The sequence below is a fragment of the Miscanthus floridulus genome, chromosome 15, assembly GCF_019320115.1.
Source record: "Miscanthus floridulus cultivar M001 chromosome 15, ASM1932011v1, whole genome shotgun sequence".
Lineage (NCBI taxonomy): Eukaryota > Viridiplantae > Streptophyta > Magnoliopsida > Poales > Poaceae > Miscanthus > Miscanthus floridulus.
The window spans coordinates 7,270,415-7,340,744 of record NC_089594.1 but is presented as its reverse complement, the minus strand read 5'-3'; the positions used below and the strand labels follow the sequence as shown (position 1 = coordinate 7,340,744).

Genomic DNA, 70,330 nt, shown 5'->3' with positions numbered 1-70,330 from the left:
AAGAAGGTGGTAGAGGATTTTCCCACAGCAAAGTGATAATCCTCAAACGAAAGGTGTGTGCTTCTCTCCATTAATTGCATTTACATGTTGGTTCTGATTTTACTTCATGGATCGGATGTATGTGCCTAGGGATTTAGGCATTCAGGTGTGAAGCGCCATGTCCTTATGTAGTTTTTTTTTCTATTTTTGCTTCAATTTTCTATTACTGCTCTTAGTTTCAGTGCAGATGGATGAACCTGAGGTCTATGATCTTAGGTACCATTAGGTTGGGATTAAGAAATGATATGGTTCTTTTAGTTGCTTTTCATGTGATGCTAGCATGTTTAATTTAACCAGATTAGTCTTCATCTATTGCATGAGTGCATGTGTGATGAGTGCATGTGTGATGGTTAATGCTAAAAACATTATATGCATACGTGATACAAGCTCGTGCAATCACTCATGCAAGTAAGCCTCCTGGCATTTATGCTCCGTCATCTGATATTGTGATCTGAAATGTGCCTTATTCAATTACAGAGCATTACAAATATCTCATTTTCAGTGTATAAAAACAACATTTCGTTATGTGTACTGTAGTATGGAATGTGCCTTATTATGTGATACCGTTTGGAATGCTATACAGAAATTATAAGGCTGTGTAAATAAATGTCTCATTTTCTTCTATTTTGTTACTTAGTTTTTTGGTAGTTTTACTTATTAATTGATGTGCCTCTGATATGTAGATTGAAAAAAAGAGTACTAGCAGTTCCTCTGCTAACCAAGATGCTGCCAATGCATGTAAGCGTTATATTTTGTAGCTACACTTCAAAGTTTCTATTACCGCGTTGAAATTAATTTGTTGATCAATCACTTCCTTTGTTCTTTAATTTGGAGGCAGTCTTTTGAAAACCAAGATGATAGTTGATGGGTTTAATTTGTTGGTAAGTTTATCTTGTGCCTCTTGGTTAGTATACTTAATTATCTCAAGAATAGAATATGAAAAGTGCTTGATAAGGATAGACTATGATGATCCATCACGATAGAATGTGCAGGTTACTAAAAAACCTCTCATTCTAGATGAAAACAAAATTACTCACTATCCTTCTTGATTGATTGCTCTATGACTACCTTTTGTAGTTTGGGGCTAAAGCAAAATCAGGTCTAGCATTTTGATGCTGCTTCTGCTTTTACTTAGTTAGCTCCAGGTGTCCACAGAATTGTAGAGTAATTGAAAAGGTGCTACCAAATATGCATCCTCTGTATATAATCTTTTAGCTTTTCCCTTGATCCACTGTTTATTTTGCTTTCTGTACATCAGGTTTCTAGCTCAAAGTTAATATTTCCTGAAGTACGAAGCATTTGGAATGCCATTAGAGAGTAAATGCTCTGAAAAGACAGAGCACCTGCCAGTCATGCTAAAAAATATTTCGAAGAAACTATAAATAGTTGGATAAAAAAGGCTAAATTTATATTGTTAAATACATGCTAGCTGTAGAGTTCAATTTTGCATTTTACAAATGAAAATGTTTCAGTCTTCCATTCTACCAATATGATGCACTAAACTTAGATATTATTACAGGATGCTTGGCCTACGATGGTTTTTGGACAATAACCATGTCTCTATAAATGAATAGATGAGATGATGAGCTCACCTACGTTACTTATACCAAAATTTATCTGGTTTGAGTGAACTGTGATTTTAATCAAATGGTTGTCTGATGATCCAAGCAAGTATGATGATCCAAATCTCTAATTCAGGTGTGTAGTTAGGTAGCTTGGCAAGCAGCTAGATGAGGTGGTTGTCTGATGATCCAAGCAAGTATGATGATCCTGAATTATGTCTATTTAATGATGGAGTGTATATATTCTTATGAATTGGACTTGTAATGGTAGTTTATATAATGCTCTTATGCTTGTGGTCATATTTGAATTATATATATATATATATATGGTCGAATTTGAATTATAAATTTGAATTTTTTTATGAAAAAATGTACTGTAGGGGCGGTTCTAGACTGAACCGCCCCTATAAACAGGTATTATAGGGGCGGCTGGTACTACAACCGCCCCTACAAATCGATTTGTAAGGACAGTCTAGGAACCGCCCTCTACAAATGCATGATTTATAGAGACGGTATGATAGAGGCGGCTGGCCGAGTCGCCTCTACAAACTATCGCCAGTCGCCCCTACAAATACTTATTGTAGTAGTGGTCGTCGTGTGATTTGGGATCGCCAGCGGTGCTTGTGGTGTCTGATCCCGTATCTCTCGGCGATGATAATGGCCGGTGGCCATCTGAAAGGTCCTAATATAGCTAGAGGGGGGTGAATAGCCTATTTAAAAATCTACAAATCAACTAAAGCAATTTGATTAGTATGACAAATAGCGAAATGCAAACTTGCTCTAGCTCTACAAGGGTTGCAAGCCACCTATCCAACAATTATAGTTGCAATGATTACTAGGCACACAACTTGCAATGTTACCACTCACTAAGAGCTTTCAATCTTGCTACTCTAAAGAGCTCCACTAGATGAACTTAAAATAATAAAGCAAGCTCTCAATTCTAATTATACTAAAGAGCTTGCCACAACTAGTTTGTAAGAATATAAATGAGCGAGTAGGGTGATTATACCGCCCTGTAGAGGAGTGAACCAATCACAAGGTGAATACTAAATCAATCACCGGAAGAATACCAAAGGGCAAGAGACAACCAATTTTTCTCCCGAGGTTCACGTGCTTGCCGGCACTCTAGTCCCCATTGTGTCGACCAACACTTGGTGGTTCGGCAGCTAAGAGGTGTTGCACGAACCTCATCCACACAATTGGACACCACAAGAACCTACCCACAAGTGAGGTAACTCAATGACACAAGCAATCCACTAGAGTTACCTTTTGGCTCTCCGTCGGGGAAGGCACAGGACCCCTCACAATCACCACGATCGGAGCCGGAGACAATCACCAACCTCCGCTCAACGATCCTTGCTGCTCCAAGCCGTCAAGGTGACAGCAACCACCAAGAGTAACAAGTGAATCCCACAGCGAAACACGAATGCCAAGTGCCACTAGATGCAATCACTCAAGCAATGCGCTTGGATTCTCTCCCAATCTCACAATGATGATGAAAAAATTATGGAGATGAGTGGGAGGGCTTTGGCTAAGCTCATAAGGTTGCTATGTCAATGCAAATGGCTAAGAGAGTGAGCTTGAGCTGGCCATGGAGCTTAAATAGAAGCCCCCACAAAATAGAGCGGTTGTACCCCTTCACTGGGCACAATACGGGGTGACCGGACGCTCCGGTCAGTTTGACCGGACGCAAGACCCCAGCGTCCGGTCACCCGATGCTTACCACGTGTCATCGGCTTCAAAAGCCGATCGCCCGATCTCAATAGTCAAGTGATGACTGGACGCATCAGTTAGAAAGTGACTGGACGTAGGACCCCAGCATCCGGTCATTTCCAGTAAGGTTTCAAACGCGAAATTTCATGACCGGACGCGTCTGGTCATGCTCGACCAGACTCACCCGACGTCCGGTCACTCAACGTTTCCTCTATGCGCCTCACGTCAGCACTGACCGGACTCAGACCATGAGGGTCCGGTCAGTTTACACGCCAGCGTCCGGTCATAAGAATAAGACCGTGTGCTTACTACTGTCACTAACCGGACTCTAAACCTAGCGTCCGGTCACTGCACCACCAGCGTCCGATCACTCTATGAACCCCTCTCTTTTCTGTATAGGGCGCTGGTGGCACCGTCGGACTGTCCGCACTCTATGGGCGAACACTCCGCTGGTGAAGTTTCTAACCCTTGCTCAAATGTGCCAACCACCAAGTGTATCACCTTGTGCACATGTGTTAGCATATTTTCACAAATACTTTCAAGGGTTTTAACATTTCACTAGATCCTAAATGCATATGCAATGAGTTAGAGCATCTAGTGGCACTTCGATAACCGCAATTCAATATGAGTTTCACCCCTCTTAATAGAACGGCTATCTAACCTAAATGTGATCACACTCACTAAGTGTCTTGATCATGGAAACAAAATGGCTCCTACTATTCATACCTTTGCCTTGAGCCTTTTGTTTTTCTCTTTCTTCTTTTTCAAGTTCAAGCATTTGATCATCACCATGCCATCACCATCGTCATGATCTTCGCCATTGCTTCATCACTTGGAGTAGTGCTACCTATCTCATAATTACTTTGATAAACTAGGTTAGCACTTAGGGTTTTATCAATTAACCAAAACCAAACTAGAGCTTTCAATCTCTCCCTTTTTGGTAATTGATGACAACCCTTTCACAAAGATATGAGTTGAAATTTAATTGAATCCGTGTTGCTTGCCCAAGCATATTTACCATGTGTAAAGGATATGGACAAGTTTCATGAATCCCAAATGGTAACAATTGCTCCCCCTATATATGTGCCAAGAGTTTGGATTGTAGCTTGCACATATGCTTAGATAGGAAATATAGGAGACAATTTCTACCGTATGATGCTAAGGTATAAGAGATGGACCTTTGAAGCGTGATACCAATCGGAGTGCACCAATATACCATCCATAGCACCATTAGTAACTATATATACACAAAAACTAGAATACCCCATGAGATCAACATTACAAGCAAGGGTCTAGTTTCCATAAAATGAACATAAGTCTAGTTACTTTGCCCTATGCATGCTAGTTTTTTATTTCACCATTCAAGCATATAACTAGCATACACCACACAAGCATGGATATTGAAATTTAGAACTTGTGCTATGCAACCAAATATATGAAATGCACATCAAAATGTAACATACAAGTTTATGAGCTTGCTCCCCCTACTTGTGTGTATTTTTTCCCTTACAATGTCATTTCATTTGTTTGCTTCTCCTATCTTTGTGAATTTCACAAGCATGGATATTGAAATTTAGAGCTTGTGCTATGCAAGCAAATGTATGAAATGCACATCAAAATGCAACATATAAGTTTATGAGCTTGCTCCTCCTACTTATGTGCATTTTTTATTTTTCCCCTTACAATGTCATTTCATTTATTTGCTTCTCCTATCTTTGTGAATTTCTCTCCCCTTTGTCAACAATTAGCACAAAAGGTGAGCTCAAATTATAGATAGGTTGGGGTGAAACCATGTGAAATGAGGATCATTTTCCCAATTTGGTTCAATCTAGATTACTTGCAAAAGATATTTAACTCGGTTTGATCCAAGGACAAGCTTCTTCACACCTCCAAATAAGGGTTATTTTGTACCATGTTGAGTTAAACACTTATAGCTTATTTTCTAGATCAAACACTAGGTTTACAAGTCCACAAACATGTCATATGCTACCACTAGATCATTTCAAGCATACAAGCAATAGTGGTACCATACAAGCATCAAATTCATTTGATTTTCATGAATGAGCCTATTCAAATGTGAAATATGTCTAGATGCACTAAACATGTCCTTAGCAAGGATGTATGCCATGCTAATCAACTTTTACCTTAGATTGCTCGAAGGAGAGGCATGTCATATAAGTGGAGGGTGCATCAACACATATTGGAGAAGTCAAGTATGTTCAATTCATTCCTTAGCTTGCAAAACCTCTTTTCATCAAGTGGCTTGGTGAAAATATCGGCAAGTTGATCTTCGGTGCCCAAACTCTCAATGCAAATGTCCCCTTTTTGTTGGTGATCTCTTATGAAATGATGGCGGACATCAATATGCTTTGTTCTTGAATGTTGAACCCGGTTGTTGGTGAGCTTTACGGCACTCTCATTATCACATAGCAATGGCACTTGCTTGAATTTAATTCCAAAGTCATTCAAAGTAGTATTCATCCAAAGTAATTGAGCACAACTACCCGCCGAAATGTACTCCGCTTTGGCGGTTGAAAGTGCTACACTATTTTGCTTCTTTGATGACCAAGACACAAGTGATCTTCCCAATAGTTGACATGTGCCCGATGTGCTCTTTCTCTCAACTTTGCATCCCGCATAATCGGAGTCTGAATATCCAATCAACTCAAGTCTTGCTCCTTTGGGATACCACAATCCAATATTTTGTGTATGCTTCAAGTACCTCAATATTCTCTTTGTTGCTTTCGAATGACTTTCTCTTGGTGAGGCTTGGAATCTAGCACACATGCATACACTAAACATCACATCTGGCCTTGATGCGGTCACATAGAGTAAGCTTCCAATCATAGACCGATACATCTTTTGATCCGTCATGTTGCCACTAGCATCACTATCCAAGCTTCCACTTGTCCCTATTGGTGTACTGATAGTTTTACTATCATCCATTCCAAACTTCTTGAGCATGTCCTTGATATACTTGCCTTGACTCACAAATGTGTCATTCTTCATTTGCTTGATTTGAAGACCAAGAAAGTAGCTAAGCTCTCCAATCATGGACATCTCAAACTCACTTGCCATCATCTTGCCAAACTCCTCACAAAAATCTTAATTTGTTGACCTAAAAATGATATCATCAACATAGATTTACATTACAAACAAGTTATTTCAAGCTTCTTGGTAAAGAGAGTGGTGTCAACCTTTCCCATCTTGAATCCCTTAGAGAGTAGGAAATCTCTCAATCTCTCATACCATGCTCTAGGTGCTTGTTTTAATCCATACAAAGCCTTTCTCAACTTATAAACATGGTTGGGTTTCTTCTCATCTTCAAAACCGGGAGGTTGCTCAACATACACAAGCTCATTGATGTACCCATTGAGAAATGCACTCTTCACATCCATTTGGTACAACTTGATGTTGTGGGCACAAGCATAGGCTAACAAGATCCTAATTGCTTCTAATCTTGTAACCGGGGCATATGTTTCTCCAAAGTCAAGACCTTCAACTTGAGTGTAATCTTGAGCCACTAATCTTGCTTTGTTCCTTATTACTATCCCATCTTGATCTTGCTTGTTCCGAAAGACCCACTTGGTTCCAATCACATTATGATCCTTAGACCTCTCAACTAACTCCTATACTTGGTTTCTTGTAAAGTTGTTTAGCTCTTCATGCATAGCATTGACCCAATCAATATCCTTCAAAGCTTCATCTATCTTCTTAGGTTCAATGGATGATACAAATGAGAAATGCTCACAAAATGAAGCCAATCTTGATCTAGTTTGCACACCTCTTAAAATATCACCAATGATATTGTCCAAGGGATGATCTCTTGCAACATTGGTTGGTTGAAGCACTTGCACTTGATTGCTTGCATTTGATAGATCACTTGGTTGAGATGATGAAATAGCCACTTGTTGATCTTGCACTTTGTCATCACTAGTTCTTGCTTGAACTTGATCATGAGAACCACTAGCTTGCACATTTGAGTTAGAGAGCACTTGATTCTTGTCATCTTCAACATCAATAACCTCTCTAGGCCTTATATCACCAATGTCCATGTTCTTTATTGCATTGACCAATTGAGTGCCTCTTACATCATCTAGATTCTCGTCTTCCTCTTGGAAACCATTTGTTTCATTAAACTCCACATCATGAACCTCCTCAAGAGTACCACTAGCCAAATTCCAAACTCTATAAGCTTTGCTAGTAGTGGAGTAACAAAGCAAAAAACCTTTATCACATTTCTTTTTAAAATTGCTCAATCTAGTGCCTTTCTTCAATATGTAGCATTTACAACCAAAAACCCGAAAGTATGCTATGTTAGGCTTTCTTCCATTCAAAAGCTCATAAGGTATCTTCTCCATCATGGGGTGACAATAGAGTCAGTTGCTATAATAACAAGCCGTGTTGATTGCTTCGGCCCAAAATGAATGACTCACATTGTACTCACTCAACATTAATCTTGCCATGTCAATCAAAGTTCTATTCTTTCTTTCAACTAAGCCATTTGATTGAGGAGTGTACTTGGTCGAGAATTGATGTCTAATTCCAAATTCATCACACAACTTATCAATTCTAGTGTTCTTGAATTCACTACCATTGTCACTTCTAACTTTCTTGATGGTTATTTCAAACTCATTGTGAATGTCCTTGACAAATGATTTGAATGTTGCAAACACATCACTCTTGTCAACAAGAAAGAATACTCATGTGTATCTAGTGAAATCATCTACAATCACAAATCCATATTTGTTTCCACTAATGCTTGTGTATGTGGTTGGTCCAAACAAGTCTATGTGCATCAACTCAAATGCCTTAGATGTGCTCATCATGCTCTTCTTAGGATGTGTGTTACCAACTTGTTTTCTGGCTTGACATGCACTACATAGCTTATCCTTCTCAAATGTGACATCTTTCAAGCCTCTAACTAAGTCATGCTTAATCAACTTGTTCAATTGTTTCATTCCAACATGACCAAGCCTTTTATGCCATAACCAACCCATGCTAGACTTAGTGATCAAACATGTTGTCAATTGAGCTTCTCTAGCATTGAAATCAACCAAGTATAGATTTTCATATCTAAATCCTTTGAATATCAAGTTAGAGCCATCTACACTTATAATCTCTACATCATCCACACCAAATATGCACTTAAAACCAAGATCACACAATTGAGCTACCGACAAAAGGTTGAAGTTAAAGCTCTCTACTAGTAGCACATTGGAAATGCTCAAGTCATTGGATATTGTAATCTTACCAAGCCCTTTGACCTTGCCTTTGCCATTGTCACCAAATGTGATACTATCAATCCCATTGTTCTTGTTTTCATTGATTGAATTAAACATTCTTGGATCACCGGTCATGTGTTGTGTGCACCCACTATCAAACACCTAATGTTTTCCTCTGGCTTTATAATTGACCTACAAAAGAAGATCAATTTTTTTAGGTACCCAAACTTACTTGGGTCCTTGAAGGTTAGTTACCAAGGTCTTTGGTACCCAAATGGCCTTCTTCTTTGAGCCCACAATTGGTGTACCAATGAACTTAGCCTTCACACCATTGGCACCCTTAACAAGCATGTAACAAGAATCAAATTTAATTGAGGATACAATATGTAGCTTATTCTTATTAATCTTGCAATATTGCTCTACATGCTCAACTTGCTTGCATCTATTGCAAAACCGACCATTGCCCTTCACAAAGTTAACTTTGGAAGTGACAAAGGCCGCCTTGCCTTTCTTGGGGGTCTAGCCTAATCCCTCTTTGTTGAGAGAAAATGTTTGGCTACCCAAGCACTTTAGCAAGCATGCATCTCCACCATAGGTATTGCCTAAGGCACGAGTGAGCTCATTCATCTCCTTCTTGAGGGTCTCATTTTCCACCATTAATGAGGCATCACAAGTGAGACCATCACTCAAAGGTGAAGTAGAAGTAGTAGTGCTACAAGAAGTGTTAGTGGGAGCAACTATAATGGGCTTATAAAAAGATTCATCAATAAGATCACATGTTAGTCCCACATCACATGATACAATTACTTGCTCCTTCTTGGCTTCCTCTTTGACTTGCTCGATGAGAGAGGAGTGAGCTTTCTCAAGCTTAGAGTGAGCTTTGCCAAGCTTCTCATGGGCTTCCATTAGCCTCTCATGAGTGGCATTGAGCTCATCAAGGGATTACTCAAGAAATTTGACTTTCTTATTCAATTCCTTGTACTCCTTTCTCTTCATCTCAAAGCAAGTATGCACTTGCTCACACATGTCCATGAGCTCCTCCTTGGAGTACTCCTCATCATCATCATCACTTCTATAAGCATCACTTTCACATTCATCATCATCACTCACATCATATTTTACCTTGATAGGTTTTGCCATGAGGCAAGTCGAAGGAGTGTCGAAGATGGAGAGCTTGTTGTTGATGGCGATGCTTGCTAGTGCTTTCTTGATAGATTTCTCACCATTATCACTAGAGTCATCACTATCCGAAGAGCCATCACTATCCCAAGTGACCACATAGACTCCACCCTTCTTCTTCTTTTGGAAGGTCATTCTCTTCTCCTTCTCCTTCTTTTCTTTCTTATCCTTCTTGTGCTTCTTCTTCTCATCCTCATCATTGTTACTATTGTAGGGACAATTTGCTACAACGTGATCGGGACTCTTGCAATTGTAGCATCTTGTCACATATTCTTTGCTTTTGGTGTGATCTCTTCTCTTTCTTGCACCATAGCTCTTCTTCTTCATGAATTTTCCCATCTTGCGTACAAAGAGGGCCATAGCTTCATCATCAATATCACTAAGATCATCATCATCACTTGATTCTTTCTTGAACTTGCCCTTGTTCTTGGATGATGATGAGCTAGCCTTGAATGCTATACTCTTCTTCTTTTCTTCTTCTTCCTTCTTGTCATCCTTGTCATCCCCCTCCCTTTCCACACGGTATGTCTCTTGGGTCATGACATCACCTAGTACTTGGTTAGGAGTAATCTCTTCAATCCTCCTTTTATGATAAGAAATCTCAACATCTCAAATCTTGGAGGTAAGCACATCAAGAACCGATGAGAGACATCATCATCCTTGATCTTCTCTCCCAAGGCCTTCAAGTCATTTACAATCACTTACAACCGATGGAACATTTCTGGAATGCTCTCATCTTCCTTCATCTTGAAGCTTGTCAACTTATCCTTGAGAATGTACAACTTAGCACTCTTCACCGTCGGTGCGCCCTCATATGTTTTCTCCAATCTCCTCCACACCTCATTTGCTCTTTCACAATCCTTGATTTGCTCAAACACCTTAGAATCAATGGCATTATATATGGTGTTGAGAGCCATTGTATTGCATTGCTTGTTGGTCTTGTCTTGGTTGGTGGGGTCATCAGGATCAATGATAGCATAGTCATTCTCGGTCACCTCCCATACTTGATCATTGATTGAACCAAGATACATCCTCATCTTTCTCTTCCAATAATCATAGCATGTGCCATCAAAGAACGGTGGCTTACCCCCCACATGGTTGAACACAACTTGAGCTATAATTTGACACCGAGGTTGTTAAGCCTTTAATAAAACGGTGACCACGGCTCCGATACCACTTGAAAGGTCCTAATATGGCTAGAGGGGGGGGGGTGAATAGCCTATTTAAAAATCTATAAATCAACTAGAGCAATTTGATTAGTGTGACAAATAGCGAAATGCAAACTTGCTCTAGCTCTATAAGGGTTACAAGCCACCTATCTAATAATTCTAGTTGCAATGATTACTAGGCACACAACTTGCAATTTTACTACTCACTAAGAGCTCTCAATCTTGCTACTCTAAAGAGCTCCACTAGATGAACTTAAAATAACAAAGCAAGATCTCAATTCTAATTACACTAAAGAGCTTGCCACAACTAATTTGTAAGAATATAAATGGGTGAGTAGGGTGATTATACCGCCGTGTAGATGAGTGAACCAATCACAAGGTGAATACTAAATCAATCACCGGAAGAATAGCAAAGGGCAAGAGACAACCAATTTTTCTTCTGAGGTTCACGTGCTTGCCGGCATGCTAGTCCCCGTTGTGTCAACCAACACTTGGTGGTTCGGTGGCTAAGAGGTGTTGCACGAACCTCGTCCACACAATTAGACACCGCAAGAACCTACCCACAAGTGAGGTAACTCAATGACACAAGCAATCCACTAGAGTTACCTTTCGGCTCTCCGTCGGGAAAGGCACAAGACCCCTCACAATCACCACGATCGGAGCCGGAGACAATCACCAACCTCCGCTCAATGATCCTCATTGCTCCAAGCCGTATAGGTGGTGGCAACCACCAAGAGTAACAAGTGAATCCCACAACGAAACACGAATGCCAAGTGCCACTAGATGCAATCACTCAAGCAGTGCGCTTGGATTCTCTCCTAATCTCACAATGATGATGAAAAAATGATGGAGATGAGTGGGAGGGCTTTGGTTAAGCTCACAAGGTTGCTATGTCAATGCAAATGGCCAAGAGAGTGAGCTTGAGCCAGCCATGGGTCTTAAATAGAAGCCCTCACAAAATAGAGCGGTTGTACCCCTTCACTGGGCACAACACGGGGTGACCGAACGCTCCGGTCATTTTGACCGGACGTAGGACCCCAGCGTCCGGTCACCCGATGCTTGCCACGTGTCATCGCTTCAAACGCCGATCGCCCGATCTCAACAGTCAAGTGATGACCGGACGCGTCTGTTAGAAAGTGACTGGACGCAGGACCCCAGCGTCCGGTCATTTCCAGTAAGGTTCCAAACGCGAAATTTCATGACCTGCTCGACCGAACTCACCCGGCGTCCAGTCACTCAACGTTTCCTCTATGCGCCTCACGTCAGCGTACGTCAGCACTGACCGGACTCAGACCATGAGCGTCCGGTCAGTTTACACGCCAGCGTCCGGTCACAAGACCGAGACCATGTGCTTACTGCTGTCACTGACTGGACTCTAAACCCAGCGTCCGGTCACTACACCACCAGCGTCCGGTCACTCTGTGAACCCCTATCTTTTCTTTATAGGGCGCTGGTGGCACCGTCGGACTATCCGCACTCTATGGGCGAACACTCTGCCGGTGAAGTTTCTAACCCTTGCTCAAATGTGCCAACCACCAAGTGTATCACCTTGTGCACATTTGTTAGCATATTTTCACAAATACTTTCAAAGGTTTTAGCACTCCACTAGATCCTAAATGCATATGCAATGACTTAGAGCATCTAGTGGCACTTTGATAACCGCATTTCAATACGAGTTTCACCCCTCTTAATAGAATGACTATCTAACCTAAATGTGATCACACTCGCTAAGTGTCTTGATCACGGAAACAAAATGGCTCATACTATTTATACCTTTGCCTTGAGCCTTTTGTTTTTCTCTTTCTTCTTTTCCAAGTTCAAGCATTTGATCATCACCATGCCATCACCATCGTCATGATCTTCGCCATTGCTTCATCACTTGGAGTAGTGCTACCTATCTCATAATTACTTTAATAAACTAGGTTAGCACTTAGGGTTTCATTAATTAACCAAAACCAAACTAGAGCTTTCACCATCTTAGTTTGCTCGGGCGTTCAGTGCTCCATGTGCACATGGGCGAGTTCGGTGTGCCAATCGTTGCAACATTAAAACTGTATGTGGCTTCTTTGGAAGCTTCTTCGTTGAGGTGGGAGCCGGCTTCAAGTTGCAAGCTCGGCGTTTCTCTCTTCCGGGGGCAGCATTTCGAGTGGTAGCTCCGGTTGCCGGCGACAAAGATGACTGGGAGACCTTTGCAAGGACTTGGATGTAATTTTCTATTTTATTAGTGCTGTCTTTGTAAGAGTGTTTGTGTAATCCATGTTATGAATAAATGAAATGCAACCCGGTTTCTCAAAAAAAAAAAAAAGAATACAACCCATAAACTATAAGGATGGCAAATGAAGAATTTTTTAAAAACCATACTTTTAATAAATAATTATAACTAGCAAACATGGCCGTACGTTGCAATGGAACAAAAATATTATCAAATGCTTGACATGTTTGTTTCAGCTCGCCGAACAGCTCACTTACACCTGTTAATTATATAGGTGCTACTTTTGCTGTTGCAAATTGCATGATTTCTGCGGCAATCACAAATGAACGTGCACATTAATGGGAAACAAGAACGAAGATTTTACATATCTATTTTTTATTTTTTTTATAACATTTAAAGCTATACTTTATATTATGGTAACTATGAAATATGACATTGTCTATTAATTCTATATCGAATTAAAATACAACCATGATAGAATTTTTCTTCCGTTGTAAGACACAACAATATTTACTCGTAAACATATCATAACTTTAGTTTGATACTATATTTGTGTTGGTAGAGCTAGATATCAAGTTCAACAACTTCTTTTATGGATCCATACAAATATCAAATACTCCCTCCATCCCATAATAAGTGCACTTCTGGAGTTTAAATTTTTTCTCAAAATAAGTGCACCTCTAGATATAAGACAAACTAACTTCACTTGTCTTTTTTCTTTTTTCTCTCTTCCCAAGGTGCAATGATTACACCTTTATAGGGGTATATATATAATTTCTCACTAACCATGATCTCTTCACCTACACTCTAAAAGTGCACTTATTTTGGGACCGAGGGAGTATGTAATTCTAATATCTTAAGTCAGTAAGGGGTTAGTTGTTGTCATGTCAAAAATTGGTCTGTTCGCTGATGAGTGCGACTGAGACCTCTCTCGATTTTTACATATCAGTCGTCATTGAGGATTGCACTGGTAGACAACTTGGAGGTTTGTACTGATATATGTGGATAGCTTGGAGGTACGTTTGTTGTGATTATATTATATACATATAAATATAGATATAGATAGGTACATAGATATAGATTAGATTGAATGACAAACTACTTAAGATTTTAGCCCACAGATTGATTAGTTGGAGCATCGCCTAATAGTACTTAGTTTTATTCCTAATTAAATTTACATCAACGACGTAGGGCCTATTTGGAACGCATGAGTTTCACAGGAATTATGCATAGTTATTTCATAGGAATTAGTTCAGGAACAGAGAAAAATTCCCGCGTTCCAAATGGGGCCTTATTGATAATTAAATTTACATCAACGACTTAGGGCCTATTTGGAAAGCATAAATTTCATACGAATTATACAGATATTTCACAGGAATTAGTTCAAGAACAGGGAAAAATTTCCGTGTTCCAAATGGGGCCTTAGTGATAATTAAATTTACATCAACGACTTAGGGCCTATTTGGAACGCATAAATTTCATAGGAATTATACAGATATTTCACAGTGAAAATTCCCGCATTCCAAACGAGGCCTTAGTAATCAAATATTTATTAGGAAAGGATTAGAAGTTCTAAGAATCAGAATACTGTATTTATTATTTTATATTCTCGGTATATATAAGAAAAAAACATGAGACAAAAAAGTGACAACTAAACGTGGGAAAGCGGAAGGGGGGAAAAGAAAAAAGAAGTTCAAAGAATCAGAATACTATATTTATTATTTTCTATTCTCTGTATATATAAGAAAAAACAGGAGACAAAAAACAAAAAACAAAAAATGTCACACAACTAAACGTGGGAAAGCGGAGGGGTAAAAAAAGAAAAAAGAACTCAACAAAGCACACGGAAGGGAACTCTTCATCACGGAAGAAAAAACGGACGCGGTGACTCTGCGAGACAAGGGCCACAGACGCAACGTCTCCACGAAAAAAAACCGGACACGGGACTTCACCAGCAGGTAGTCTGGACGAAAAAAAAAAAGTACCAGGAGTTTTGCCTCTGTAGTATTAGGTAGGTATAGATCTAGGTGTTGTTTTTACAAAATTACATAACTAATATCTTATCGGTTAAGGGTCTGTTTGGATACACCCAGATTTTAAGAATTTAACTTTTAGAAACTAGGTGGGATCCAAACATGGCCCCGTTCGGCTGGAGGGTTTTTGGAGGAAAATGGATAAAAAATACTATTCTGGATAAAATATTGTGAGAGAAAATACTGTTCCGGATGAAAAAAATAAGTGAATCAAATCAAATTTAAGGACACGCGAACGGGACCATACCAATTTTTTACCCAGTTTTTAAAATCTACCTACCCCAAAAGCTGTAGATGTGGAGCTTTTGCCAGATTTTTTTAACACAAAGACCCGTGTACCCCTCGTTAAAATCAGGAGACGCTTCGCTACCTGCGATCCTGCCTTATCTCTTCACCTCCCGTGCTCCTCCCCTCCGTCCCGTAGAAATAGCCGCACACCTTCCCTCACCGGCGTAGACTCCCTAGTCCCTCCCTCTCGCGGCTGGCGCCGCTAGACGCGCGGGGGCTGGGTCTGCGTCGTCGTCGGCGTCCGCAGCTAGCAGGTGGGCACGGGGCCGGGGCTGGGTCTGCGTCGTTGGCGAGAGCAGCTGGGCGCGGTGCCCCTCTCGCCACGGCTAGGCGCGCGACTGCAGCATCGGTCCTGTACGCGCTGTGCGCCGGCAAGATGCTTGGCTTGTTTGAAATGTTCTCATCAGCCTCAGCCCTGTACGCGCTGGGCTAAGGCATGACGCTGGTGCGCTGGGCTAGTGCACGCAAGACGCTGGTGCGCTTGGCTAGTGCTGCATGCATGACGCTGAAAGAGCAATAAATGAAGGGTACAATAGTCTATTAGCACTAATCATAAATGAAATCAGCTTCTAAAAACTAGGGATCCAAACACCCACCAGATTTTGCTCATAAACCAAATTATAAAAACTAGAGGTAATAGCTGGTTTTTAAGAATCTGAAACTGATCAAACACAATGGCCGATAGGAACCTATCGGCTAATGAATTGTCGATAACTTACATGGCAGGCAAAAACTAAATGTGGGGTCCATTCGGTAATTAATTAGTTAATAACTAGAGTAATTAATTAGCTAATAACTAGAGACCTTTCGGTCATCTAGCAGGCGATTGTTTACTCTGCCATGTTGGACCAATTTAATTTTTGGGTATTTTCTTATGTACCTCATACAGAGTACTTAAAGATCGCAAAAAAGTAGTAGTTTTTAAATAAATGCTAAAAATCAAACACAATTTATTTTGTTTAGATCTAGCATCATTGCTTTACATTTTTCAAATTAAAATTCTTGCTGTAATTCTATATTTGAGTTTTCTCATAAGCTTTGTCCCTAAAATGGTCTTTAAAAATTCAAACAAAGTCATCTACATTAAGGCTTCGAGAACTAGTATTTTGTCATGTACTATATATGCTTAGGTTGAAATCCAAAGTTTTCTAATAAAGCACACGCTTAAATTAAGTTTTGATTTGAAATTAAAATTAAAATCATTCGAAACAAGTTGGGGTCACAATTTTTAAACTGGACATCAGTAATCGGATGAGGACACGTGAACTTCGAGAACTTCGTATCGGTCGCAGACACGTGGATCTAGTCTTCGTATTGGAATTAGGCAGGACACGAACGCGTGAGCTCTGAGTGGAGGATAATTCTTATCGGACGCGTCGGTAGTAATAAGATTTGGTATCACTAGGTAGATGATGATGTTAGAACCTTTTTAGGTATATAGAGAGAGAGAGATATCTATGTGTAGATTTCTATTCAAATTCACTTGTTAAATCTAAACAATTTGAAGGACTATATTGTAAGGATATATTCTAGATGACAATTGTAGTGAAAGACACGAATGGAAGACCGTGCAAAGTCAAATCTTTAGAACTTTCATCCTACTCTCATTTCTTGAAAGGATAGAACGATATCCGGCTTACTCCATATCCGGCTTTACGGCTTCTTTTTTCAGCTTTTCTCACAACATTTCAGCCAGAACAGTGTTTTCAGCCAAGATTCAGCAAGCCGAACAGGGCCTTTAGTTTGGGTCAGAATTTTCTGAAGCAAGAAAAAGAACATATTTTTAACTTTTGAATTAGAATCTTTCGAAGTGGTCCATTTCTTAAAACTCACATCTGTTATAGTAGGCCACTCTAAAATCTCAATGGCAGTTAAAAATAGTCATATAACCTATAAAAAAATTATATTCTTTTTTGCCGTACTGCCACAGGGCCGCTAGAAGGTTTTATCGGCCAATTTTGTTTCTTCTAATAACACTACAGCAAAACCTTTTTGGCCCTTTCGGAAGAAGGTTTTATGCAATTACAACAAATAGCTTTTCTCTGGAATGGGAACTTTGTTAATCTGTTATGATCCCCTACCATCCCACATTCAAGTTATAGCACTATCTCATGTGCCCACCATGATTGGTACAAGCAGGGGCGGATCCAGAACGGGGCTGCGCCCCGGGCTGAGCTGCTGATTCACGTTCAAAACAGTCTGATCTTGCTTCTTAGGCCTCCTTTTGTCTAATTAAGATCATAGTTTTTTAGGCTAAACACCACATATGTTACAGGGGCTACATGGACTCGCCCCGGGCTGCAGCCCGGGCAGCCCGGGCCCTGGATCCGCCCCTGGGTACAAGCTAAAGGTCGTGGCCATTTTTCAAAAATGAAGGAGAACGATGAGGAAAACAACAATCACTAAACTACAACTTTCTGAAATAAACAACATCTAAAATTTTCTGAACCATTAAGTTGGCACTTCATGTATGTGCATCTGTCGTCTCCTTACCTTCAATTCTTCAGTACATGCTTCTAAAGGAGTGATGAATGATCTGAACAACTTAGCACCTAATAGCAAACCACACATACGTACCTTCTAACTTATCTTTGACATGAAAGGAAAACTGAGAATTAGAAAGAGGGCAAGCCTAGCATGGTGGAAGAGAATCACTCACTTAGCCAGAAGGGCTGCCATCATCCACATTTCATCCATCATGAGGGATCGGAGGTCTCCCTGATGAACCAAATAATGGAGATAGGCAAGCCATTCTTGGCTAAGGGAGATAGGCTCCTCATCTCCATGTAAGGCTCCCCTCTTCACTTGTATTGTTCGCCCATGAACTTCAGGCAAGCATTGACCTCTGTTATTTATAATGTGGGCAAGAGGAGGGCTTTGATAGTGATGCTAGGCTGCCCTGTTGCAATTTGCTTCGTATAGCATTGGCCTGTCCCCTAAATGCAGAATATATTCTACAGCAACAAGCGGTCTTTTCAGGAAAATCCTAGCTTAGCCAAATCAGTTTTTAGTGGATAAGTATGCATGTAGGAGGTTGCAATACGTCAATGCACACTAGCCACTTGATTATTTTTAATATTTTTCAGATCTGCTTGGACTTCTAAATTATCTTTTGAGATAACCATACATATTACATATTTTGTTTGTGACAATTATCCTTATACAGCCGATCACTTACAAAAAATTCTTCCAGTTGGTACAAAATTTTGTTTCATCACACATCAACCCATTTGATTATTAGGCTTATATTTACTACTCCATCCATTCTAAATTATAGTTTGCTTTGGTTTTGTTCTAAGTTAAACTTCTCTAATTTTGATCAAGTTTGTAGATACATATCATAACATCTACAACTTCAAATAGATGCTCGATCTATCAAAACATATTTCACAGAGAATTTAAAGAAACTAATTTGATGTTTTGGGTGTTTGTGCATTTTTCTATAAACTTGGTCAAATTTAAAAGAAGATTTACTAATAGCAAAGCCAAATTGGACTGTAATTTGGAACGAAGGAAGTAGTTGCTGATGTTTTCTTAGAACCACATGATAAATAGCATGGTCCAACTCCATATCTTAGAATGCTATATTCATCCCTTAGTACCATCCTCGGATGGTAGAGACTGTAACTTTGTTCCGTTATCTTAGAAAAAGTTGCTAAAACTACAAGTTTTGGCTCCATTTTCAGATAAATGAAGGCAAATATGAGATGATAGTATTTTACTGGAACAACTTTGCAGCCTCATATTCACATTATGTAATGATAAAATGAGAATCAAGACCCCTTAAATTGTATACGACTAGTCATGATATTGTCGTGTGATTCTCAATGCCGGGAAGTATGTGAGCCTAAAAGCATTGAGCTTGAGAAAAACTAGAGTACAAAAAAAAAGTGTTAATTATTAATAAGAAAGCTCATGGTAAGAAAAAAGAGGTCCTATACACGAACAAACTCTGAAATGAATATTCACCACACATCTTATTAAGAAGATATTATATGTACTTACAGCTTGATATAGAAGGTACACAGGCCTAATTTCTCTGACCCTTTTTGACAAAAGAAAATATTCTGTCTCCTGTAAGATTTGCATATATACTCCATTTCCCTTTTTGTTTGTTCCTTCAGAGGACATCATTTTCAGCTGGGACAAGTGCCACAATCTACCATGAAATTGCCAAAGCAAGGCGCTATGAACACAAGGCAGATATGAGTTTGGCATTAAGATATCCCTGCCTAGACTTGGTGCCCTCCTGCAAGTGGCTGATGCTGAATTTGAGATGCCATATATATACAATGAAAAGAGTCAAGTATCAAAGATCCTGTTCTCAATGATATCGTGCAAAGCTGTAGAAGAATCCAATATTGGGTCGCTGCCAATTGCCAACTGTCTCTACTAGTAACGCTGCAGGTGGCCAAAGTCTCTAGTGGAAGAATAAGTTCCATTAAAAGGATCCGTGCAAATAGCCTTTCCCAGCTTCCACCCTCTGCATCTTGATTCGGAGCATTGTACTAAATAGTCAACAGGTCTCTGCATGTCAACCTAGCTATGATTCATATGGTTTACCTTTAGGATCAACTTGACCTTCTGACATCCATCTTTTTTTTTTTACAACAAACGACTTTATTATCAACAGCAAACAGCTGTTAGGAGCCTTACAGAGTTCAAGGCTACAGGTTTGTAGTGCCTCTAGCAGAGTGCACTGAACATGAGCTGCATTAGAGCAGTTACATGATAAGCCTGATGAAACAGGTGATTGCGATTCTAAGAGAGTTTGCCTAGCTAAGACATCAGCCGTCTGATTGTGAGCTCGCTGTACCCTGAGAATTCTCATATCTCTTTGGCCTGTGAAATTGGAGAAGGTTTGAGTGAAGTATTTGATCCTCCACTCCGGTGGATTAGCTTGGTCGAGGCCATTTAGGAAGTGCACCAGCTGCTGATTGTCAGAGAGGAAGATGGCCTGCTGCAAACCAAGACAGATAGTGACAATTGCCGCAAGGGCCATTGCCGCAGCCTCGGCCATCAGCACTGATGTTGTGGCCGTCATTATCGCCTTGATGTAGATGGTCTGCGCCGGGTGAATCTGGGTATTGATGATGAACAGACCAATTCCTGCATTTCTTGGAGTAAGAGAGGGGAGGTCAGGTGATGTTGAGGCATCGGTGTAGCATTTGACACCCTGCAGCAAGCCTGGAAAGCGAACGAGGTATCTGTCCTCCGATGGATCCCTGTCTGCTTGCATCAGGTGTATTGGTGGAGCAGCAGTTCCTGCATTGTAGATTGGAGTACCTGATAGCAGCGAGCCGCTGGTGTCCTGCACTTGTTGGTCTGGTGTGTGGGAGTCGGTTGTGTGACCTGCAGGGAGAGGAGCTGTACCTTGCAGAGGAGAGGAAGTTCCTGGAGCTGTGGAATTGGTGTCTGTAGTTTGGGTTTGTAGGGAAGCCTGGTGGGTACTGATGTGTGCCGCCACCGTGTGATGCACCTGCCAAGGAGTCCAGGACTTTCTCTAAAATCTAGTGTCGTTTCTGGCCTTCCACAAATACCACATAGTGATTAGTATCTTGCTAAACAGATCATTAGAGGTAGAGGTAGAGATAATAGCCTGGAGGGTCAGTTGCACTCCATCGTGGTCTTGTGGAAGGTTGTTGGTGCGTGTGTGTGTGTGTGGGGGGGGGGGGGGGGGGGGGGGGGCTAGTGGAGAACCAGACAGCCCAAGGAAGATGGCAATGAAAAAATAGATGGGTGTCGTCCTCCACTGCACCACAAACTGCACAATGTTTGTCAATGTGAATGCTATACCTTGATGCTCTTTCAGCAGTAGCAAGAGCTCTTCTGATGAGTCTCCAAGTGAAGGCTTTGATCAGTGGGGGCAGATCTTTGCTTTTCCATGCTCTCTGCAAAATAAGGTTAGCATAGTGATTTATGCTTCTGGAGCCTTGTTGTGGAAGCTGAATAAGCTCCTGACGGCTGAGGTGCCTGTAAATGTTCTTGGTGGAGCACTTGCCATCTCTGGCCGGTGTTAAGGATATCATTTTGGTTACTGGGTACAATAGGGACCTGAGTATTTGTTTGCACAGCCTGATCATAAAAAATATTAGCAATATAATTGACATTCCATGATTGGGAATTTGGTTGCCAAAGATCAGAAACAGTGGACGGCATTGGCAACTGGGTGACAGGTAGGAGCATGTGGTCATGTATGTTGTCCCATAAAGGACACCAAGGAGCAGACCAGATGGAGCTATTACCTGAGTGGATTTGAAGGGCTGAATTGTTGCTAAGTCCTTTTTAACCTGCAAAATAGATGACCAGAAGATGGATTTCGTACCAGTGGCGCTCGAGGTCCAGAAAGAAGAGTTGGGGTAGTATTTAGCTTTGAGCACTGCAGAAAGCATAGGATTTTTCTGAGTGGCTATGTTCCATGCTGCTTGAGTGAGTAGGCTCTTGTTCACTGTGTATAGGTCCCTTATTCCAAGACCCCCATTTTCCTTGGGTTGACAGATATCGTCCCATGATCTGTAGGCGATGGGAAAAGTGGGATTGTCCTCCTGTACTCCAGTCCACCAGAACTTCCTTATGATTGCTGTGATTTTACCTACAAAAGTCTTTGAGAAAAGCACAGTAGACATGTAGTATACCAGTATTGAAGCAAGCACAGATTGAATGTAAGTCTCCCTGCATGGTTGAGCTTGTTAGCTTTGATGGTAGTAAGTTTGGCTCTAAATTTGTTAAGAATGAAGTCATAAGCCTTGTTCCTGTCACTGTGACTAAAAATCATGGGGTGGCCGAGGTGCATAGTGTTAGGAAGGAGGTCAGGGACTGGGAAAATCTCCTTGATTTGGGCTTTGATAGAGGTAGGCACATTCTTGCTGAATAGAATAGAAGATTTGTGGAGATTAGGTGTCTGACCAGAAAGGTTGCAGAAATTATACAAGACATAGCGAATTTTATTGGCCTCAGCAACCGATGCCGTCCCACAAAGGATGAGATCATCGGCAAAAAGGAGTGAGTCGATGGGGGGACACCTAGGCCCCAGGTCAGGATGCAGGCGGGGCGGGTTTTTAACGTTGCCCACCAACCCGCCCCGCAAAATCAACATTCACGGACAACGCGGTCCAGCTGCAAGTTCCTCGTGGCCTAACATTGTTTGGTCCGCCAAGCCCGCTGGACAACACAATAAGCTCGCTAAGAACCCGCAAGAACCACAACTCAGTACGGCACGATCGACACTGATGCGCTAGGTTCAACCACACCGACCGCCATGCGGACCGACGTGACGTGAGTACCTACGAAGTAGCCACGGACGACGTCGGCGGTGGCATTCTCGCGCTCGATCTGCGACATCTGCCCGATCTTCTCCGCGAGCGTCATGCGCCCCAGCAGGTCGTCGATCCGACACGGTTCAGCGGCTGCCTCGGGTCCTTGTACCTGGCGCCGCCGTAGTACTGCTGCTGCTGCGCCCCTCCTCTGGCAGCCATTGCCGTCGGCGTGCCGAAGCCGCAAAGAAGCAGCACGAACACGGCGGCACTGGTCGTCGCAAGGACGACACCGTCATCTGATGGGACCCCCATAGGCCAGCAGCTCAGCTAGCTCAGTTCAGGTGCGTGCTGAACTGCTGCGACTGGCTACTTCTTCACCTGCAGTTCACGCACATCTTGGTGTGTATACTTATGGGCAGAGGTATAGCGCCCAAATCTAATTGTTAATTCAGATAAAAGGTTTTGCCTGGGTAATCTCAGAGGATCACGTTGCTTTGCATCAATAAGAGGATCACATTGCGGGTTTTGCAGCGTAGTCTGTTATGTCCGCGAAAAATTTGTCCACAAAGTTTATAGCTTAGCGGCTGGCCGCAAGCCCGCTAACAAACTTTGCGGCGAGCGATGCGGGTTAGCGGCCGGCCGCGAACGAGCCCGCCTGCAAGCAGAGCCCCAGGTATAGTTGGCCATGCAGCCCGAGCCCATCGGCCCGGCCCAAGGCCCGCTTTTTTGGCCCGGTCCAAGCACGGCCTGGCCCGGCGGCTAGCGGGCCCAGGCTGGCACGGCCCGGAGGAGCAGGCCATGCCTAGGCCTTACCCCAGGCAAGTGGGCCGGCACGGCACGGCCTGCTACAGAACAGGAGGCCCGCTGGCAGCCCGGCCAGCTGGCCTGCTAAGAGCCCCAGCCGGCCCGGCCAGCCCCCACCCCCCGAACCGCCGAACGCCCATCGCCCAAATCCCCGAACCCTATCCCTTCCCCTGCCCCGCCGCCCCACGCAGCCCCCTCCCCACGCCGCTGCCGCACTCTCTCCTCCTCTTCCTCACCTCTGCGCCAGCGCCACGGATGCCCCCTCCCTTCCCTCGCGTCGGGCGAGGCGAGCACGGACGCGGGACGCCTCCTCCCTCTCCTCGGCGTCATCGGCTCCTCGCGCGACCTCTCCTCCCCTCCGGCCAGCGGCCGCCTCCTCCACGCCCCCCGCACCACTGGCCGACGGCCGCGGGGGAGGGGAAGGGATAGGGTTCGGCGACTTCGAGCACGACGGCGTCAAGCGCACCAGCGTCGAGCGTGGTGGCTGGCCTCGAGCGGCTCCTCAGGATCCAGCTTTGAGGGCGTCAGCCTCCTCCACCGCTCCACGCCCCCTGCTCCTACGGATCCACATCGAGCTCCTCGGTGGCGAGCGCGCTAGCCTCCTCTGGATCCGGTGTCGATCTCCTAGGCGGCGAGCGGCGTCGACCCTCTACACCTCTCGGGCTCCCCATCTCTCTCTGTCGGCCTCCTCCACCGCTCCACGCCTCCTGCTCCTATGGATCTGCGTCGAGCTCGCTGGCCTCCTCCGGATCCGGTCGGCGTCGATCTCCTCGATGGCGAGCGGCGTCGACCCCCTACACCTCTCGAGCGGCGTCACCCTCCCCCCCCCCCTCTCTATCGGCAGCCAATGGGCCTCGGGCTGGCACGGACTGTGAAATTGACCGTGCTTCTCAGACCGGCCCAGCACGAAAATCGGCCCATAGTACCGTGCCTGGGCCGGAGGCCAGGCCTGTGGCCTTGTGAGGCACGGCCCGAGAGGCACGTCGTGCCGTGCCGGCCCGACCCCCATTGGGCCATGCTTTCACAGGCCCGTGCCGTGCCAGGCCGGGCCGGCCCGTTGGCCATCTATAGCCCTAGGGAGACACCAGATAGGTTGGAGGAATTCATCTCATGCTGAAGCCGAATAGAGAGTTCATTGATGGCAACCACAAAGAGGTAGGGCGAGAGGGGCAGCCCTGGCGAATGCCTCTTCTCCATTGACAAGAACCGCATAAGTGGGAGTGGAGATGCAAGCATGTATGAGGCGGATAAAGCTGGAACGGAGACCAAGGCGAGCAAGCGCAGAAGCAATGAAGTTACATTCCAATCTGTCAAAGGCTTTAGCCAAATCAAGCTTAAGGAGGAAAGCTTGATTGTTCCAAGTCTTGAGTGAAAAGGAGTGAACAATCTCATGGTTAATAACAATGTTGGAAGAAATGTGCCTATTCTCTATGAAAGCCGCCTGGGAGTGATCAATATAATTAGGTAGGAGAGGCTTTAAACTATCAGCAAGGGATTTAGTAATGACCTTATAAATTACATTACACAGACTAATGGGTCGGCATAACAGGCTGCATTTTTTTGGAATAAGAGTGATAAACGTTTGATTTAATTCGGGCTGTAGAAAAGCTGTTGAGTAAAATTCAGTTACCAGGTTGTGAACATCTTTGGAGATCCAAGGCCATGCAGCTTTGAAGAAGGCTGCATTGAGTCCGTCATGGTGAGGCATTACTTCGCATGTTCTTGATGATGGTACGAAATTCATGGATGTCCGGGGTGGAGTTGGTGAAGTCTTCGTGGTCCTGTCCCTGGTGTGTGTTGGCTGCGTGAGAAGCATTAGTGGCATCGTCGTGAACCTCTCCCGGGTGAGCATTGCCTGCGTGAAAATTATCTGTGATGGGAATAGCATTGGCATTAGTGTCCGTTGTGGTGTCAGAATTGTGATTAGAAGTTGCAAAAATCTGCTGAAAATAAGCAATCAGGGTGTCAGCAAGCTGCTCAGACATCCATCATCTCTTTTGTATATATGTAGATCATGAAGCAATATGATTTAAGTTTTGGATTGAAAAGCTTTTTCACCAGTTGAGAAACTGCGCTTTTATCTTGCGAGTATGAAATTTCAGGCAGAATAAATTCAGCAAGGATTAGGTGTTAGATGCACTACAAGATGAAAATGGAAATACAAGTTTTTACCATAAACTATGGAAAACAAGCAGTAGTCTAATGTACCCCAATAACTGTGTAAAAAGAAAGAACTAACTGACAGATATTCTGTTAGCCCCTCGAGAGAACTGAAGAGCTGCAGCCTTTAGCCCTTTGCAAAATGTGCTCTTCAGAGAAAAAAAAAAGATATTGAGACATGGAGAATCTGTTGCTTTTATAAAGTTTTTTTTCTCGAATACGCAAAAGATTTATGTATCATTGTATTAAGAAGAAGAGTTTGAACATACAAACAATGCACATCTGTCGAGCGCCGAAGGAGGTCGACCTAAAACAGCTGTAGCTGGACCATCCTAGCAAGAGAACTCACGTTTCGATATTACATAAATGAAAAACAACCAATACCGACGCAGCGGTGCAACCTAGGCGATAGCCTTGCGTCTTCGCGGCTGCCTGGACGAACCCTTTCCGCCTTCCACGAAGAGCGCGTCCAATGCTTCGGCATTGGACGTAGTCAGGTTGCCGTCGAAGATCCTGTCAAAGGCCTCCAGTTCCACCGCGGATGGCGTTGATAGACCCTTGGTGTAGCCCATACGCTGTATGATTAGGACCTCACCTCGCTTGGAAGCAGGTACTCGAGAGAGGGGCTGAGCCGCCAGCCACTTGCTTCGCAACGGCAACGCCGGCTTAGCATGTGCCTGCTTGGGAGGCTCACGAATAAGTGGAGAGTCGACCTTCTTCAGCACTCGCCTAGTGAAGCTCTTGAGGCGGCATGCAGCAGAGTTGTCGCTGACGTCGACCGTGTGGTCGTCCCAAGGCAGCATACTGAACATGTCAGCATCCGCCGGCTCGATCGGACCAAAGCCCGGCAGACCGCCCACCCCGTGGGCCGTAGGCGTGCCAGCTCCTGAGGTGGAGACCACGAGAGATGATGCAATCTCCTCCATCATCGGGCTGAGACCTCGCGTGCGGTGTGCAATGGCGTCCGAGTAGTGTGTGAGCAATGGATCGAGCTCGGAAGGGTCCCTTACCACGATGGTGGGGTCATCATGACCTTCCCGGGCAGCATTGTCGGTGGTGGCAGTGTTGTCCGGCGCTGCAGTGTTGCCGTCATCCCTTGCCCGCACCCGATGTCTGCGACTTCGATGTCGGCATTGCCGTCCTTTGCCGCAGCGCCCAGCGGCACCCGGCATGGCTTCGCCCGAGCCCGGCGTACCTCCCTCTGTGCCCAAGCCCGGTGTACCAGCGTGAGTGCGTGGCTGGTGGCGGCGACCCTGGGAAGGACGTCGCCGATCTGCGCCCAAGTCACCAGGTACGCCGTCCCTTGCCGAACTCGGCCTCCACGGCCGCTTGCAATCACGCGCGCGGTGGCGGAAGCCCCTGCAACGCAGGCAGCGCTTTGGGCAGCCTACAGGTCGCCACCCTGTGGGAGGGGGAGAGGTTGTTTTTTATAAAGTGGAATATTTTTCTCTTATTAAAGAACTTTTGCGATACGACAATAATAGCAAACTTCCTGACAACACAGATAACCGGTGTAAACAATGCTTAAACTAGCATGTTTTTATCAATGCATGCAATGCATTCCCCTTCGACATTACAGAAGGACCCATAAATTCAGCCTGTTGCTGCTACTGAATACTGATATATATACCAAGCTGCAGAACAACATCCGTGACTTATCACATGTATAAAGTATTATGTATTATCAGCTCGTCGCTGATGACGTAATCACCATTCATGTTCACTGTTTCCTAGCTGGCTTCTCTTTTGCAAACAAAAATACAACATCCTAATCGGCGATTCGGCGTACGTCAAACAGGAGGTTTAGTACACTATATTGCAATCACCGATGACGCCTGCTCGCGAGTCATTACCGCCTATAGGGGAGGGAAAAAAAATTAAAGATGAGAGGGGTAAGAATAGCTAAACAGAGGTAGGGTTTACATGGCCTAGCAGTTTGAAAAGGGCTCCATTTTGGGCTGGTTACTTTATCTTAAATAGTTGTTTGATGATCACAACAGCAGAGGCACAACCAGAGAAAAATCTAGAGGGTGGGGGGCAAGATGAAGGAAATGCATAGATACAGTACCTTCAAGAACTCATTCCCTTTGAAATACCTAGTATTACTATGGCTAAAGCAGGAGTATATAAAGAAATTTCAGACCATAGGGGGGCCTTGGCCCCTGCTAGCCCCCCTGGTTCTGCCTCTGACAGCAGGTCCAATTTAGGAAACCAAATATAAACTTAATTAACTTTGGGGCAATTATGTATTTGGCACTGGAACAAATCAGCCTTCTTTATTTAGCACTAAAAATTTTGAACTTTCTTATTTGGCATCGAGTTAAAATTTTCTTCTGTAAATGGCTCTACCGTCCATTTCCGTTAGTTGACTGCGTTAACCCTGTCATGTTTCTTTCAGAAGTACCAAAATGCCCCTTCTCTTCTTTGACACTGCTTCGTTCCGTGCAGACCTTGTTTGACACTGCTTTGGTACTGAGTACTGTGGCAGACTGGCAGTGAGGTGGAGTGCCGGTGCGTATCGTAACGGACTGCCAGAAATGGGAGGCTCGACGACCACGCCCGCCGGACGCTGTCCCTGTCGTGGACGGTGCGCGTCCAGTTGGCCGCGCTCGCGCTAGCGCACCACCGGGACGACAGCGTCCGGCACCTTCTCTTCTCCCTCGGCGACCTCAAGTCTGGCGCCACGTTCCGCCCGGACGCCTCGGGGGGTGCGCTCCGCCGACGTCACCATCGACGCCTCCCACGGCCTGTGGCCGTGCGTCTTCTCCCCCTCACCCGCCGCGGACGCGGACGCCGAGCCGGCCCCGTTCCCATCGTCGTCTACTTCCACGGCGGTTCCCCGCGGCGTAGGACGACGGCGTCACGGCATACGACGATGGCGTACGACGACGGCGTCGCAGCGCTTCGTGCGGCTGCGGAGCGTCTTGAGGGGTATGTACGCCCTGGCCGACGAGGACGCGGTCGGCGTCTCCCTGCGCCCGCTCGAATACTTCCCCTTCCTGAACGCGGTGTGGAAGGCACAGCATTGGCCCGTCGAGGGCGGCCGCTCCCCCTTCCTCCTCCTGCAGTCTGCCGCCTACGGGCGGTATCTCGCGGTCTCGAACGTGCGGGCGGAGCTCCCCAGCCACGGCGTGCGGACCGTCCTCGACCAGCTACGCCCAAACCCCGTCACGGCGGATAACGCATCAGGCGTGTTGACGTACTGGAGGGTCGAGACCATCCAATCAAGCCGGGTGCCACTGCCCCTCCCGCCTCGACCACCACCGCAGGTGAGTTCGCCATCAACTTCTCGGCTCCTCGGGTTCACCCCGTGAACGGATTTCTTGGAACACTAAAGCATGGATGGATGTTTCTTGTTGGTGTCGATTCTCACAACAACTGCATTTGGTGTGCTTTAGAAATCAGACATTCATCACATTAATCATGTTTGCCTTCCCATTTGCTACCACTTATCCAGAAACTGTTGTTCTAGTTAAGGTCAGCGTTGGATCGGAGTTCTTTGTCATGATGTATATATACAAGAATGATTTGAGATATACGTTAAAGATCCCCTGGCGGAGCCAGACATAGTGTTAAATTCACAAAGAATTTGATCTCTGAACATTTTGTTCTTGGTCCATTCTGTATTCAGATTGATCGTTCAGTTAGTTTTGCCACTGAACACAAGTGCTGAATTGCAATAGATTCTTGTGAGAAATTCTTAAAGAATCTCATCTCTGAACATTTCATTCAGGTGATCAATGTAAGCGACATGGTCTTGGCGGGGTATCCCGAACCCGCGCGTCTGGAGCGGAGGATCCGGCATGTGCGGGCGACCGATGAAGGTCACATCCACCTCGACCTGGTGGACTGGCCTCATTTCTCCTACACCGGACGGTCCGTGCTGAAACTGAGGGATGAGCTCTGGCTCCGCCAGGGGATCTTTAACGTACCAGGAATCAGGCTGTGCGTGCGGGCCGGCTTGCATGCGGTTCCTATCCCACTGGTGACCGACCTGCCACATAACACTGATCCCATGGACATCATCGTGGCAGCAGCGTGGCGGCCTGCTCGCGCGCGCTCGCTGGCCATGGCGCGGCTGCCTTCTCGACCATGGAAGTCGAGCGTGCAGGTGCTTCAGCTGCTAGGGAGCCTGCTGTTCTTGGTCGTCGGCAAGTCCGGGATGTACGTACGGACGCTGCGGGAGCGGAGGACGCGAAGGAGCACGATGGACCTGAGGAACTTGAGCTGCTCCGACAGCGGGAGCACCAGCGGGCCCAGGGTGGTGATGTTCGTCTTGAGCGCGTCCCCGGCGACGGCCATGAGCTCGCGCGCCAGCGACACGCCGACGCAGCCTGTGCCATCCTCGCGCTGGTACACGCAGCCGTAGCACTCGTCCGCGGCGCCTTTGTGGGTGCGCACCGTGTGCAGCAGCCGGTATTTGGAGCGCCCAGCGTCGGCGTGGCGGTTGGACAGCAGCACGGCGGCGCCGCCCATGCGGAAGATGCAGTTGGACAGCAGCATGGAGCAGTTGTTGCCGAAGTACCAGTTGAGCGTGATGTTCTCGGTGCTCACCACGACGGCGTAGCACCCCGGGGTTCGCCTGCAGCATGTCCCTGGCGAGGTCCATGGCGATGAGCCCTGCGCTGCACCATACGAAAATACTTTGAACTTCCCTATTTGGCACCATACGAAAATACTTGAACTTCTCTATTTGGCACCATGGGTTTCTGCTGCAAACAAGGGTATTTATGTCTTTTTATCAGTCACTTGACACCGTTACTGCCCTAAATGGACGGCAGTGCCATTTACGAAAGAAAATTTCAACTTGATGCCAGATAAGAAAGTTCAAATTTTCGAGTGCCAAATACGAAACACTGGTTTGTTTCAGTGCCAAATAAATAATTCTCTCATTAACTTTACTTTTATCTCTAGACCTAATTATGGGCCATAGATCCGACCGACTTGACTTGACTCGCATGAAAAAAAAATCCAACCCGGTAAGTGTGTCGGGCCAGGTTTGGACCATGATTTTCGACCCAATAACTCGACCTAATAACACGGAAAAAAAAATCTGACCTAATAACATAGAAAAACCTAAGAAATAGTCCGTCCTGATGTGGCCTCTGCAAGTGCGTCGAGATTTTGACCCGACAATTTTTTCAGCCTTACCCGACCCGGTGTTTGATCATGTCTACTTTTATCTATGCACCACAATCTCTAATCTAACCAGCCAAACGTAACCTAATTACTTGATAACCAAACACTATTACACTAGGATATTATTGCCGGTACTACCATCAGTAACAGCGGCCACTAGCACGTTTTTCTGGATCAGATTTGTGGTGAGGCATGTTGCTATTGTAAGGACAACAGTGCACTAGTAAAAGATGGAATAATCGTTCGATCTTTGTCTCGACAGTACGTGCAGTGCAGGGCATCTCGGCATCTGTGCATATGCATGCGGATCCGTACGGCGGCACGGAAGGACGAGGATGGGGTTGCCGGAGACCGGGGACGGAGGGCATGCATCTCGGTCCGGCGCCGGCGATCTGGATCGCATTCGATCGCAAGCGGATCGGATCGATCCAGGTCTCCATCCATCCATGATCAGAGGCAGAGCAGACCAATCATGCTGCTACCTCTGGGCTTCCTTGCCGCTGCAGTAGCCGTACGTACGACGGCGAAGAACGTGGGTGGTTGTGAAGGTGTGGACCATGTGTGTGTGGTGCCCAGTCAGTCTCGATCGGCGTGCCTCCGTGGGCCCCGCAGCTGTCCGTGCCTCCGTGGGCCTGTTCGCTGGTTGGTTTCTGGGCTGGTTTGGGCTGGCCGGTGCTGGTTTATTGTGAGAGAAAAACACTATTGGCTGGCTGGTTTGGGCTGCCTGAAACCAACAAGCGAACAGGCTCAAGCAAAATTCTGCATATGCTCTGCTCTGCTCGTCCTCATCATATTCATATTCATACAGTATATCCTATCCATGCCGCGCTGCTAACTGCTCTACTTGCATCGCATCGCATCGGAGCATTCAGTCACATCTCACCCAGCAGAGCCAAAGGGCGGCGGCGTCTCCCAACTCCCAACTCCAGCCGCGGCCGCCGCCTCTTCCCCGCCCCAACGGCCGTTTCTAGAGATCCTTTTCAGTGCCAGCGGAGGAGGAGAGCGAGGGCATCGGCGCCAGCGGCACTGCTGCCTGCATTTCTCAATCTGAGTCCTCATCTCGTTCTCATCCAACTGGGAGGTTGGGAGCGGGAGCAGAGCTACAGCGACCTGTAAGTTCTCCTCCTCCTCTTCTTCTTTAAAAAAGAAAAATGTCTCCCCTTCTCTGTGTCCTCTGTTGTTTCTGACGGAAACTGTGTGCCTGTGTGTTTCCTACTGAGCCCAAGCCGGTAGCCCCAAATGCTCACTCGTCTTCTTGGTCCGGCCGTCGTCTTGCTTTGCTTCCTCCTTCGGATCCCCTTCCCTTCCCTTGGATCTATGACGATGCATTCTCTTCTCCCAGCGTCGTCTCTACTTGGGGCTTTGTGTGTGTCGAGTCCAGGGAGAGAATATTCAGTAGCCTCTGAGTTTTGACTCCTAGGAGTACATAATTGAATATCCATTTCTTTTGCTGCCGGGCACAGTATATATCTACAAAACTCGTAATTTCCCAACATCTTGTGCGATCAATCGGCTCCGGTGGTTTCAGAGTGGCCATTTCCATCTATGATTCCGACATTACAAGTGATACGTATGCAGAGTTCGATGCTCCGCTGCCTTCTTAATTATCTTCCCCTCTCCAATTCAGTGCCATGTGGTTCTGCATCCACCCACCATTGTTCCAACCCAATGTTCCTTTGCCGCTTCCTTCACCATGCAAGCATGTTCTTGATGGCCTTGGAATATGCCCCCCCACCCGTCGCTAGCCTTCACGAATATTCAACACTAGCTTCTTCGGAGGCCGCTTGTGGCCGGTTGACCTCTGCTCCGTGCTGCCCCTGTCCAGATCCAAAGAATGTTCCAGTCTTTTATTTTTCTTTTACAATTGCCCACCCCTCTTAGCTTCTTTTGTTTTAGGAAATACTACTCCTACATGATGCCTGTTCATCGATGGATTATTATGTTGTATTTCACAAGATTTTCTGTAGCTAACTGAGTCATCCATCTCACTATTTTCTGACTTGCTGGGCTTGGTCAGTGGGTGTGAATTGAAGACTATACTAGTCCCGGTGGGGTGGTTTATCAGTCCTGGATGGCTGGATTCATTATTCAATTCAATTAGTTGCAGGTCAATCGTCAACAATGTTCATGGATCATCTGAGATAATAAGAAACTATACTATATGCAAATGCACCACAAATCCTGATTGAACTCGTGCAATGACTGCTGCCTAGTTTTTCTCATCGTGTTTATCCTCAAGAAAAGAGTGAGTATCAGCTTGTCATTTTCATCGCAAGCTGTAGTATAACAGTTTCTGTACAATTCTCCCCACAGGACAGTGAAACCACTTTGGCTGCGTGTAGAATCCTCCTGAGATCGACTTCAAAAAGGCAGTAAGGCAGGGAATGAGTGCAACCAAGGTGAAGAGACGTGTGGGCAAGTATGAGCTCGGCCGAACCATAGGCGAAGGCACATTCGCAAAGGTCAGGTTCGCCAAGAACACCGAGACTGGAGAACCGGTAGCCATCAAGATCCTAGATAAGGAAAAGGTCCTCAGGCACAAGATGGTTGAGCAGGTCACTTTCTAAGTACACATGCTCGGAATTATTGTGCCATTTTTTAATGTTTGGTTTGGTGATGTTTCACATCTTCTAGATGACATATGGTCCCTTCCTTCAGATTCTGTCCCCCCTTTAGTGTCTTTATTACTTCTACATAGGGCCAGTGAGCTTAGCATATTTATTCAGAGTTCAGTCAGTAGCTGTTGGTGGAAGTAATTATATTGCTGATGAGAAAACTATTTGGTTGAATACAGATTAAGCGGGAAATTTCGACCATGAAGTTGATAAAGCATCCTAATGTTGTTCGCATATATGAGGTAATGCAGAAATTTGTCATACCTTCATAATATTCAAGTTTGATCTTAGAAAGGTTTCAATCACAAAAGAGCCAAGGCAGATATTCCTGCCGTAATCATTTAGCATGCTTATTTTCCTTCCATTGGGGACAATAGCTAATCTTTGACAAGTCAATGTTTTCAATAATATTCAGGTGATGGGAAGTAAAACAAAGATCTACATTGTGTTAGAGTATGTTACTGGCGGCGAGCTTTTCGACACAATTGTAAGTGACATTCACACTATCCATTCCAGTGTCCACAAATTTCAGTTTATCACTGAAAATTTCCATTAACAATGATTTTTTTTTTTTGTGTGTTATAAAGGCTAACCATGGTCGAATGAGGGAAGACGAGGCGAGGAGGTACTTCCAACAATTAATCAATGCAGTTGATTATTGTCATAGCAGGGGTGTGTACCATCGGGATCTAAAAGTGCGTTCATTTTCTCTGTGTTCTTTTTTCTTTGCATTTAATAACTCTATTTCAGAATCTAAACCATGATACTTGCAGCCAGAAAATTTACTGCTTGACTCATATGGAAATCTGAAGGTCTCTGACTTTGGGCTGAGCGCGCTATCACAGCAAATCAAGGTAATGACTTCTTGCCTATATGCCTCTAAGTTGCCAACGACTTTTGAGTAACAACAGGTCAAAAGTTCATACCTTTTGTATTAACAGACAATTATAGCCTTTGATGTTTGAAAATTTTCAGACCCCGCTACATACTTTTAAGCATGTTCCTTGTCTCCTTTTTCTTGTTCAGGATGATGGATTGCTGCACACAACTTGTGGGACTCCAAACTATGTCGCACCAGAGGTGATGCACAGAAAACAATATAAAGTGAACCCATAACTGATTTTATTGCATCTATGTTTCATTATGACTATGGTAGTTCAAATATTCTGATCACCTTTGTTGTAGGTCCTAGAAGACCAAGGCTATGATGGTGCAATGGCTGATTTGTGGTCATGTGGAGTTATCCTGTTTGTTCTGCTAGCTGGGTATTTACCTTTTGAGGACTCTAATCTTATGACGCTGTATAAGAAAGTGAGCACTGCACGGATTTGAGATCACTAATGTAGCCTTGCTCATTCACTCTTATTTGACTTTATCCTTCTATTCCTGGCAGATCTCAAATGCAGAATACACATTTCCACCATGGACGTCTTTTCCTGCCAAGAGGTTGTTAACAAGAATCCTTGATCCAAATCCAATGACGGTATGCAAGAGCACAAAAGCTGCTCGAAATAAAATACTACCAAAACAATCTAGGAATTTTGGAAACCTTAAAAGTCCCTATTGCACTTACTAGCACATAGCCAATGAGAGATGTATTTGGGAAAAATTCTTTTAGGAAAGTATAGACAACATGCATATATCAAAATGAAACTATTTGTGTGAGGAAAGAGTTGCAACCTCCAGTCAAGGAGGCAAAGTTGCAAACTGGATTGTGGTTCATCTTCACCATGAGGATGTGCTGAGTCTGGTTTGAAGAAGGATGAGCCTTCATAATTCTATCTTGCTCCATAACATCTGACTAATGTTTTGGTAAACCATGGCAGAGAATAACAATCCCTGAAATACTGGAGGATGAGTGGTTCAAAAAGGGCTACAAGCGCCCGGAGTTTGACGAGAAATATGACACACCATTGGATGATGTGGATGCAGTCTTCAATGATTCAGAAGTGAGTAAATGGTGCATTTCTATTTTCTATCTCATGCAAAATGTCACGGATATTACTTACAGGCTACTTTTCCAATTGTTATTTTACCTCATTCAGGAGCACCACGTGACAGAGAAGAAAGAAGAAGAACCCGTAGCTCTGAATGCATTTGAACTGATTTCAAGATCAGCAGGCCTAAATCTTGGGAACCTATTTGACTCGGAGCAGGTATGAAATGCTCCTGACTCCTCTATAGTAACCTGGAATGTTGAAAGTGAAATGTGTGACAAGCTTAAGTCACCATGATTTTCTAAGGACATAGCCTCATGGCTGTTATATGAACTTGAATTTCCTTTGTTTTTCTTAGTTTATTTTTTTTTCTAATTATCATGCTTCTGCAACTTACTTTGCAGGAATTTAAAAGAGAAACAAGGTTCACATCAAAATGTCCACCGAAAGAAATTGTACGCAAGATTGAGGAAGCTGCAAAACCTCTAGGATTTGGTGTTCAGAAGAAAAATTACAAGGTTCCTCCCTGCAACTCTATAATAACTGATTATTTTGATATATTCTTGAAGTCCTGACTTCTTGATAATAAGTACTAAAGCTTTAAAAAGATCATTCTGCGCCCGCCATTCTGAAGTTCTCTTTTATTGTGTGACCAGTTGAGGCTCGAGAAAGTAAAAGCAGGGAGGAAGGGAAACCTCAATGTTGCTACCGAGGTTATAAAAAATCATGAACTGCAAATAGTCTAAGAAAACTTCTTGTAGGGTTGTTCCTAACATTTATTATGTATTTTTCATTCAGATACTGCAAGTTGCACCCTCTCTTCATATGGTAGAAGTCAGAAAAGCAAAAGGTGACACTCTGGAATTCCAAAAGGTATACCTTGCATGCAAAGATCATGCCAATAAAGGAAACACACGTATTCATGTACTGAAGAAGTTACTGAAATTCACAATTTTACATTTTTGTTCTTTTAGTGCCTTTTCTTATTTAGGAGGAAATTTAGCACCTTTCCTCTGAACAATATTGTTACTTAACTGTTATTTTACTGCAGTTCTACAAGAACCTTTCCAAGACCTTAAAGGACGTTGTCTGGAAATCTGAAGATCTGCAAATGCAACCTTCTTCTTAGCATCCACTTGGGAAGGAAGATGGCAAACTATTTGTGTTCCATCTTTCAAGCAGAATTCGCTTTCGTAGTCTGGGTGTGCAGTTTTGTTCACTGCGGTCTGTGTACCAGTGGGTGGCTTGGCATTTTCAGAGATTGCATTGCTCGTAGCCGGGATGAAGCCTATGCTATTCAGTAGATTTTGTGAATGTGGTGAGTTTTGTAAATCTATATGCCTATAAGTCATGTGGTAAGCTGCAATAATATGATCAGGAAACTGTGAAATGTAGAAGCCAAGTATGTTCTTTCTATGCTGCCCCATTTTCCGGCACTTTCCATGCATTCTGAATGAAGGGGGGAAAAGGGGCAAACTCATTGATATTTGTATTTGGCCATCATTTCATTTTTTAGGCTTGTCTCTGTAAATTGGGAGCCTTTTCTTTTAGGCTCCTCTCTGTACGCTATTCTTAAATGCGATGAAGTTTGTTATAAAAAAAACAGCATATACAAATGAGCGGCTGCCGAATTTTCCAAAACGAACAAAGCCGGCAACAGACTGCCAACCACGCTCTACGAAGGCTGTCGTCCATCTTGTCTATGCTATCATGCAGCAACCATCGGTTGATAACTTGATATATGCTGGGTCAACTACCATCCAAGATGCTGGCAAAAGCATGCACATATTAAATCTTATCATATATCATAGAATGTTAGCCAACCAAAATTTTCCCATCATGCTCGAACATAACAACATAACACACTCAACACAAATGCACTAACACTCAGGATACACCACTGCATAAACCTGGAATTATAAGCTGGAAGCCCTGCTAACAGAAACACCTATGGCTCAGCAGATGCCATTGCTGTATCAGTGTTGCCAGGAATGGTTGTATCAATGTTGCTAGGCATCAACACGTTGAAGCCGTCAATTGCCGTTGATATGATCATTGACGGTATCTGTGGGTGCCAGTGTAGTTCTTTCAAGTCTCTCTGGCCCTGCTCATACAAAACAGTCAGTGTCATGTGATTCACTCTTTACAAGCAACAAAACTGTGCAAGAAAAATGATACAGACACAAAAGATGACGCCACAAGTCAGTTAATTTCCAATGGCATCATAAGGAGTAATACCTGATGAGCAAAAAGAAGTTGTGGGGGCAAATCTTCAGGTGCATTTGCCTGCTCTTTCATCTTCGCTCTGAACTCAGCCTCCTCTTCCGCATCTCTTTCCAATGAAAGGTCCCAAATTCTAAATCCAGACAATTCAGGAGAGGTGTCAGCAAATACTAGACATTTCAGAAATCCAGTGCATCTAAAACATGAATGGGGGAAGGTATTACGTTAGTTGATGATCTTCAGATGTTACAGCCAATGATGAAGCTTCATGTGGACTCCACTCGATAGATGTAATTGCTTTCTTGTGGTACTCAAAGTGTGCTACCAACGAGTCCTCCTGCCAGAGTGCCAGTATGGCAGAGAGCACAAGAAAAGATTCACATGATATACTAAGAAAGTACAAAACCAAAAGTACTATCAGCAGTACAAATTGCCAAATATGTCAAGATAATCTGGGTAACACAACAAGGGTACTACCGTGCAAGTCAGCTGCAATGATTTGTGCACAGTGCACTGTTTACATACTAACAGTAACAAAACAATATCTACTGTAGGATATCTCTAACTTCAAAATAGAGTAGCAAAAGCATAGCTTATCTATTTTTTTTCCCACGAGATGGTTTAGTGATTTACTAATAGCTTAAGAACACCTTCCTTCTAAAAAAAAGCTTAAGAATACCCAGTCATGTGTAATTCTTCCCATATATTAGAGAGTCAAATAGAAACCCAACTTGAAATGAATTATAAAAACACAAATTCGTGAAAATGTCATAAGTTAGCTACATTCCTGAAACTCAAGCATAGAAAATTGCGATTTATCAGGAAAGAAATACCTGAATTGATCTAAGATCACGAACTGAGAAACTGCCATCATCACACCCAGAAGCTATCATGCAGCTAGCAAGCCTGACAAAGCAGGTCAAAATGCGTGTAAAATAGTATGCAGCAGAAGTCATAGTACTAATAAAATCAATAAAGTTTCCCACTCAACATACCTGTTCCATGAGATAACATTCACATCAGCTTTATGAGCTTTGACAGAAATACAAGGTTTCTTCCCTGTACGTATATCCCATATTGATATCGTACCATCAACAGAACAAGAGGCAAATATGTCGGCTTCTGTGGGACTCCACTGCAAGCATATAGTGATTAAAGTTGAGACAATCACATTCAAGGAAACATGTGAATAGGTAGATACATCATTCAGTGGCATGCCTGTAGATCTTCAACACTTGCAGAGTGTCCAACAAATGGGTTTGCATCTACGTTCCAGTTGCTTGAAGTCGGTTCCCATAGGTGAATGCACTTATTGCAGTCACCTGCATAGAAAAAAGCATTAATCCAAGTGAAATTGAGGATGTCTATATACGAAATTAAATGATATTGATGATTTATTTTTGATATGGAATAGAGGGAACCACATGATGCATAAAGTTCTCAACTATGGAAACATTCTAAACATTATAGCAGATGACAAACATTGTGAAATGGACAAGATCAGATACACACCAGAAACAAGTCTTCCAGTAACAAGTGGACTCCAATCAATGGCATATCCCTCATCTTTATGGCCGCTAAATACTTTCACGGGTAAGTGTTTGTGGATTATGTCGTCTTCTTTGGGTGCAGTTGTCCCCGACTCTGCTAAAGAATTGAGGAAGGAGGTCAAGTCCCACACCTGCATATTTAGCAACCAGAGATCAGTTAGCAATGCACAATGGTTTTCAAAGGAAATAGAATATGCATATATAAGATCCATTCTGTTACTAGGCAACTAGAAAAGGGAAATGATGTACAGGTTTAGGCAGCCAACGATCACAGCAAATGAAAAAGAAATGAGGTAAGAACTGAATCACCTGAACATGACCAGTATCTCCCCATGTAGCACATAAATGTGGTTTTTGAGTCATTGAGCGTATGCGATTTACACATCCCGCATGAGCCACCTTTTTTAGCTGGTACATTCAAATATAGCAACAGAAAACATCACTACATCAACATAGCTTGCTGGTATTGAAAAAAACTTGAATTTTTGTGGCTAAGTGTAGAGTTGTGATTTCGGTAATGAAAAGCATACATGTAGGATGGGCTTTGTATCCTCATTAATTTCTTCATCTTCCTCATCACTGCTGCTGTCGCTATCCACATCAGTGTCACCATCAACTGCTGAAGCTGGTATAGGTTCCCGCTTCTTCCCAATTATGTTAGAAAGCTTGAAAACGCCAATATAATTCCATGAAGCTTTCTCAGCCTGAACAAACATGAGTTAACTCTTGACTCAGAGACAAACTAGAGTATACTCTTATAAATGATTATTTACAATTCCACCAAATATTATGCCATTCCTTTAAGCAGAAATGTCCAGAGAGTAAGATCTATACATCAAACAAAGATGCCACATTTATGCTTGTATTAATCTTTTAACAATCCAAATTCACTTACTTGCAATCCACCAGAATTTCTAGCAACAATCATGATATAAATGCGACAACATGAGTTTAGCTCTTAACTGAGAGAGAAACTAAATTTTACTGTCAGAAATGAGATTTACAATTACACCAAATCTTATGTCATTCCTTTGAGCTGAAATGTCCAGAAAGAGCAAGATCGGATACATCAAACAAAGCTGTCGCTTTTATGCTTGTATTAGTCTTTTAACAATCCAAATTTACTCACTTGCAATCCATCACAATTTCTAGCAACAGTAATGATATAATATAAATGCAAGTGAGAGCTCACAAAAAGTTTTTGGCATGGCTTTTCTGAGATTAAAATGAAGGGCAGGCCTGGTGCAGTGGTGAGAGCTGTCTCATTGAGTCACCAGGTCGTGAGTTCGAAGCAGCCTCTCCGCAGATTTTGCGGGGAAAGGCTTGTCTCGGTTTATCCCTTCCCCAGACCCCACTCATGTGGGAGCCTCCGGCACTGGGTTTGCCCTTTTCTGAGATTAAAATCAGCAATGGCACACTTTTTCAATCCAAAACATCTTAACAGGAACAACAGTACAAATTAATTCCTGTGTAAGTTGCAATTTAGATAGCAAAAAAACACAATGTGATAGACATCAAAAGCATTTCAAGATTTGATAGTAACAATGGCTAGTTTTTGCGAAAAAGCAATGCCTAGGTTTTGAAAGGTAAAGATTAATGCAACCTGCGTTCCAGCAGCACCATAGAATGTATGGGGGAACTCTGAACGGATGAGTCCAAGTTGATCGCGCACAACATCAAAACTGCAACGGCAGGTTTTATTAATTGAAAGCAGATAATATTTTGTCCTGACTCCTGAAGTAAACATCAAAAAGGGGGGAAAACAGCTCTATGAGGATAACCTTTACCTCAAGCAAGACCAGCCAATGCCAAAACCTCGGAGATAATTGTAAGCCTCGGGATCAAACTGCAGCTCCTCCCCATCTTCCAGTGCATCTACACCCGGTTGCCAGACCTAAAATGAAGCACTGACCGGTTCAGTATAGCTCACACACTGAAACAATATGCATCATCTTATACAAAAGGAACAATCCGAAAACTCTAAGCTGAAAAGGCGATTCATTTAGACGCAGCTTGAGGAGCAAACAACACTATCTCGGATGCGCGAAGGGGAAAACCACACAGAATAGGATCGACTATTACTAAATTCTTCCTCACCTTAGCCGGACCAGAGGCAACCGCAGGATTGGACGACGAGGACGCTTCAGTTTTCTGCAGGCCAGAAATACAAAAGAATTAGTCAAGTATAAAGCAAAGAACATGCTGAAGAAATCAGGAAAAAGGTGAAACCACAGCAATCGGAGCTCCAGAAATAATCGTATCACTACCTATCAGGTACGGTACCTTCTTAGACTTCTTGGATTTGGCCTTCTTGGCCTTCTTGATGTTGCGGCCCATGAGGGAAGGAAACTTTACTGACTTCTGCAAACTAGGGCGGCCGGAGCTGCAACTGCGAGGGAGCGAGAGGAGGCGGCGGAGGGGCGGTGGAACTCGGTGTTGGCGGCGGCCGTGGCTAAGCACCCAAACCCCACCGTTTCGGCAGAAAACTTCGCGTTCCCTCCGTTTAGACGGGCTGGGAGGCTCGGGGTGGGCCGGGAGGACGTTACTGGCCTTCAAATCATTATGGGCTCGGAGGCGGGCGGAGCGGCCACGGTGGCGGGCGGCGCGGCCCAGCAGGCGCCCCGCCCGGCCTCGGTGCCGGGCGGCGCGGCCACGGACGCACGCATCGACGGGCTGCTGCACACGTTCGGCTTCAGGTACGTCATGTGATCTTCTAATTAAATTCTCTGCACCCGATCCATATTGCTTTTTTCCACTAATCTTGGCCTCCGTCCAGCATCTATTTGATTGGAATTGATTTGAACTGCCACAAACTAAACACTTTGTTAGCCTAAGAAGGTAACTGGAGGATAAAGCTTCACTTTGCCACTAGATATCAGATGACAATGAAGTATAGCTGATTTTTGGTATAAATAAAAATAAAAGTTGCCTGTTTCTGTTTGATGAAAATTAAGTTCTTATGATTGCTCCCTGAGATTTATTTCTCATTTTCAGTATGTATGAATATGAACTTCCATTTTATTTCAATTATTAATTTACAAGATGGGTCTCGTAGAATGCCTCAACATTGTCTCTCGATTTGGGGTTCCATAACGTGAAGGTGTTGGATGTTGCCACTGCCCCCAGATGATGATATGCCCCAAACATGATTCCATTGATAGCTCAATGTTCATTGCTTTGTCCTTATGAAGAACCATGGTCGTGCAAAGTCATACCCATGTTTTTAACAAGGCCTTTCAGCAATGCATGCAGCCCCACTAATGCTAACTACCATGCTATTAGATTCTTCTTCCCTTAATAATCATCATAGATTAATGTATCATTGCAGACTTTGATCAACACGGGGAATCAGCACCCTCGCCGACCACGCTCACATCGACAGGCTGCTGCACACGTTCAACTTGCTGTTGTCAAGTTAAAGGGCAAAAGGAGGAAGAAAGAAGTAGATAAAAACGCTGCAAAAAATCTTTTCTTGCAGCTTGATAGCCCTGCAATGGCCACAAGGAGCAAAAGACTTCAGCCTAGTAGTCCTGCACTGAGCACAAGATGCAAAAGAAGTCTGAGTTTGTGATTCCTGTATGAGAAAGTTGCCTAATGTGTGTTGTATTAGAGATATCTGTGTCATGTAATGGATGCAAACCTGTGAGAATTTTTGTGTGCATGTGAACCTGTATGTTATTCCTATTGTGATCATGGATGCTAAATCTTCTAGTTATCTCGAACCTGTGACAATGTTTCAAAATAAATGTGTTATTCTTATGCTGCATGTCATCTTATGAATTTGGATGTTGTTGGAGACCTCATTTTATTGTTGTGTTTCATGTACCTGAAGGATTGATATTGAACTGTATATTATTCTAAGTAATTATATAAGATGATATTAGTTCCTTTATTTATTTAACACAAGCAAAGAGTGAAACATAGCAGTTCCAGATAAAAACATTCAAAAAAAGATATCAATATCAACCATGGAATGTCATGACTATTAAAAAACTCTAGGGGTAAAACAGACATTTCTCCTAGGACTTAACACCGTTAGCCGTCCAAACTGACGAAAATGTCAAATAGGAAAGAAAAACTCGAGTGGAGGATATATAGGAAAGAATTTCAGTTTCGATGCCAAATATGAGAGGAGCATTATTTCCGGTGTCAAATAGGAAAACTTCTCAAAAAAATAAGGCAGGTTCCAATCTTCAGGCTCTTGAATTCATGATTAACAAACAACATTTTTTTTATTTCACAAAGAGGCATCACATCACACACAAATTCCTGAAGGTTGCCAGAGTGAAGTACAGACAGGACCTCGTCGCAGCTGTCCCACTTCTCAAATCGATTGTCTAAACATTTTTCCAATGTACATATTCAAATGGGGCAACCTGAAGATGGCTGTTTTAGAACAGAATGTATAAGGAGCAGCTCAGGACTCTTGGATCCTTCCCAGACTTGATTGGAAGGCACTAGCGTGTCTGGACATTCAAACCCAGCAGTGTGTCCGGACACAGCTCCACACTCGTACGATCCACAGTAGCCCGTTCGATACGATACGAGTGACTCGCCCCAACCTTCCCACAGCGCGCCCATCCACAAGCGCGGCGCGTGCCGACCCCAAACCCACCCCGTCCGCAGCCCCCGGCGTGCTGCGCGCCCCGTCTGCAACCCCCAGGGTGCCGCACGCCCCATCTTCCGGCCCCAACGCGCCCCTTTCGCAGGCCCCCGGGCTCGCCGCGCCCCATCCCCCGGCGTCCGGGCTGTGCCCCCATGACTCTCTGAACGTATGTCTGAACACATGAAACACTTGCGACATGAAAACGCTTCAATGCAACATACATCTGAAGGAGATGAAACATTTGAAACATACGCATGCAACATATGTGTGAAATATATGCAACATCCAAATTAAACACTTGCAACATAAAAACACTTACTGCAACATAAAACTGAAACATTTAGAACATACTGTTGTAGCATATGTATGAAACATATGCAACATATGATCAGAATGCTTGCAACAAACGTCTGGAACAATGAAATATTTTGAACAAACGCTTGCAACATATGCAACATCCCTAATCTACTTTTGCAACATCCATATAAAACAATTGCAACATACCTCTGAAACGTTTGAAACACTTGAAACATGCATTGCAACATAGGGGAGGGGAGGACTGGCCAGTCAATTCTGGTCGTCGGGGTGGGAGCCGGCGGCGAGCGGCGGCGTGCGACCACCACCAGCATCTGGCCATGCTCATGGGTGCCCAAGGCTCGGGCGGGAACGACCTGAGGCGCCCCGGCACGTGCGCCCAACGCCGATCAGAGGGGTGGCGGCGGCGAGGCATCCCAACGGCATTGGGGGTTGGGGGAAGCGCTCTGCTGTCATTGGACGTGAGATAGAGAGCGAGATAAGGGGAGAGCAGAGGCAGCGCGTGGGATGGGGGCGCCCCGAGGGATGGTCGCGGCAGGCGAGCCGCGCAATTGGCAGGCTACGCGATGCGGGGGTCGAATCCGCATAGACCAAGAGCGTGACGGGCGGGCCGAGCGACGGGAGGGAGCAACTGTCGTGGACGAGGCGCGCGTCGCAGACGGGAGTGAGCATCATGGGCAGAAGCGGTGAGGCGAAGTGTGGCGTGTGGCGTCCCGACGGACAGACGCTCGCGTGGGAGCATTATCGAACCTGATTAGAAAGATACGTGTTGCGTCTCAGTGATAGTACAACTAGATCAAGTTTGCTAATTAAACAGACATTTATTATTTTTGGATTTTGGACTAATCAGACGTCTTCAGTAGTGTACAACTGACTACAGTCATGTTGCTTTTTTTCTTGCTTATGCTTGATCAACTGTAAATATGTCCCAAGGTACATTCATTTTCATAATGTCTTCTAGCCATAACACTACTACTTTGGCAATGCAGGTAACACCAGAAAGGGCTCAAAGGTGGATATCAGCCCAAGGAGCTGCACCAGATTCAGCACCATGAACACCACCTGATCACCTACACATTCAGCAAAACCATGAGTATGCACAAGTTCCTCTTGCCTGTCAACTCTCATAAGAAAATATCATACCTAAAAAATTTGTGCTGAACAGTAAGATGTCAAGCTCACTATGTAAATAAAATGGATCTTGATGCAAGTTAATAGTAATATTGATAGTTTACCTGGCAGGAAAGCAGCATCTTGACGTTTTTGTGCCCATGAGAATCTGTATGGCCCATATGCATTCAGAGTTAGAATAGACAGTTAACGATATCCATCATCAGAAACTAAGAACATTCTACCGGGTTAACTAGCTGAATGCTGGATACTCATGTATTGTTTGAAAAGGAGAGACAGAAATAATGACTTACAGAGCCCCTGCACCTACTGGAGCAATTGACTTGAAGAATGACATTGCAGTTGTTGATATACCATTTGCGGTGCCTCTTTGTTCTTGGCACTGGAATTTAGTTTCAGATATATTACATTGTTTTGTTTGATTTGTGTAAGCATACTATCCCAAAAATAAATGATTCACTTGAGTTCATACGTACCACAGCATTATTCTGTAGAAGGGAAATTCCTGTGTTGACAGTGATCTGTATATGTTGCAAAATAAGATTATGTAGACTTAAATACTATTAAATTATGGAAAACTACTTCTATTCATTCGCCACTACTTTAGCTTAGTTGTTCAGAAAGTTATCATTTATTAATTTGAACTATAAAGAAACAATTGAAAGAAAAAAGGCTTACCGCAAGAGCACTTCTCATCATGGCAGCAGAATAAAGAGCAAATGAAAGTTTCACTCCCGATAGGTATGTCATAAAGGGATAAGTTGCAAGAACAAGTATAGACACAGCCTGCAACACCATAGTTGAAATTTAAGCTATGATCATGAATATACTTTTTCTTTTTTTTCTTTTTAAAGACACAATAGGTGACAACTCACAGATGCAATACGTGATGAGTTCACTGCTCCAAGAATTTTATGAACCCAGCGATAAATGATAAGCTGGTATACTAGAAGACTGGCACCTGAAATGTAGGGAGGAAATTAAGCCCCAGTTATAAAGAAAATGAAAGGAGAAAGCCATATCAGTGTCTATACATGCACACACGCACACCATACTGCAAAAATCCTTCTTCAAGATTCAGGAACAAATAAAATTCACCTATGAGCCAGAGGGCAGACGGATGGAATACCTGCCATAGCAAAAACCTGACCAATATCTTCAGTTGAGAAGCTAAGGCCGCCATACTTCCGATCGCTCACAGCCCACAAGGAAAGTATCTAGTATTGAAAGATGTACATTACAAGATGAAATTAAGTAGTTAAAGCAGTACTAGACAGACAAGATGTTTCAACTCATGAGGAATATAGGCTTACTGAAATATCATTTAAAATTTAAAACACCCCACTGAGTAGCAATATACTAAGTAAGACAGGGATTCTGAGAGAGTGATTTTTTTGTACCTCACTATATGCTGTGTCATGAAGACTAAAAAAGCAGTAAGGTAGCATAGTTGATATCCAAGGCCTGTTCTGGAGCAAACTCTTCTTCTTGCGAGGTGGATCCCAATAACCCTCTTCTGATGACAATGCTTTAAATATTTTGGTATCCATTTCGGGAACTTTATGTTTATGTATAGTCTCCTGTAATATAGTCACAATAATATTTGTAATAATAATAGCTTAACAGTGTGTCTTGAATGAAGTTAAGTAAATACTATTTATTGTTTTGTCAGTGTAGCATAGAATACATGGCAAGCATATTTTTTTTACAAAAATGACACTAGTCCACTTCAGTAGTTGACATCTTGGGCAGAGCACTCATGCTGCATGTTATGTTTATTGTTTGGGGAAAAAAACTATAGCACACAAAGGCAAAAATGTAATAGATACTAGTGTTAGTGTTTCCTAAAGGAAATTTAAATGATCAGAGCTTTTGTTAGGTTAAAGTGTTACATACCGGAAGCCATTCACAGCTTATGAGGACAATTGTAGCAAATGCTGATACACTTAGACAGGGTAAAAGATATGGAAATCTGCAAAATCCAATTAATTGAGCTATGATAATCTGCAATGTGCACCATTAATTCCTAGCAATTTGTAATTCCTTAATAGACAATATGTGCTGTGCTTGAACGATTTACCTGCCAAAGACAGAATCTTTGGAAAATATGTGAGGATATTTCTCAGTTGGCTGTGAAAAAAAGGATACTGCAGTAAGAAAATGAGATATTTTTCTTTTCTTTTATTTTCTTTTTGAACTGGTACCTGTGAAAGGTAACCTCCAAGAGCTGGACCAACAATAAGACCCAAAGCCCATGCCGTGTTCACCTATGATTGAAGTACACTCAGTTGGACAAATCTTCAAAATGAAAGAGTTATGTGGGTAAACAGTTAAGAGCTTGGTTGATGAGATTACAATTGAGAGTCCAAGTGCCTGATGTTCGGTTTGACAAACTTCAACGCAATATGCCTGAAATGGTTAATAAATGTAACCTCTAATTTAGCATACTTCTTTTATAATTTTAAACACATGAGTTGCAATCTAGATGACTTTATTGGAACTGGTAATTTAGAAGTACCTTTATTGGGGCAAGCAGGCCATTTAGAGCACCCAGCACAAGTCTTGTAGTAATTGCCATCCAATACGTTGCACTTAGACCAAATAGTGTGTTAAATATGACCCTACAGAACGCATGCATGTGGGTAGATAAACTGAGTCTTTCTGCATCAATATAGAAATCCAAATCCTAGATGATCTGACACTTGGAATTTCTGTAATACATACACAGACAAGATTGAAAATGCGATGACAGGCTTCCGTCCAATACGGTCTGCGAGAATGCCCCAGAAAATTGAAGAAAAGCCTCTGCCCACCATGTATGATGCAGCTACAATTAATTGGAAACAGTGGCATAAGTATTTCACCTTTTACTTTATTTTTACAATATTTGTACTCCATTTTTGGAACATATATTTGTCTAAAATTGTAAATCGATGATGAGGCGAAAACCATACCAAGAAAACCAGCATAAAATCCAATATCTTCCTCTGTTTTAGCAATGTGGAAGTCCCTTACCTGTATGAAATTAAAAGTGGGAAAAGAGAGATCACTAATGAGCAATGAGCATAAGCTAGACAACATAATGATCCATTTAAGTTAATGATGGCATTAGGTTGAGTGACTTCAGACTGAGGAAACTGCTTGGCTGTGGAAATATAATATCCTCACAACAAAATGCACATGCATATGTTTGCAAAGACCCAAGCCTAGCTAGACTGGAACACATTCAGTGTAGCATATAGTTCTACATTAATGACTAGGTAAGAGGACATGACATACCATGAAATACAGGAAGGGGAAGAGGCACGTGATTGGCAAAGCTGAAAAAAGGCACAAAGGGGAAAAAACAAAACTTTTGTCAGAGCCAGATCTGAGAACGCCACAACGTTCTCGATCGATCGATCGATGGAGTAAAAAGTAGTAAAGCACATGCAGGTAGGATGATGCAGAGATCAGAAAGGTAGGTAGGCATGTTCGTTATTAGTCTCAACGTGAAAAAGCTGGCTAATGTTGGACGCTCTCACTACAAGATACCGAATAGTTGCTGCACAATCTTTTGTTTCAGAAATTCCCTCTTCGTCTTCAGTAAAAGCAACACCATGGGCTCCTGTTGGGAGCCTCATCCAGCTAGCTCCTGTGAGTCTGAGTCTAATATACATGCCTGAACGTGATGTTGGATCTCAGGTGGAATATAATGCAGACAAGTTTTCTGACGGATTAATTAAGTATGCTGAGTTTCAGCCTTTGCTTTTTCCCTATGAACAGCTGTCTCACTGATGTTATATATTAGTATTATTCCGCTGGAAGCATCAGATCAAGACTGAAGGTGGTGGTGGAGCAGCTACGAGCCTACGACGACATGGGTCCTACCTCTAGTGTTTTTGGATCTTGGTAGTGGTACTTGGCAACATTCTATACATGCATAAGCATGCATGTTAGCAGTTTGAGTTCCTGTCATAGGTGGGGCACATACATGTTGGCATCCCACCTTTTGTTTCTTCCGTCGTCCATGTCTCCAGCGATGCTCATCTCCGTCGCCGGCGGACCAGCGAGCGGCCGGGGGAGGCATTCTCTGACGACCGAACTAGCTCAACGGCCCAGAAGCGGATTTTCGTCGGCAACCGATTTTCGTGCTTTTGGTTGGCTTCTCCAACTTCTCCTATGCTTCTCCCAAATTCAGAGAAGCAAATATATACCCAGCTTCTACTTCTTTTTCCAGATTCTTTTCTGGTCCCTTCTCTCTCTCGTTACTCTCTCGATACATCATACATGCACAGCAACAGCTATCAACCTGTTCGGTTGGCTGGTTCGTATCGTTGCTGGTTCGTGAGGAAGCACTACTAGCTGATTTGTGTGAGAGAAAAATACTATTCCAACTGAAAATTTACGATCGTTTACGACAAGCTACAGCCAAACGAACAGGCTGTATAGTGCTGGCACAGCAGAAACCAAGCCCGCTTGTGTTGTGTCAGCGCAAGTCATCAACTAGGTGTGAATTTTGTGATACAGGTAAGTTGTCTGAATGTAAATCTATATGTCCAGTAAAGACCTAAGGCTGTGTTTAGTTCGCAAAATCAAAAATTTTGTATGTCACATCGGATGTTTCGGGAATATCGGAAGGGGTTTTCAGATAATAAAAAAACTAATTACATAGCTCACCTGGAAACTGCGAGATGAATTTATTAAGCCTAATTAATCCATCATTAGCGCATGTTAGTTACTGTAGCATTTATGGCTAATTATGGACTAATTAGTCTTAAAATATTCGCCTCGCGATTTCCAACCAAACTGTGCAATTAGTTTTTTTTTCGTCTATATTTAATACTCCATACATATGCCGCAAGATTCGATGTGATAGTTTGGGGTGAAAATTTTTTGGAATTAAACCAGGCCTAAACCAAATCCATACATATGCCGCAAGATTCGATGTGATAGTTTGGGGTGAAAATTTTTTGGAATTAAACCAGGCCTAAACCAAATCCAGTTGATGACCAGATGGCATTATACTGTTTGAATTGAAAGCAAATGCACTATCACTAATGCTGCAGAAGCATGTATGTCAGTCTGTCACTGTTGTTGGTGAGTAGAGATGGATGGAGGTGCGTGCATGCAACAGACGGGTACGTACCTGAGGCGAGGGAGGTGACGCCGACGAAGAACAACTCCTTGTAGGGGATCCTCCCGTTGCTGCTCGCCTTCCGCCGCTCCATCGCGCACCCGGGGCAACCCTCCACCGCCGGCGCCGGCACCGGCACCATCAGCGGCGCTTTTTCCTCACTGTCCATCTCGATGCCTTCTTCTTCTGCTTCCGGTCGTCACCTGGCCTGCTAGCTCTGCTAAAAAACCAACACCACACACTGATCCCACGGAAGCAGCTCAGCCGCTGAAGCTGTCTCTCGGCGCTCCTCTATATAATATATATATGCTCTGCTGTGCCTGTATTGCCGCCCTTATGTTCTGTTCCATTCCAACAACCGTCCGATCGATCTATTGCACGACGCCTAGCTAAGTTCCAACTTCTCAAGATCATTAAACGAGATCTGATCAGCTGGAAAAAAAAACTAGCTAGTCTACTTTCATTTTTCTTTCTTTCTTTCTTTGGAGCGAACGAATGCAAGTCTTTGTCTACAAACAAGAAAATGCATCCGCAATTGTATTGTATTTATATATGACGGAACGACCGGTTCAGTGTTCAGTCACAGTATATTAGTAAGAAGAACAAAGAAAATAAAATCAGACCAGATGAGCACGTACGGCAGAAATGTGACTAATCTACTGTACCTAAAGAGGTGGTTACCCCGCTAATAGATTCCTCTTTAATTTCAAGAACACTAATGCTCCACCACGGGCGTCCGTTCGTGTCGGTCAGTCCGCACGCGGCTAGCTAGGCTACGGACCGATCCACAGACATGCTTCCCTCATTGGCATACACGGTTTTTCCAAAAAATAATAATAAAAAAGAGAGCGACATCTTATCTTCCCCATTCGCATCGGCTCCACCGCACCGCCCGTCCTTTGGTCGCGTACGCACGAGCTCTGCTAGCTCCCGCGTCCGCACGAGCGCCGCCGCCGTCCACATACGCACGAGTGTCGAGCGCCACCGCTAGCCGCGTACGCATGAGCTCCACCGGCTGCGCTGCGCCGCCCGCTCGTGGTGAGGGAGACCGCTGCCACCTCCACCATGGGGGTCGGACGCCTGGTTGGTGGCCAGGAAGACCTCCGCCTCCGTCTGCCCAGCTCGCTAAGGCCGGGTGTGGAGCTCGCCCACGAACATCTCGCGCTCGCCTACCCAATTCGCCGTGGCCGGGGCGGAAGTCGCCCGCGTGCAGCCCGCGACGGCCGGGATAGAACTCCACACGTCGACGAGATTCCATTCTCCCAAACAGCAAGGAGATGTTGTGCTGAAACTGTATGTTGCAAGCATCTATTTCAAGTGTTTCAGAGGTATGTTACAAGTATTTTATATCGATGTTATAAAAATAGATTGGGATGTTGCACATGTTGCAATGGTGTTTTCAAGTGTATGTCCCAAATGTCTCATCTGTTTCAGACGTATGTTGCAAGTGTTTCATCTGATGTTGCAAAAGTATATCTAGATGTGGCATATACATGCATGTTGAAAAAGCGTATGTTGCAAGTGTTTTATCTGGATATTGCATATGTTTTGCAATGGCTACAAACGTGTTTTCCTGGTGTGCCAGACATATGTTGCAAGTGTTTTAATTGCTTCGGACGTATGTTGCAAGTGTTTTATCTAAATGTTGCAAAAGTAGATCCTGATATTGCACATGTTGCAGTGGGACACATTTGCAGTAGCCACATGCTGTAGTTGTTGGGTCCGCCTGCATGCACGTGGGTGTGGAGGGATGCCACGGTACGGGCGCGGGACAGAAGCGCGCAGGGCCATGGTGCGGGCACGGGACATGAAATGGTGTGGGCCACGGTACGGGTGCGGGAGATGGTGTGAACGCGGGACATGGAGTGGCACGAGCCCCCACGTGAAGGAGGCGCAGCAGGCACGGGCGTCTGAACGCTAGTCCTGTACATGCGGACGTCTGGACGCTAGACGTTCGGTCTGAAGAAACCACGTCACCCAAGGGCTTGCTTCTCTCCCACACCTGCCCACCCATGAGCGCACCTCAGTCTGTTCGCTTCACACCGTCCTTCCGCGAGCACCCATCCGCATGCAGTGGCGGAGCTTGTCAAATTCAACGTCTAGGGCCACTACGTGAGTAAGCAAACCATCCACTGATCCACACTATGCCATATAACGACGAGAGACGTGGTTATAGACAACAAATTTTAAACATAACCGCAAAATTTAGCCATTTAGGTGATATTTTAATTCCACGCCTAAATTAATAATGCACTTTATGAAAACATTAATGCACAAAAAGTCTTTCCACAGTATAGTGATTCATAACATATAGCTTTTTTTTTCTAAAAAGATTGCTCATTAGACAAACCAATTTATATCTTCGTCATAATAAGAATAAGTATGATCCAATTTTATCAAAATTTGGATAAAAATTGTGAAACAAAGTTAATATTATATACGGAGTAGTATCTAATTTTGATATCTCTTCATTTCATATTTTCTTGTAGACAAAAAACTGACGCGAAAAGCACTAGCCAGCCGACAAGGATTGTCAGTTTTCCATTTAATATTGCTATAGTTAAGATTATATTTTATACATGTGTGATTAGCTGGGTGCGGCCGTGTGGGGCTCGGATGCGTCAGCAGGCCACCGGTGCCGGGAGGCGGCTACCAGCTGGCGCGAGGACACGGAGCACGGAGGGCGACGGAGAGAAGCAAGTTTGCAGGCTGATGGCGATGAAAGACTGGGCCTCGCGCCTAGCACTGGTGCTTTGTTGCTGGGCCGACTAGGCCACCTCTTAAAAACTATTACTGGGCCATGAAAAATTAAACAGCATAAAAGGGTAGGCCATATAGTTTCATTTAGATTATGGTTTATTTACAAGTTACAATTAGTGTCCGCATGTTCTCTAGCTTTTAGTGTCGCAACCTACAATAAGAGTAGTTCTTTTGCCAAACTCTGAGACCATATAGTTTCATTTAGATTATGGTTTATTTACGGGCAACATATCAGGTGCAAACCAACCAACCTGTGTAAACTTGCAAACTACCAATCAGGACCACTAGATGCTGATCCAATGGATGGGGTGAGAGGTGGGATTTTTTTGCGTTTAAGTCCCCAACCCGTCGGCTTTTTTTTTCGCTTAAGCCCCCTCACCTCATCCATTAGATCAGCATCTAGTGGTCCTGATTGGTAGTTTTCAAGTTTGCACAGGTTGGTTGGTTTGCACCTGATATGTTGCATTACTTACAAGTTACAATTAGTCGATCATGCTGTTTAGCAAGACTGGGAATACAGACACCATGTGTATATACATTGGAAATATCATGGCTGAATTCTTGTATTGTACGTACACTATACTGTGTAATACAGTAGATGGGATTATAGTTCCCTCACATTGCATAAGAAAATAGATACCCCAATGGCCCAATTGTTATCCGATATCGATCCATCCACAATAAAACACCTTCAGTAGTAGAGATGAAGCATGAAGGCCAACTTCAGGAGGTTTGCTCTGGAATGTCTAGAAATGGCTTGAATGTCCAAACGAGCTCAACAAAGATGACAATGTCCAGAAGGAAGAACACCATCTGATCACCTGTGTATGTACATAACAAATAATGCAATGATAAATTGAATGGTCGATATAAAAGATCATAACTGATTATGTTCTTTTATCACAATATAACATTATTAATTCTTTTCTGTTAGTTGTTTGGACATCGACGTGGTCTATAAATACATAGTATCGATAATAAATAAGTAGAATGGCTTTGAAAGTATATATGAGTTTCCTTACATATCTAGTAATATCATGTTTTTTTAGCAAACCATAGTACTTTTGTGTATCTTAGTAGTCAATCCATAAAATTTGACCATATTTAATATATAGTGACATTTATTTGAAAATGAAGCTAGTATTGTGATAATTCTTAAGGACCATCTACTCATTCATGTCTTGGGCTGGATACAAAAAAACATAGAATATAAGGCATAATTTCAGAACAATCTTGATTCTTTGTTTGTTCCTTTTGACATATTAGTGTATATATATACTAGATGCCACGTGGGTAAATTTTCTAGAACAAACAAATGGTTCTTCATGGTGGAACAACACAATCAGAAGTGATTGGGTTTTAAGTAGAAGTCGAGTACTAGAGATATACAACTCAAATAATAAGCATCCAAAGAATGGATCAAGATATATTATATGACAACGTGACAAGTTAAAAACAAAATCAAAGTTCAACTAGCTTTTATCTGGCTCATGGAAATATAATGTAGCACTCCTCTAGAATAATTCTTGTGAATCACTATACAAAAATAAGTGAGGTTTTCATGAAATGGTTTCTCAATTATGGTTTCATGAAAAAAAGCAAATATAGTTTTAAGAAGTTTGATCTTTTTGTCATATTGCATTGTTACCTGGAAAGAGGAAAGCATGTTGGCGTTTTTGTGCCCATGAAAATCTGCATTAATATATCACTTTGATGTCAACTAATCCTTGACATACATCAGTTCAACATCACATTTAATTTAGGGCAATAATCATTTCTGCATATATTCAAGGATGGTTCTATATCTAATAGCATGTCGTGAACTGCATATCATCAACATGTGCACCTCACTTCTAGAGTAATTTGATCAAACACAATACTGAAGCCTCCAATTAATTTAATACATTTATTGACAAGCTAAAATGTCAGTGGACATGTCGTGTACATGTACTTGAGTGCAACCTTTCATAATAACCAATATCCCAAGATAAAAGGGAGATGAACCATTGTTAGCTTTAAAACATTATCATGGGAGAAAGAGATGTAACAAGGTGAAAATCTATGAATGGTAGATACTCCTATAACTTTGGACAAAATAACAATACCTTTTTCTTATCAAACATATAAATTTTATTCACCCCATTAGTTTGTATGGAATTAATACTACAAGTTTTTTTTCTATTAATGTGTATTCCTGTTGGAATGTAAAGCCAAAACTTGTAATATGCGAATCGAGGTGCTTCTAACAACTTAAACTATGAAGAAAGATTGTAAGGTATACTGAAAAAATATCGAAAAGGAAAACTCCATTTATGTGATCTTGAAACTTCCAAAATATATTTGAAACTTAGTTCTTGCAAAAAGGTGGCAACAAAAAATTTACTTACACAATACCAGCTCCTGCTGGGGCAAATGCCTTGAAAAAGGACATTAACGTAGTTGCTAAGCCATTTGCAGTTGCTCTTTGCTCTTGAGGCTGTTAGTCCATATAATGGGGTATTTTTAAAGTTTGCATATATAGGAAAGTTTACTTCAATTTAAATAAAATGTTAAGGAACATACCACTGAATTATTCTGAAGAATAAAAGAGCATGTCACAATAGTAACCTAAAATGTATACAACAAACTAATGTTATATGATTTGATAAAACATGTAGCTAATTCTATTTTTTGTTGCCTCCATTTACAATAAGAAACATAACCTAGAACATCATAAATATCTGTGAATGCAATACACGTACTCCCACTAATTTTCTCTTTATCAGTATGAATCATATTAATACTTTATCATTACTATGTCTATCATATAAGAACTCACAAAATCTTTAACATATTAAAGTTAAATTTTTAGAAATGAACTATTTATATCATTAAGATTTATAAGTTTTATGTGATACTAATATTTTCAGCAAAAGAAACAACTAATGAAAATAATTAAATATATATAAACCATATCTTGGTTATAATGTAAAGAGAAATAGAACAAGCATGTATCGTAATATCAATCGATGCTTCATGTATGCATGCATAAAGGGATTTTAAGGGTACTCACAACTAAATTGTTTTTGAACACCGATGCAATATTCACTACAACTGATAACCACGGTTTTGACAGATGTGTCATTGGTGGGTAAGTGAAAAGGAGTACCATAGCTAGAATCTGCAAAAGATGATCAAACTAGAATTATTTTTATTTGATGTGCTTAAACTAACATAAAAATTGGATATTGTTCATACTCACAGCTGCAATACGGGAAGCATTGACTGTCCCAAGGACTTTTACAATACGTGGATAAACAAATGTTTGGTACAAAAGGATGCTAGCACCTAAAAAAATGAAATCATCAACATAAATGTTATTACCAAATGTTGGCATTAAATTTAAGTAGTTCTCATTAGCTTTTATCAATAATGAAGTGATGCCATTTCAACATATCTTACAAGACTTGCATGGCTCTCTATTCTCTCCTTAATTTGCATTGTGGAAACGTTCTTAACTTTTTGGTCAACACATTCATATTTACATAGAACTCATATATTTCATTTTTTAACATTGGTAAATAACTGTACCACACTAAGCATATATGGGATATTTATTTCGTGGAGCTACCTAAAAGAAATCACAAAATCTACTTTATTTATCTTGGTAATAGATGAAAAGAAATATGTAGACGTTAATGCTTTGGTATAGTTGTTATATCATCATGACACCTGTAACTGCAAGCACTTGACCGACATCCTCAGACGAGAAACCTAGTCCTCCATACGTTTTGTCGCTTTCGGCCCATAGAGAAAATATCTAAAAAGGTAATTTTGAAATATAAAGTGAGCTCATAAAAGCAAATAAATTCTTATGCACCAGGGGGTTTTGGTTCCTAAGGGAATATAAAATAACTAAAAGTATGTAATGTGCTAGTTTTTTTTTTATTATTGTTGAATTTGGATTGTAAACAACAAATAAAGGTAGTCAACATCTCTTTCTCTCTCTCTCACAGTTCATTTGTGTATATAATCTAAACAAACCTCTGTGTAGGCCATATCATCAAAAGAGGTGACACAGAATAAGATAATGGATGACATCAATGGCCAGTTCTTAAGCAAGCTCTTATTTGTAGTTGAACTATTTTGTTGCTCAGCAAACTCTTCGATTCCTTGATCTTCAGTTTTGTGAAGTTTGTGCTTATGCAACGTCTCCTGCAGTTTTATGAAACACACTCTTTTAACTCCAAAAAAAAAAATCAATATAGTGAGTATAAATTATCAAATAAATCATCAAGGTCTGACAAGAACACAAAATTATGTGCAACAATCCATATAGATAAATTTAGTCGTTTTACTAAATAATAGATAACTACAAAAAAAGAAATTTTTTCCTACATGATATAGAAAAAGGCTTGCGTTGATGTAGCCCTTATCAAGATGATGAAAATGAACATATGGAGTGCCTAATTCAGAGTTCCCATGAGGAAGTTATAGTGATTGTTGGATCATCTCACATGCCGGCAAGACAGGACCACCCAGTTTTTGATACTGGACCATCCGGTTTTAGCAAACTAGGTTATCATCTAGTTTTGTATTCTAAGTCACTCTGTTTTGGCAGCATAAGAGGTGAATTGTAGATCTGTCCCAAGTAGATTTATAATATGCTTTGGGCATGATTTTTGGGCCTCTCTTGGGACAAGACCTTCCTGTCCTATAAATATAAGGCCAATTAAAACACACTTGATCAAACCAATTTATGACCATAGATTGCTTCCTAGGAGGCTAGGACCCATTATCGTTCATCAACTAAACTCGATGACCATAGGTGGCGTGCTAGGATTGCTAGTTGACTTAGGGCACACTAGCGACGTCGATGCTCTGATGGGTCCCTCCTATGCGAGAGCTTTGATGGTCTTTGCTAGTTTTCTTGTCAATTAGACTAGCCTTTTTTGGTCACGTAAACATGAATTTACCTCTTAGGTTCCCACTAAACCTAGCTGTCCATCACCACGAGTTACCCCTTCTTGGGAGCATCCTGAGAAAACTCGGTCATCCGGTTTTGGCAGACAAAGCCATGAAGTTCATTTTTTTTACGTACGTACCAATGCTTTAGTGTTTGACCGAACTTTGCATCAACAAATATATAATTTATATAGGATTTTGTGTGATTGTGTAGTGTTTCATCATCACCATCATCCACTGTTACCCCTCCACTCTGGTCTCTATATGTTAGATGATGCGTTAGTGGTATAGTATTTTTAATATCCTGATGGTAGAGGTGGTCATGTATGTTGAGGTTTCAAGTTGTAACAAAATCTCTACAAAATGAAGGTCTACAACAGATGGCTAAACATGGTATGGAATAGGGAACTAGAGCTTAGGGTGGTGGATGCGTGAGCTTATGACTCCAACTACTAGTTTTCAAATCTTGGTGCAAATGTTTAACAACATACTAATGTTTTTCATATGTTTAGCTTTGTAAGAATCACACTTGTGAGCATATGAGTGTAGTGTGCATGGTGTATATATGCACGCCTATAATTAATATAAAGTATATTAATAAGAATAAGCCAGCATAGTTACACATACCGGGAGCCAAATGCAGCTTATGAGGATAACCAAACAGAAGAACGATACACACAAACAAGGTAAGAAATATGGGAACCTGGAGAATACACAAAAAGATTAGGGAGTTGATAAAACAACTAACTTAACTATAGTATAGTAATTATGGACATGCACAATAAAAAAATTGGATACCTCCCAAATATTGAATTGGCTGGAAATAAATTTGGGTATTTTTCAACTGGCTGCCAAAGAAAATAGTACCATAATAAGATTTATGTAGAGACAATATGAAAACCTTAAATAGCAAACATCTCTCATGGATACCTGTGCGAGGTATCCACCAATAGCTGGCCCAATAATAAGACCTATTGCCCATGATGTGCTAACCTAGTCATAAAATTAAAGAAACCTAAGTACAACGACCTGAAATGTTGTGTTAAAATTCAATAGCATGATATGTAATATTTGAAAACTTACAAGTGTCAGTCCAATAGCTTGATGTTCAGTTCGGCATACTTCAACAGCATAAGCCTACAAATATTAAATGACAAATTACTAACAAAATTAACATGTTTCAATACCACCATAAAACTGTAATAGCTCAGTTGTTGTACTCTTATTGGGCCTAGCAAACCATTTAAAGAACCTAGAAGGAATCTTGTTGCTATCGCCATCCAATACTTTACACTTAATCCGAACAAAGTGTTGAACAAAAGCCTAAAATATAAATAAAGGAACACAAATTCAGAGATAGGACACACAAAGATAGTTGAAATGCAAGTCTTGATTGGTATCTAGTACAATCTGATGTAAAAATAGAACATAAATACTAACGTGGAGATAATTGCAAGAATGATAACGGGCTTCCTCCCAATACGATCTGCTATCATTCCCCAAGCAGTGGAAGTTAGAGCTCTACCAAGCATATATGAAGCACCTACAAAAATACAAATATATATGGCATTTAACAAGTTCTCTCGATGAGTATATCAAATAATTAGCTAGATGCATGTATGAAGGTTTAGAAGTAGGAACATTATAATCATTTGGAAAGTTTTTATTATACCTACAAAACCAGCATAGAATCCAATATCTTCTACCCTTTCGGCAATATGCAAGTCTCTTATCTGTTATTGAGAAGCGAATGAATAATATTTAGATATCTTGATTGCACAACTAAATAGAACTATGACACATTTTGGTAAAACTAATGTGCATACACAAGCAGATGACTAGCTACCATTTCAAAGTTTAGTAGGGTAAAACATGGTAGAATGAATATCACAAGTTTCTAATATTTGGATGGTTATCGGTGCTTCATAAAAAATGATACACCTGACCCAATTATTATGCAAGGAGACTGCAACACCAAGGAACCGGGTCAACCAAAAAGTAATAGCATGTGCAAGGTACTGTTGAGGATATTAGTCTCTACAATTAAATGACCATACCATGAAATATATGAAGGGAAATAACAATGATATTGGCAAACCTAAAATAAAAGGGAACAAACAGTTAGAAACAGTTCGGTGTAATAGCAAAAATGAGCACAAAATGTGGAATAAGACTCTGCAACATGCATTAAATTCTAAAATAAAAAAAGGACAAGAGCGTTCTAACAGATCAGTTATAACGACACATCTTTATGCAGACTTTCAGAACAAATTTGAATGTAAAAGATAATTGCTATTGTGCCTTTTCCTTTTCAGACATGGCACTATAGGAGAAGCATGGGAAAATCCCTACTCTGACGGTTCAACTTCAGTAGCATCTATTTCAGGACAAAATTTTGGCCACTTCACTTCAGGAGCTATTACTGAATATATAGTTCTTTACTGAAAACTATAGTGAATGTAGAAGATTACATGCTCTCAGTTCCTTATATTGTTTTAGTCTGAAAAGGAAGGCTTTGAACACAGGCTGTCAATTTGTTTTGTTCTGAGTATTGTATACTGAGAGATGCTATAGGATCTTCAATGAACTACCAATAATACAAGCTTGCTAATCAGCCACTCTGTTTCTTATGGAGTTGGTGTTATCGAGGAATTTCTTTATAAAGTATCATTGATCGAAAGCATCACTAAAAATTCTTTGTTTGTGCAAATTTTTCAGTGACTGATAAGGGAGTAGTAATAGTAACAGCAGGTATACCAACTAACCAAGTCACTACCATAGACATCAGCATTATTACTACTTGAGGAACAGAACGCTGCTCATTCTGCAGTTTATTACCCAAACCATATACCAATAATGAATCCGACTGATATAGATATCAATCATTTGAATGCAAAATAAACAAATAAATTAAATTTTAAGTGATATGACAATGATCTGGGCTAAAAAGTTTTATATATAGCAGAACTAAAGAGCAGAGGGGAGTTCCCAAACGCGACACAACTGATTGAGGGATGCACGTACAGGAGACGAGGATGATGATCCAGATATGGAAGAATTGCCCGTAGGGAATTCCCGGGTTCTCCGCCTTCCTCCGGTCGTTGGCACACCCGGGGCAGCCGTCGAAGTACACCCTGGGCTTCCCCTCCAGCAACGGCGTCGTTGCCTCGCCGCCGCCGGCCATCGTCTTCCTTCCCTGTCTCTCGCTATGGCTATGCTGAAACAACACGCATGTGCTTCTTTTTCAGGATCGATCAACTAGACTCAGAAATCAGAATATATAAAGTCAAGAGATTCAGAAGGATTTTGGTCATGTGCTGCTGGCTGGATCCTGGATGAAGTCTGGAGACTTGACCTGTTAAGTGACAGTGAGGCTGACACTGATTGAGTGAGATAGCTCACCCAACCTTTTTGTACGCAGGCTGTTTAATGATTATTTTTTTTGATGAAATCTGTTTAATGAATTATTGAGGTGGCTGTACCTGTACCCATCCGAGAACAGTAGTAGTACCTCTTTATAATTGAGCTGCAGCCAACAGCGTTATGGACTTCTCGCGACGTGTCTTCTTGTTAGCCTTAGCTAGCCGGCACTGATCTACTGCTGGAACGGCGTCACCATGCATGCTGTTTCTTCAGTTGTCGCCGGACTTCTCGCGACGTGTCTTCTTGTTAGCCTCAGCTGTGCTTTTCACATGGATGTGATCCGGCCGATCGTCAACAGACCGCGAGCTGATCTAGTGCAGGTTGTTGATGTTGTGATTTCACAAGGCAAAGCTACCTAAAGTTTTCCAGATGGGCCGGGCACGATGGGCCAGCCCAGGCACGGCCCGAAAAAGCACGGCCCAAGCACGGCCCGGCCCGGCAGCCTACGTGCCCGTGCCTAGGCTGCCAATTCGGCCCATGGGCCAGCACGGGCACGGCACGGTAAAGTAGCCTGGCCCGCTAACGGCCCGTTATCCAGGGAACTCAGCCGTCCGATCCCCCCTGATGGATTATGGCCGTTGGATCCAGGGCAACGGCGCCGCCGTGTATATAAGCCGGCCGGCCTCCCCCGCTCCCCACCCACACAAACCCTAAATCATTTCATCCTCTCGCTGGCCAACGCTCTCCCTCCTCTCCTCTCTGGCTCTCGCCCTCTCCGACGACGGTGGCGAAGGGCAACGGCCCCTCCCAAGGGCGACGGCGACTCGTCGTCGTCCCCGCGGACCCCGCCTCCTCTTCTCGTCATTCGGCAGCCGCAGCTCTGGAGCTCCGACGATGCAGGTAACATCCCCTTCTGCTCTTCTTCTTTCTTTCTATCACTGTCACTGACTCACTCCCTCTTCTGCAGATCCGCGGATCCGCTGCTGCTAGGAGCTCCGGCTCCGCCGTCGCCGGCGACGTCTAGGTAAGACACCCTAACCCTAGCTCCGAAGCCTAACCCTAACCCTAGCTCCGATCTGCTCCGTTCTTGATTTCTTTTCTTGAATCTTGAGTTCTTGACTTCTATCTTGAAGAAGCATTTGAAGACCTCTATCTTGATTAGTGCTCCTGCCGCCAAGGTAAATCATACCCCTAAGTCCCTAACTTCCTCTTCTTCTTTTGCTAACTGATTAGTAATCCTAATGCTAACTCTGTTCTTCTTTTGCAGCTGGCCAGCTGGGAGCTTGAAGCTTGAAGCTTTGAAGCATTAGTCTTCATATTTATTACTTTAGTCTTTACATTTAGATGGAACTTGGGTCTGTAATATGAGAACTTGGACAATGATGTAAGAACATTGAACATTTGAACTTTGGAGCTAGGCTGTACTCTTTTTCTGACTAGGGTTTCTCACACGGGTGAGTTTTACCTAGCAGGTTTTTAGTGAGGCAGCCATTGCACATGCTCCCATATTCCTATTTTCTTAACTCTTGTGTGTTTGCTCTGTTTTTGTTTCTCCAGTTCTTTTTCTGGTAATTTTGATTCCAAATTGTGCTTGTTACTTCAATCTTGAACTGATGAAGTGCTTTGGTTAAAATGTGTTTAGTGCCTGGGCCGGCACGGGCACTGGCGTGCCACCGTGCTTGCTGGCACGGCACGGCACGGTTTACACTTGATAGTGCCGTGCCTGGGCTGCCACTTCGGCACGGTGGCACTATCAGGCACGGCACGGCGGGCCGTCGTGCCGCATAGTGCCGTGCCTCGCCGTGCCGTGCCTGGCCGTGCCCGTGCCCGTGCCGTGCCGGGCGGCCCGTTTGGAAAACTATAAAGCTACCTACTACAGAAGTGCAAGCCTACAGCGCCAAGCTGCCTCTGAGTGAGGTGCCCGCCGGACATCCACGCAAAAGCTATGCAACCATGCATGGACCCCAGCTAGATTTGGGAATTTGTTTGCTTAGATCTATGTTCTTGGGTTTTTTTCCCTGAGATATCATATATATTGCGGCAAACGACGTATCTTATCTTACTGTTGTTACTAATTAAAGGCCTTAACGAAGACACCACATTAATTATCACCAAACACGCTAAAAAATATACAAATCCTAGAAATTATCATGAAAATTAGAAACATACGGGCTTTAATTTGCTAGAATCTCATCATCATTGCTGATAATAGTCATAGGATCTATTGTAATTTATAAAAAAAATTACCCAACCCTACCATTATGAAAAATATATAAAATAATCCCCTACTTTCGCATCTAAATTCTGCTACTATGAAAGACAATTCAAAATACCCTCTAAATTTGTATATAAATTACCCACGTCTACCATTATGAAAGATAATTTAAAATAATCCCCTTAAATTTACATATAAATTACCCATCTTTGTCATTATGAAACATATTTCAAAATAAGCCAACTTACATTAATTCTAAATTACCCACATTTACCATTATGAAAGATAATTTAAAATAACCCGCTATTTTTTATCTAAATTACCCACATTTGCCATTATGAGAGAAAAATCTAAAATACCCCTAATGATTTTTATAAATCATCCACCTTTGTTATTATGAAATATAAGGAAAGTAACCTCCTAAGTTTACATTTAACCTACCCATACATACCGTCAAGAAAGATAATATAAAATATTACTTTTAGATTTAAATACACCATAGGTCTATTAACTTTTGATGGTGTGTCATCTAGGTCCATCAACTTTTAAAATGCATTTTTGGTCAATTAACTTTTGGTGGTGTCTCATCCAGGTCCATCAGCTTTCAAACTACATTTTTGGGTCCATTAACTTTTGGTGATGTGTCATTTAGGTCCATCAATTTTCAAATTGTATTTTTGAGTCCCTAAACTTTTTAATTGGTTCATTGTAGGTCCATACCCCTTCGTTTAGCGAATCAATCTGATATGGCACGCCAAATAAGCAGCCACTGTGGAGTAGGTGATGAGTCCACAGCTCCTTAAGATGTTCATGGAGACTTGTTTAGCAATAATTCAGATGTAGCAGCTGGTAATTCGTTAATATCATCTGGTCTTAAATTTGGGACTATTATTTTTAAGGATAAATATATTGTGAAAATAGAGAAATTTACAACTATTGGACTGTCATTAAAGATATTTTATTGATGTGCATTATTATTGCGTGGAAAGCAAGAGAAAATGAAGCCAACAAAATACATCCATACTAATTCTAAAGAAGTGGAGATCATCAATGAAATTTTTTCAACGTGATTAGCATCCTTGCCGTAGTATTTTATTATTTTCATGCATTAGTTTTCTATCCAGTTGTGATACACGATCTTTTATCTAGCATCTAACTTTTACTGTCTACGTGCACCTGTGCACGTGAATCATATTGGTGGCTGCGTTTGGACGTGACATGCATGTTAGCCGAATCAGGGACTCAGGGTCAATCCAGTGGTGGAGCCAGGATTCCAAACTTGGGTATTCCTACTTCCACGTCAATAAAAAAATAAGTTGTTTTTAACTGTAATGAGTGAAAATACTATAAAATATGAGCCAATTTAAGAGGCTATTTTTTTACTATTTTGGGCTTCAATGAGTGAAAATACTACAAAATATGGCATTATACATATACATATATAAGTATATACACATATATACATAGAAGTGTGCTAAAATAGTTGGGTATTCCTGGGAATACGGGGAATACCCTCTGTATCCGCCCATAGGTCAATCGGTCCTAGTTGGGCTAGTGGAGTCCGAGTTTTGTTTGGGTCAGGTGGCCTACGTGCCTATACCTATGGCCTTCGGCCTTGTACCGGGTAGATAAGTCTGAATTTTATTGTGGAGTTTATTTTCTGTCGAGCCGTCGCTTGAGAAACCCTAGATGGTGACCCCTTCAGGTTCTTTATATTGAAGATTATCTCTGGATGGTGATCTCGTCCTGTACTCCATGGTGGCTGTTTTTTTGGCGTGCCATGTCAGATCTATTCGCTAAATGAAGGGGTATGGACTTACGGTGAACTAGTTAAAAAGTTTAGGGACCCAAAAATGTAATTTAAAAGTTGATGAACCTGGATGACACACCACCAAAAGTTAACGGACCAAAAAATACAGTTTGAAAGTTGATGGACCTGGATGACACACCATCAAAAGTTAATGGACCAAAAAATGCAGTTTAAAAGTTGATGAACCTAGATGACACACCATCAAAAGTTAATAGACCTACGGTGCATTTAGCTCTTACTTTTATATTTGTATCTACCTCAGCCATAACAAAAGATAAACAAAAGTATCTCCTAAATCTAAATGTAAATACTATAAATACTAATATATGTTACTACATAAATAATCAATATAAAGTATGGTACACTTATAGATTTCTAAATTATAGACTAGTACAATCCAGGAATTAAATAACCATAATGCTATATTTCACCATATATAGCAAGTAAACATGTATAAATTAAGATAAATATTTATTTTAATCGAATATAAAGCATAGAAAAATGTTAACTTAACAAACAATATAGCAATAATAACACTGACGGTTCACTTTAATTTATATTAATACTCCATGATAATAAAGTTGATAAGTTGTTATTTCAAAGAAGTTTATACATTTTGACTGCAATGTTATGTCATATAAACATTGGTAATTTTATTTTAAGCACTCTATGATATATAAAACAATACTACACATATAATCTTGTGATATAACAAACTCAACATGTTCAGTGCCTTAGTGCAAGATGAGGTTCAACTTAACATGGGAAAACAATACTAGGACCTAAATTCTTTTTAGTAATAAAATAAATTTTAAATAAGAAGGCACTAAAGTTTCTACTTAACATGTGGAAAAAAACTTGATTAAAAATTGAAAATAAACTATAGATTGATGAAGTCACAGAAAGGGATGCAATAGTTGTTTATATAGTTAAAATTAGGTTTCAACTAAATACATATCATGCCAAAAAATACTATAAATTCAAACTAGAGGTTCAAATAGAAAAAAGACATATCACGCAAAATGATCGAGTTGCCCTGGCCTCTCATTCTTTTTTTTTGCCAGCGAGAACTATGACCATAAGTGGGATATTTAACTATTTACCATTCAACTGTACTTCTTAAAATGCTAGTGTCTCCTTTCCAAATTATAAGTTGTTTTGGCTTTTCTAAGCACATAACTTATGTTATGTATCTAGACATAGTTTAATATCTAGGTATATAATAAAAGCTATGTATTTAGAAAAAGCCAAAACGACTTATAATTTAGAATAGAGGGAGTAGTTTTAAATGGTTAAATTTTTTTCTATCAGAGAGAGAATGTTAGTTAAATGTTTGCTATCATTTGATGATGTGATATGACATATCGTGTCTACATGGCCAACATGGACAGAGCACGCAAAATGGTCAAGTTGCCTCGGTCTCCTGCTTTTCAAGCCTATTTGGTTCACAGCTTTAAAAAGCTGCTTGACCCAGGCAAAGTTCCGGGCCAGGCCTCAATCAAACATGTCCTTGCCGGCCTTCTAGCTCCGACCATGTCTTCTCTTCTACGATCTTATTCATGGGCCGCCGGACCGGGCTGGCCTGAAATCTGTCTCATACTACATGCTATATCACCTGGGAAAAAGTCCACATTACTTCTCTCAACTTTTGTGAAAGTATGCTTTTCCTTCCTGAACTCTAAAACTGGGTATACCACCTCCCTGAACTTTTGAAACCGTTCGTTTTACCTCCCTGACGGGTTATAAGAGATTTTCAAAAGCGGTTTTGTCTTTTTTCTTTTTTAAAATTTTTTGGCTGAATCTTTGAAAAATCATAGTAAATCATAGAAAAATCATAAAATAAAAAATCTAATTTTTTTGGACTCCATTTGAACACAGTAAACGTATAATATGGCATGCTTTAGTATAATTTTTTTTGATGTAGCTTTAGATCTATGCTTTTATCTAATTAATCATAGTTGCAGTAATTATGGTCCAATTGTGGTGACACTTTCATGGTGGACTAATTTTTACTAAAGTTCAAGCATACAATAATCAGTCCACCATAAAAATTCTACCACAGTTGGACCATAGAAATTGCAGCTGTGAATTAATTATAAAAAAGCATAGATCTAAAGCTAAAACAAAAAATATGTACTAAAACATATCATATTATATATTCACTGTGTAGATCTACTCATGTGGAGTCCAACAAAATTGGATTTTCAATTTCATGATTTTTTTGTGATTTACTATGATTTTTCAAAGATTCAGCCAAAATAAATAAAAAAGAAAAAGACAAAACTGCTTTTGAAAACTGCTTATAACTGGTCAGGGAGATAAAACGAACGGTTTTAAAAGTTCAGGGAGGTGGTTTATCTGGTTTTAGAGTTCAAGGAGAAAAAATAGACTTTCGTAAAAGTTGAAGGGGGTAATGTAGATTTTTTCCTATCACCTGCGCTGAGCATGCGCCGTCAAGGCCCTCGTTGAATGGGCCGATCACGACGGCCATGGTCCCCACACGGTTGGTAGTTGGTACAAGTATTTTGAACAAGGTATTCATGTATGTTCATTTTTTGGTAGATTTCTACCCTTTCTCATGTGCAATGTATTTGAACAAGGTATTCATGTGTGTCAAACCTCTCAGCATAAGTATTTGAACAAGGTCTTTCTATGCGGAATCACACAATTTCTTATAGCAAATAAAATAATATGAAGACAGAAAAAAGAAAGAAAGGAGAAGCGTCCAATCAGCATGTTCGTTTGGCTGTGGCTTGTCGTAAACGATCGTAAATTTCCAGCCGGAACAGTATTTTTCTCTTACACAAATCAGCCAACAATACTTCTTCACGAACCAGCAACGATACGAACCAGCCAACCGTCCATCATGTTTTGCGCTTCAACATGATGTTGGGTTGTGCTTTTCAGCCCATCACATCACATACCAGTGCCCACCTCGCTCTGGTCTCTGGAGGTCTGGAGCCATCGCTGAGCCGAGCTAGCGTGGGCAGTGGGCTGGTTGATTCGCGTGGTGGGCCGAAAGGTGTAGTCCGAAACAGAAATTTACCGTTTAAGAAATATGTAACACTTGGTCACACGGAAGAGTCTCCACTTACTTCTGCTTCTAGTAATTTGGGAGATTTGGAAAGAGATGAATTCATGCACATTTTAGCAAAAAGTCAAAAAGAGTCGTCAACACCAGACCTCGTCCAAAAGATCAAAGAGGCGAGGACTTGAGGGTTTTGGCTAGTGCAAAGTTTTTGATTGCATTTGATTGTGGGCGTCTAGTTTCCTTTCGTGTGTTACAATATGTGTTTTAGTTTTGTCCCCTGTAGGTGGTCTTCTAGGGCCGTCTATTTGTATTTTCCTGCTATATTATTAATGGTGCACAGCCTCGTCCCTTAAAAAAATGTTTTTGTATAAATAATTTAGCGTACTAATAATTAGTTGATGGCCAAGACTCATCAAGAGATTGTTGACATGCTTGTTTAGTATGCAAAAACTCCAACATGCAAAAGAAAACGAAGGAAAATTCTTTAAGAAAATTTGTATGCAATTCTGCCATTTTATATCCTCAATATGTTTAAGAAAATTTGCTACATTACTTTTTTCATTTGAATTCATTGCAATATTCACTAAAATAAATATAAAATGATTGTATTAATTAGTCACTTGGTTACAAGTAACTTTGAAGCCAAGTGGTAAGAAAGGACTACGCCAGACCTAAGGCCTACTTATTCCTGAGATTTTTTTTTGTGATTATATGATGCTAGCATTGATGTGTACGGACCTTCTTATATAATTTTTTCTTCTCTGAATTTTCTTGATTTTTTCCGTATTTTTTAAAGATGTTACTATACTATATCAGCCAAGACTTTCCTATAATCCTGGACATGGTAGATGCACACCAGAGAAGCCGAGAGCCATCAGCGAACTAATTCATGCAATGCGTGCTTTATCTGACAACTTTGTTTATGCATAATCTATCTCCTCTGCAACTCCATGTTTCCAAACAGACACAGGGAAATAACCCCGCATGTGAAATCTCCCCTCCGGGTGGAGAAGGGATTAGCATGTCCAGTAAAATCCCTCCCCCTCGGTTTGCTTCCCTAGGTTAGTTCCCCCGATCTGCCAAAGTAGCCGTAAGATGGTGAATTCTAACCCTGAGTCAAGCAGCCGCCTCTAATAACTACTTCGCGTAGTAGCAAATGACAAGGCCAGCAACAAAGCAGATCTACAATACAACCATTGGTGTTCTATGGCATCAATGGCTTTGTACAAGTACTAGCGTAACACGCATGCATCGTAGCAAAAATTTCCATTTAAGTTTAGCAAGACACTAGAGCTTGGTGCATACAGAGCATCTTTGCCGAGGGCCTGAGGATTTACCGAGGGCAAATGCTCGGGCACTCGGTAAAGAGTCTTTGCCGAGGGCAGCCCTCGGCAAAGACTCTTTGACCCTCGACAAAGACAAGCACACGGCAACAATAATTCTTTGCCGAGGGCCTCGGCAAAGGGCCGGCCCTCGGCAACACCGCCTGACACGACTTCCATCCCCTACCGTCAATCTTTGACGAGGGCATCACCGTTAGGCCCTCGGCAAAGACTTTTTAACCGTTTTTGAAAATTTTCTTTTTAAAAATTCTTTGCCGAGTGCCCCTGGCCCAGCACTCGGCAAAGACAGTATTTGCCGAGTGCCAAGCTGGCACTCGGCAAATTTTTAGTTTTTTTTACCCCAAATTTTTTGTTGGGCCCGCCTACATTGTTTACAACTTCATGTTCAAATTTGGTGCTTTTTCTAGTTTTTTTGTTATATTTGGTTGATTAATTTGATTATGTTAAATTTTTATATATAATTCAAATTTGAACTGCAAGTGCATGGAATATTGTAATCTAGTGCTTCGAAAAATGTTATTCATGGTATTTGGTGTATGTTGAGTCTCTATCCACAAACTCGCATCAAATTTCGCGCATCTTCTTCACGTAA

General features: G+C 42.2%; 5 protein-coding genes across 13 annotated transcripts; 2 read left to right on the top strand and 3 right to left on the bottom strand.

Moving 5' to 3' along the window:
• Positions 1 to 28,548: 28,548 nt before the first annotated feature.
• On the top strand, positions 28,549 to 30,216 carry LOC136506543 (uncharacterized). The gene is made up of 2 exons (XM_066501457.1): positions 28,549 to 28,909; positions 29,374 to 30,216. Exons 1-2 carry the CDS (start codon positions 28,574 to 28,576, stop codon positions 30,007 to 30,009), a joined length of 972 nt encoding a protein of 323 aa, XP_066357554.1. The 5' UTR covers positions 28,549 to 28,573; the 3' UTR covers positions 30,010 to 30,216.
• Positions 30,217 to 31,628: 1,412 nt separating this feature from the next.
• Positions 31,629 to 36,745, top strand: LOC136509625 (CBL-interacting protein kinase 32-like). Of its 8 annotated transcripts, none has more exons than XM_066504374.1 (16): positions 31,629 to 31,891; positions 32,797 to 32,886; positions 33,093 to 33,334; positions 33,574 to 33,636; positions 33,810 to 33,881; positions 33,982 to 34,089; positions 34,168 to 34,248; positions 34,421 to 34,474; positions 34,580 to 34,705; positions 34,788 to 34,877; positions 35,221 to 35,343; positions 35,440 to 35,550; positions 35,736 to 35,849; positions 35,988 to 36,044; positions 36,130 to 36,204; positions 36,383 to 36,745. In XM_066504374.1, the coding sequence occupies exons 3-16, from the start codon at positions 33,164 to 33,166 to the stop codon at positions 36,458 to 36,460; spliced, it is 1,323 nt and encodes a 440-aa protein (XP_066360471.1). In that variant the 5' UTR covers positions 31,629 to 31,891; positions 32,797 to 32,886; positions 33,093 to 33,163; the 3' UTR covers positions 36,461 to 36,745. The 8 variants fall into 8 exon arrangements, with proteins under 8 accessions (XP_066360471.1, XP_066360469.1, XP_066360466.1 ...); XM_066504371.1 differs by lacking the exon at positions 31,629 to 31,891 and adding an exon at positions 32,972 to 33,024 and having other exon boundaries at positions 31,919 to 32,923; positions 33,122 to 33,334; XM_066504370.1 differs by lacking the exon at positions 31,629 to 31,891 and adding an exon at positions 32,972 to 33,024 and having other exon boundaries at positions 31,919 to 32,923.
• A 368-nt stretch (positions 36,746 to 37,113) lies between these two features.
• LOC136508197 (protein HEAT STRESS TOLERANT DWD 1-like) lies at positions 37,114 to 41,589 on the bottom strand. Its single transcript, XM_066502831.1, has 13 exons — positions 41,388 to 41,589; positions 41,202 to 41,255; positions 40,892 to 40,998; positions 40,708 to 40,786; positions 39,635 to 39,808; positions 39,414 to 39,512; positions 39,067 to 39,235; positions 38,773 to 38,876; positions 38,550 to 38,689; positions 38,388 to 38,460; positions 37,779 to 37,891; positions 37,570 to 37,687; positions 37,114 to 37,435 (listed from the first exon to the last, which is right to left on the bottom strand). Exons 1-13 carry the CDS (start codon positions 41,439 to 41,441, stop codon positions 37,280 to 37,282), a joined length of 1,440 nt encoding a protein of 479 aa, XP_066358928.1. The 5' UTR covers positions 41,442 to 41,589; the 3' UTR covers positions 37,114 to 37,279.
• Positions 41,590 to 44,835: 3,246 nt separating this feature from the next.
• On the bottom strand, positions 44,836 to 50,533 carry LOC136508593 (probable peptide/nitrate transporter At3g43790). Its single transcript, XM_066503304.1, has 17 exons — positions 50,285 to 50,533; positions 48,436 to 48,476; positions 48,111 to 48,171; positions 47,881 to 47,983; positions 47,675 to 47,777; positions 47,512 to 47,565; positions 47,361 to 47,423; positions 47,237 to 47,286; positions 47,053 to 47,128; positions 46,557 to 46,736; positions 46,286 to 46,373; positions 46,032 to 46,117; positions 45,835 to 45,942; positions 45,633 to 45,677; positions 45,450 to 45,538; positions 45,261 to 45,304; positions 44,836 to 45,095 (listed from the first exon to the last, which is right to left on the bottom strand). The coding sequence occupies exons 1-17, from the start codon at positions 50,439 to 50,441 to the stop codon at positions 44,998 to 45,000; spliced, it is 1,446 nt and encodes a 481-aa protein (XP_066359401.1). The 5' UTR covers positions 50,442 to 50,533; the 3' UTR covers positions 44,836 to 44,997.
• A 2,981-nt stretch (positions 50,534 to 53,514) lies between these two features.
• Positions 53,515 to 61,393, bottom strand: LOC136508594 (protein ZINC INDUCED FACILITATOR-LIKE 1-like). 2 transcript variants are annotated; one of them, XM_066503305.1, is made up of 17 exons: positions 61,001 to 61,393; positions 60,034 to 60,074; positions 59,649 to 59,709; positions 59,417 to 59,519; positions 59,197 to 59,299; positions 59,060 to 59,113; positions 58,907 to 58,969; positions 58,775 to 58,824; positions 58,604 to 58,679; positions 57,056 to 57,226; positions 56,744 to 56,831; positions 56,274 to 56,359; positions 56,085 to 56,192; positions 55,595 to 55,639; positions 55,420 to 55,508; positions 54,681 to 54,724; positions 53,515 to 53,853 (listed from the first exon to the last, which is right to left on the bottom strand). In XM_066503305.1, exons 1-17 carry the CDS (start codon positions 61,158 to 61,160, stop codon positions 53,756 to 53,758), a joined length of 1,440 nt encoding a protein of 479 aa, XP_066359402.1. In that variant the 5' UTR covers positions 61,161 to 61,393; the 3' UTR covers positions 53,515 to 53,755. The 2 variants fall into 2 exon arrangements, with proteins under 2 accessions (XP_066359402.1, XP_066359403.1); XM_066503306.1 differs by lacking the exon at positions 60,034 to 60,074 and having other exon boundaries at positions 61,001 to 61,073.
• Between the last annotated feature and the right edge of the window lie 8,937 nt (positions 61,394 to 70,330).

Excerpts from the sequence above, each read along its gene's own strand:
- LOC136509625 (XM_066504372.1), top strand. The coding sequence starts at position 33,164 with ATGAGTGCAACCAAGGTGAAGAGACGTGTGGGCAAGTATGAGCTCGGC. Across the intron at positions 34,475-34,579 it reads CAAACTATGTCGCACCAGAG|GTCCTAGAAGACCAAGGCTA; the intron begins GTGATGCACAGA and ends CCTTTGTTGTAG. Across the intron at positions 35,344-35,439 it reads CAGTCTTCAATGATTCAGAA|GAGCACCACGTGACAGAGAA; the intron begins GTGAGTAAATGG and ends TACCTCATTCAG.
- LOC136506543 (XM_066501457.1), top strand. The coding sequence starts at position 28,574 with ATGTACGCCCTGGCCGACGAGGACGCGGTCGGCGTCTCCCTGCGCCCG. Across the intron at positions 28,910-29,373 it reads CGCCTCGACCACCACCGCAG|GTGATCAATGTAAGCGACAT; the intron begins GTGAGTTCGCCA and ends CATTTCATTCAG.
- LOC136508197 (XM_066502831.1), bottom strand. The coding sequence starts at position 41,441 with ATGGGCCGCAACATCAAGAAGGCCAAGAAGGCCAAATCCAAGAAGTCT. Across the intron at positions 39,513-39,634 it reads ATACAAAGCCCATCCTACAT|CTAAAAAAGGTGGCTCATGC; the intron begins GTATGCTTTTCA and ends TGAATGTACCAG. Across the intron at positions 38,877-39,066 it reads TACTGGAAGACTTGTTTCTG|GTGACTGCAATAAGTGCATT; the intron begins GTGTGTATCTGA and ends TTTTCTATGCAG.
- LOC136508594 (XM_066503305.1), bottom strand. The coding sequence starts at position 61,160 with ATGGCCGGCGGCGGCGAGGCAACGACGCCGTTGCTGGAGGGGAAGCCC. Across the intron at positions 60,075-61,000 it reads GATCATCATCCTCGTCTCCT|GTTTGCCAATATCATTGTTA; the intron begins GTACGTGCATCC and ends CTTTTATTTTAG. Across the intron at positions 58,970-59,059 it reads AAGCTATTGGACTGACACTT|GTTAGCACATCATGGGCAAT; the intron begins GTAAGTTTTCAA and ends TTTTATGACTAG.
- LOC136508593 (XM_066503304.1), bottom strand. The coding sequence starts at position 50,441 with ATGGACAGTGAGGAAAAAGCGCCGCTGATGGTGCCGGTGCCGGCGCCG. Across the intron at positions 47,566-47,674 it reads GCCTGCTTGCCCCAATAAAG|GCATATTGCGTTGAAGTTTG; the intron begins GTACTTCTAAAT and ends TAACCATTTCAG. Across the intron at positions 45,539-45,632 it reads TTCTACAGAATAATGCTGTG|TGCCAAGAACAAAGAGGCAC; the intron begins GTACGTATGAAC and ends ACTAAATTCCAG.